This window comes from Macaca mulatta, chromosome 7 (assembly GCF_049350105.2).
Source record: "Macaca mulatta isolate MMU2019108-1 chromosome 7, T2T-MMU8v2.0, whole genome shotgun sequence".
In the NCBI taxonomy this organism is placed as follows: domain Eukaryota; kingdom Metazoa; phylum Chordata; class Mammalia; order Primates; family Cercopithecidae; genus Macaca; species Macaca mulatta.
In genome coordinates, this window is record NC_133412.1 from 144,331,473 (window position 1) to 144,403,148 (window position 71,676).

Here is a 71,676-nt window from a genome sequence, read left to right on the forward strand (position 1 = left end):
ACACAATTTCAGAGATGGTTCCATGTTTCTCTCCTCTGTGGAACTAATCAGTTTTTGATTATATTATCAGTGTAATTACTTGATGGTATTTGATGGCAAGTGCCAAGAGAGTAGACTGTATCTGTGCCTACCCCTCCTACAGAGGTGGAACTTCTTGGAAGTTAATGAAGCTCAAACTTCAGGACCCTCCCCTGCAGGGGCCCTGGAAGGGCTAGTAGTCTAGAGTGTTCCAGTGGGGCACGTTGCAATGAGGGATGCATATCTATACAAGGTCAATTGTCCAAAAGACCTCAGAGTAAAGGAACCTGAATGTCCAGGACACTAACATGTTGTGATTTCTCTTCTGATTCTAAATAAATATTCACTTTTGTACCTAATTTTTGATTTGTAATTTTTCTTCCTTTCTTTTTTCTTTTGAGAAAGGGTCTCACTCTGTCACCCAGGCTGGAGTGCAGTGGCGTCATCATGGCTCACTGCAGCCTCAACCTCCTGGCTCAAGTGATCCTCCTGCCTCAGCCTTCTGAGTAGCTGGGACCACAGGTGCACGCCACCAGGCTAGGTTAATTTTTTTGTTTTTTTTGAGACAGAGTCTCTCTGTTGCCCAGCTAGAATGCACTGGTGCAACCTTGGTTCACTGCAATCTCTGCCTCCTGGGTTCAAGCAATTCTGCTGCCTCAGCCTCCCAAGTAGCTGGGACTACAGGCACGCACTACCACACCTGGTTAATATTTGTACTTTTAGTAGAGATGGGGTTTCACCATGTTGGCCAGGCTGGTCTCAAACTCCTGACCTCAGGTGATCTGCCTGCCTTGGCCTCCCGAGGTGCTGGGATTACAGGTATGAGCCACCACACCTGGCCCAATTTTTGTATTTGTTTTAGAGATGGGGGTCTCACTATGTTGCCCAGGCCAGTCTTGAACTCCTAAGCTAAAGCAATCCTCCCATTTCAGCCTCCCAAAGTGCTGGGATTACAGGCATAAGCCATCGCTCCCAGCCATAATTTCTCTTACAGAAGTTTCCCAAATAAGTATCAGCTCCCCACAAAAGTTAGATCTGCCCTGGAGGGGGAGTTCGGTAAAATTGTACTGAATGAATAAAAGAATGAATCAGGCTGGGCCCAGTGGCTCACGCCTATAATCCCAGCACTTTGGGAGGCTGAGGCGGGTGGATCATGAGGTCAGGAGTTCGAGACCAGCCTGGTCAAGATGGTGAAACCCCATCTCTACTAAAAATACAAAAATTAGCTGAGTGTGGTGGCAGGAGCCTGTAATCCCAGCTATTTGGGAGGCCAAGGCAGAGAATCACTTGAACCCAGGAGGTGGAGGTTGCAGTGAGCCAAGATTGTGCCACTGAACTCCAGCCTGGGTGACAGAGCGAGACTCCATCTCAAAAAGAAAAAAAGAATCAATTGATGGATCAATCAGAAGTAATTAGAGTAAAATACAGGCATAGGGAAAATAGTATGCGCAAATACTCTCCTCCCAGCCTCCGGCTCTGCCTGGACATTTGGAAGTTTGCTTGATGAGTCAGCTGTGTTGAGGGGATCACCTACCTGCTGGCTTTGGCAGGTGCTTTGAGTTTTGGAAGCTTTGGAGCCTCAGTCCACAGGATGCACAGGGATTGAAATTAACTGGAACTAGAAACAGCCTTTTCTTGGCTTCCCAGCTTGGACTGCCAGCTTTCTTCTCACCTTCTAATTGAATGAGGTGACTTGGAAGAGAGAAGTGTGGAGGGCTTGAGTTAACTCCTGTTCCCAAGCCTCTTTTTTTTTTTTTTTTCCCAGACAGGGCCTCTTGCTCTTTTGCCCAGGCTAGCGCACGGTGAAAACAGCTCACTGCAGTCTTGACCTCCCAGGCTCAAATGATCCTCTTGCCTTAGCCTCCGAGGTAGCTGGGACTACAGCCACGCACCATCACATCCAGCTAATTTTGCATTTTTTTGTAGAGATGGGGTCTTACTATGTTGCCCAAGCTGGTCTCGAACTCCTGGGATCAAACAGTCTGCCCGCTTAGGCTTCCCAAAGTGCAGGGATTACAGGTGTGAGCCACTGCCTCTGGCTTCCCAGGCCCTTTTGACCCAATGGGGAAACAGTAGTTGAGAGTATCCTGGGCAAGTGTCACTTTTCCTGTCTCTGAAATGGATGAAGGCCCCACTGTTTTTTAATAGACTTTGTTTTTTAGAGTAGTTTTAGGTTCACTGTAAAAGTGAGAGGAAAGTGCAGAGAGTTCCCTTATCCTCTTGCGCCCATCCATACAAGCCTCCCCCATTATCCACATCCCCCACCAGAGTGGTACATATGTTACAATCAATGGACCTACATTGGCACACTGTTATCACCCAAAGTCTATGGTTTACACTGGAGTTCACTCTTGGTGTACACCCTACGAAGACCCCACTTTTTACAGGTTTGTTGTGAGAACTGGACTCTATCTGAAATTCCCTGGACTTAATTTGTGGCAGTTGTTAAACAATGCTCACTCCTCTCCCGGTTTTCCTTGGAACCTCCCAATAGCAACCTAATTGAATGGGAAGTTTGATCACATTAAAGAATTGACTCAGCTTAGGGCTGGCATTGACCAACTTGTGTCACTACTCTAAGAAATGGCCTTGTCTCCAGACCAGAACTCACCATAACATGATCCTGAGGTGGGTCAGTCCATCACCCATCCTTTGTCTCCTGTTTCAGTCTAAACAATGGAGAAGAAGCCCTGCTATCTGCCCAGGGAACTTGTGGTAATTGGTGCACTATACCTAAGTGTTTGCCACGTAGTTGCAAACACCATTGTTTCTTCCAGTGGAACACTGTTCTATAAGTTACAGCGATGAGGGATTCCACCAGTGTGGTTGGCAAGGTCTGTGCTTTAGTTTGAAGTTCATGGTGCCACCTCTGTTATGCAAAGAACTTGGCCAGGGTCCTGAAGTAGAAAACGAGGAGAAGGCCACAGGTCCAAGAGTTTTCTTTTTTGAAACGGAGTCTCGCTCTGTCACCCAGGCTGGAGTACAGAGGCGTGATCTCCACTCACTGCAACCTCCGCCTCCCGGGTCCAAGCGATTCTTCTGCCTCGGCCTCCTGAGTAACTGGGATTACAGGCATGTGCCACCATGCCCGGCTAATTTTTGTATTTTTAGTGGAGACGGGGTTTCATCATGATGATCAGGCTGGTCTCGAACTTCTGACCTCGTGATCCACCCACCTCGGCCTCCCAAAGTGCTGGGATTACAGATATGAACCACTGTACCCAGCCAAGTCCAAGAGTTTTCTAATCATCAGAAGACCAAATGGGGCAGACACGGCCAGCTGTTCACTAAAACCTATTTCATCCTTCTCCAATAGTAGGGCTACAATTCCCAGCCTTCCTGTGAAGAGCTGTGGCCATGTGACCAAGTCCCAACTGTATGGGAGGAAGTTGTGGATGTCACTTCCAGGCATGGCTCAGGAAACATTGTTCAGTGCTTCTCCCTTGAGCTTCTTTCTCCTTTGGACTGACTGGAGCCAGGCCTTGATGGCCCATCTTTGACCACGCAGATGATGATAAAACCATCAGATGGCAAAACCGTCTGCTACCATAGATGACTCTATGTAGTAGAGCTCACCTATCCATCTTGGACTGATTTGTGGGAGAGACATAAACTCCCTTGTTTGAGTCCTTGCATTTTATAATGCTAACGTTAATGAGATATCATTTACACATGGTGAAATACACAAATCTTACGTGTACAGTTTGGTGAATTTTAGCAAAAGTATACACCCCTATAACAACCAGCCTAAACACTATATAAAATACTCCCATCTTCCCTGTAAGTTCTCTCGTTACCCTTTCTAGGCCATCCCTACCTCTGTCCCCACTCCCCAGGTAAACACTGTTCTGATTTCTCTCAACTTAGTTTTGCCTGTTTTTGAACTTCATATAAATGGAACCATACAGTATGAACTCTTCTGTATCTGGCTTCTCTCATTCAACATAATGTTTTTGAGACTGATCCATGTTGTTAAATGTTTTCAGGAATTTTCTTGTTTATGGTGAGTAAAATTCCAATGTAAGAATATACCAAAAATTGTTTATCCATTCTCTTATTGATGGACATTTGGATTGTTTCTACTTCTTAGCTATTATGAATAAAGTGGCTACAAGCAGGCTTTAAACAATTCTTTTGGTAGACTATTTTTTTCTTTTTTTTTTTGAAACGGAGTCTCGCTCTGTCACCCAGGCTGGAATGCAGTGGCGCAATCTTGGCTCACTGCAACCTCTGCTTCCCAGGTTCAAGCGATTCTTCTGCCTTAGCCTTCCAAGTAGCTGGGACTACAGGTGCCCGCCACCACGCCCGGCTAATTTTGTATTTTCAGTAGAGATGGGATTTCACCGTATTGGCCACGCTGGTCTTGAACTCCTGACTTTGTGATCTGCCCATCTCAGTCTCCCAATGTGCCAGGATTACAGGTGTGAGCCATTGCGCCTGGCCTAACTTATTTTTTTTAAACCTCTCTTGGATAGATACCTGGGAGTAGAACTGTTGGGTCACAGCTTAGAAGCATATTAAACTTAATTAGAAACTGCGATACAGTTTTCCAAACATTCCTGTCAGCATGTGTGGGTGTGCCATTTGCTCCACATCCTTGCCAACACAAGTCCTTTTCAATTTTAGCCATTCAATGCAGTGGCAGAGAGCCATTGCGTTTTTAGGACTTTTTTTTTTTTTTTTTTTTTTTTTTTTTGAGGCAGTGTCTCACTCTGTCAACCCGTGTGAAGTGCAGTGATCATAGCTCACTGTAATCTTGAACTTCTGGGCTCAAGAGATCCTCCTGTCTCAGCCTCCGGAGCTGCTAGGACTGCAGGCACATGCCACTGCACCCAGCTGACTTAGTTTTTTTTTTTTTTTTTATAGAGACAGAGTCTTGATATGTTACCCAGGCTGGTCTTAAACTCCTGGCCTCAAGCAATCCACTTGCCTTGACCTCCCAAAGTGCTGGGATTATAGGCATGAGTCACCACACCTGGTCCATCTTGAGGACTTTTTTTTTTTTAACAGCAGTTTCACTATTATCCTAACACATGCAAGGTAGACATGGGAAGAAGGAGGAATGGTATATGCTTGAAGGTCAGTGGTCATGTTTGTTCCTATGCGACCTGGCTGCGGGCCTCATGAGGAGGCCTTGGCAGGTAATACTGGTTAATTATCTAATAAAGCAAAGGCAGATGGGGTCAGATGGACCTCAGTATAAATTCCAGATCTTACAAGCCACTAGACTGTGACAAGTCAACTATCCCCTCTGTGTTGGGTTCCCTCCACGTTAAAGGAAGATAATAATGAACGTACCTTGTGGTGTTATTCCAAGGCTTTAGTAACATGCTGCACAGGGGCACTTGGCATGCTGGAGGCTGGGCGCCAGTCACAGCTCGGATTCTAGGGCAGGACTCTTGCTCCTGGAGGATGAGCAAGGAAGATGCAGAGCCCCGACCTCTGGACCCTCATTCTAGACCTTTCAGTGGGTTTGGGTTAATAGAAGCCTGTCCACCAATACAGCACTGCATCCTGGAGACTGACTTTTCATACAAAGCTGGTGGAAGTTCATGAGGTGAGTTGGAAGTTGACCAACACCAGCTGTGGCACCAGAAGTTCTGATACAAGTGAGGTTGGGAGTGACCAAAAGAAGTCCCCATTGAAGTTGGGCTGGTGGCAGGGAGCAAAGGGGATCACCCATGAAGGAGGCTCAGGAATCCAGCTAGGAGACAGCAAGTGGTTTACTTGGGTGGTCTGGTGATGTCGCTTTAGGGAACACCATGTTTTTTGGAGACATGGGAAGGATCTAGATGTCTAACAGTAGGAATTTGGTTAAATAAGTGATTTGTGTGTGGGGGTAATACTTTGAAGTCATGAAAATGATGCTGAAGGTGGGTGTTTATGTATTGGGAAAGATAATCACCATTTTTTTACACCATTAAGGGATAAAGATATATACCTTATATACTTTTTTATCTTAGCAATTTGCTTTGTTCCTTAACAAGGGGTGGTCCTTTTTTAGTTAAAACTCAGATACATACCACACATACACACACACACGAACGGCTGGAAGAATATACTCCAGGGCCCCTGTTGTTATCTCTGGATAATAAGATAATATAAATGATCTTACTTTTTCTTTCTTCGTGATTATCTGTATTTTCTCAATTCTAACATGCATGAATTTTGTAATTAGAAATTGGAGTTGGCATTTCACACTACAGGGTGCTTATACCTGATCATGGCAAAGGAGGCAGCTTTTAAAGGAAAGGAAATGCATAGTGAAATGGAATTATGCACCCAAATCATTTCTCCTCATCATTAGAGGTGAATGTGTTTGCCACTACTATGCTGTTAAAGATGACACTCACTTCAGACTGCAAAGAACATGGATGAATAACCTGGAAGTGATCCAGGCATCCGTCCTCACAGGACAGTGTGAGGTTGGAGCTTGGTAAGGCTCAGGCGGGCCCAGAGTAGATGTCAGGGCCTTACATGCCAGCTTCCACCTGATGGCGAAGTCTGTGGGGTTAGTTGTCCATTTTCTCTTCATGTGAGGGTTCTGTGGCTGAAAGGATGGGGCCGATTCTCAGACAACCCCAGAGCACAGGAGAGGCCAGAAGGCTTGCAGGCAGACATAAGACTGGTGCATGGAATGCCTTCCAGGATGCCTAGGTACCCAGGGGCAGCTCCGGGGGAATATCAGAGCTGAAAATTGGGTCAATAGGTGCTTGCTTTTGTTTCAAATCAAGGCAAGTGGGTTTTGTATGCTCTGTGTACAAATATATTGTTTTGGTAAAGAAATCGGAAAGTGTTGATAAGTTGCTGTTTTAGAGATGAAGAGTCATGGAACCTTTGCACTGAAAGGAACCTAGGAGAGCATGTACACTCCCCTTTCACAGAAGACTCACCGGAGGCTCAGAGATGTTAAGAGATTTCTCAAGGTCATAGGTAGTTGGCGGTAGATCAGGGCTAGAATCCAATTCCATGACTTCAAGTCTGTCATTCCTCCTGGTTTCCCCACTGCTATCAGTTAAGAAGTGTAAAATACAAACTGTGTTAATGAGAAAAGTGACGTGCTTCACCTAACTGAAAGTCCACAGGACGGTGGCCCGTAAGTGTTGTAAGACAGCAGCTCAGCGAGACCACTGAGGTCCTAGGTTCGTTCACCCCCTCACTGTGCCTTAGTTTCATCCTCAGGCTAGTCCCCCACATGACCACACGTGCATCGCTGACTTTCCCTTCCGCCTCCATTTAGGTCACGTGCTTACTCCAGACCAATAACCGCTACCAGGGAAGACCAAGCTCTGATGGGCTTACCCTGACCAGCTCCCACCTCCTGAGCTGGGGCTGGGTCTGCAGGGGAGCAGATACCTGAACAAAATTGGAGTTTTGATAACAACAAAGAAAATACAATTTTACTTAAAGTGATCCAAGGGACACTGAGTCAGCCATTCATGAAGCGGAACATGGTGAACGCCAAGGTGAAGAGCAGCCACATGAGATCCTAAAGGAAAGCCCGGGAGTCACACAAGTGGAGTACAGCAGCAAACCCCCTCCACCGCCTGCCCTTGACTTTGGTCTTGCCAGGGAACAGTTGATGCCGACAAGATGACGCACCGGGAAGTGAATATCCTGTCTGCTCCTTGTTCTGTGCTGTCTGTGTGTCCTAGCTTGCCACCCCAAATCAAGGCATCCCTTAAAAGCCCCTGGGTCCAAGCATCCAGATGCTCAGTGAACGCCGTGCTCTAACTCCATCTTCCACCTTCCATTAAGAAGTCAATGACTCTCATTCAATACAACTCCATCTTCTGCTAACCCCTAAAAGGAATTTACATTCTGCTCATTTCACTTCCCATTATATTGTATTAATCTTCCCATCATTAAATCTTTTAAACCCAATATTTTCAATGTTTTAATCTATTCCACTGAGTTAATAATAGATTTCTACTCTTGCAAAAAGCATTTCTGCATTTCAGGGCATTTATTTAGACTGTTTCCAAGCTTTCCTTTTCATAAACAAATGCTGCCACTAATATTCTTATATCTAAATGTTTAACCTATATCTCTGATATCATTGAGCTATATTTCTAGAAGTGTCTTTCTAGTATGAAGTATAGGAACATTTTTGTAAATATTGTTAAGTTTCTTTCCATATTTTGGAAGACCGTCATTAGAAGGATACCTGTGACACTGCACACTTGCCAGCATTGTAAACCACTGGTCTCTGATCATTGACGCTTTCATGGGTCCCAAATTCTTTTTTCCAAAATGCCATTTTAGTCAAAGCTCTTAGAATTGGCTTATGCCGCCGGGCGCGGTGGCTCAAGCCTGTAATCCCAGCACTTTGGGAGGCCGAGACGGGCGGATCACGAGGTCAGGAGTTCGAGACCATCCTGGCTAACACGGTGAAACCCCGTCTCTACTAAAAAATACAAAAAACTAGCCGGGCGAGGTGGCGGGCGCCTGTAGTCCCGGCTACTCGGGAGGCTGAGGCAGGAGAATGGCGTAAAAACCCGGGAGGCAGAGCTTGCAGTGAGCTGAGATCCGGCCACTGCACTCCAGCCTGGGCGACACAGCGAGACTCCGTCTCAAAAAAAAAAAAAAAAAAAAAAAAAAAAAAAAGAATTGGCTTATGCCTTTTGTTTTGTTATTCCAAGTGATACGTGATACTCTCAGAAGGCTCTCTCCTTTGATTTCCCAACACCCTTTCCCTTCCTCTCGTAAACACACCCTATTTAAGCTGGAAGTGGTGGAATCCCTGGAAGCCTACACTCAGAAATCAGTCCAGCATATTTCTAGGGAGCGAGTTTTTCTGAGAACAGCAATTCCAGCCAGCTAAAACTTACTGAGCATCCTCCGCCTGAGGAAGACACAGTTATCCAGTGGAGTTGGCGTCTTGGGGCCCACACACCTGGGAGGCAGGTAGGTGCCCATGGCGGGGCTGCAGGAGGCCAGGACAAGCAGGGCTGGGAGATACTTAGTGTAATAGATGACTACAGAGACCAGGGAACTGAAGGTCAAAGGCAGGAATATGGGCATGAATGAAGCCAGGAAGCTACTTCCCAGAACAATTAGGCTGTTGCTGAGAATGATAATGATAGTGCAATAATTATGATTTACTGTTTACTATTTGCCAGGCATTTTATGTATGTTATTTTGCTTCTTTCCTATAGCAACTCCAGGATATGTATACGATTTATGTCTCCATTTTGCAGAGATGTGAAATAATGTTCCTAATGCCACCCAGCAAGTTAGGGGCAGAGGGAAGTTTGAGCTTTGGCAGCCTGGGCCTGTCGTTCCCACTGCGCCCCTCCCGAGGCGGGAGCCCAGGCAGATGGCTAAATGAGCTGTGGCGAGTGGCAGGCACAGAGGCCACCATCAGGGTTTCTCTGTGACAAGTGTGTGGGGCTGAGCCCTCCCACAGAATGTTTCAGGGTGGACCTGGACCATGTGGGGTTTACAAGGATCAAGTTCCACTAATTAACATCTGCCATGTGAACTCTTGGAGATTTGTGAATAAACTGCTAAGACAGTTGGGTGCAGTGGCTCACGCCTGTAATCCCAGCACTTTGAGAGGCTGAGATGGGCGGATCACAAGGTCAGGAGTTTGAGACCAGCCTGACCAACATGGTGAAACCCCATCTCTACTAAAAATACAAAAATTAGCCAGGTGTGGTGGTGTCTGCCTGTAGTCCCAGCTACTCAGGAGGCTGAGGCAGGAGAATCTCTTGAACCCGGGAGGCGGAGGTTGCAGTGAGCCGAGATCATGCCACTGCACTCCAGCATGGGTGACACAGTGAGACTCCATCTCAAAAAAAAAAAAAAGAAAAGAAAAAAGAAAAGAAAGTGCTAAGATGGGCGTCACAAGTAGTCAGGGAGGTCCTGAAGAAGGTGGCATTTGAGAAAGTGAAGAAGAGCTGGGGAGGTTTTGACAGGCAGAGAAGGTAGTGAAGACATGCCTATCCGCTTATCTGTGGCCTGGGAAGGCTACGAGGAAAGCCAGCAACCCTTAATTGCTCCAGGACTAAGTGCTGAAGGGGCCTTTTAAAGCCTGGATCTGAGAGATCACTCTCTGAGTCTTCAACTGGGAACAGTGACTAGTTAAGCTATCAGTCAAGAAGCTGCCAGCACTTCACTTGGACTGAAAAGCAATTCCCAGTGGAGCCCTTGTGGGCCCCGGGAGATGGGTTTCACAAAATCTCTTCCACCTGTGGGTCACCAGGCTGGCTCTGTTCCCATGCAATAGGTTGTTGGGAAAATGGTCTTTGCCAGAGTGGCAGATGGCCCTTTTATCAGGACTGTACAGGACTTCAGCTGCCAGACTGATTTCTTTTTAAGGTTTATTTTTATTAAAAGCTAAGTGCAGCAGTCTGGGGCAGTGCTGTGCAATAGAACTTTCTGTGATGGTGGAAATGTTCTATGCTGAGTTTAGTGTGGCAGTCACTAGTCACATGCAGCTATGCAGCAACTGAAATGTGACATATGCCACTGAGATAATGAATTTTTCACTTCACTTAATTTCAATTCATGTATGCTAGTGGCTACTGTATTGGACAGTGTAGGGCTGAGGGATCTTGGGATGAAACGACGAATCATGCAAATTAGCCAACGAATTTGCAGAAACAGCTTCTCTAGTCATGTGTGAAGTTGACGGGGTCCTGGTCATATAGAGTAGGAGAATCTTACACCATGTTTCGAAAGGGGACATGCAAACATGTATTTCTAATTAGTAGGTGTGCTGTTCTATAGACCCTGTACGCTAGTAATCAGATGCAGGGGTGACCAGCCAACTTGGGTGTGCAAAGTATAGAACAGAAAACAAAAGAAATTCTTTGAGATCTCTAATTAAAAATTTCAAGATGTTGCTTTTGATAATTGTGTTGTTGTCACTATCCTAAAGACAGCTATATTTTTCCCCTTTGATCACAGACCATCGAGTTTCATTTTCTTTTGTGGGGGGGTGGGGTGGAGAATAAAGAATTCTTTTCTTTTTTCTTTTTTTTTTGATACAGGGTCTTGCTGTGTCACCCAGGCTGGAGTGCGGTGGCATGATCTGGGCTCACTGCAACCTCTGCCTCCTGGGTTCAAGCGATTCTCCTGCCTCAGCCTCTCAAGTAGCTGGAACTACAGGTGCATGCCACCACACCCGGCTAATTTTTGTATTTTTAGTAGAGATGGGGTTTTGCCTGTTGGCCACGCTGGTCTTGAACTCCTGACCTCAGGTAATCCACCCGCCTCAGTGTCCGAAAGTGCTGGGATTACAGGCCTGAGTCACTGTGCTCAGCCAAGAATTCCTTTCTTAGTGGGCATAATAATAGCTAGTCTTCATTGAGTGCCTACTGTGTGCCATGTGCCCTCAATATGTTATCTTTCATACTCACATAAACACCCCATGATGGGTGTTACTGAGACCATTTGCATTTGAGAAAACTGAAGCCAAGAGGAGGTAAGCGATCTTATGAGTGTTAGAGTTCCAAATTATGTGTTCTTTATGTTGAGTCCATCTTTAGAACACAAGAAAGTAACCCCACCTGTAAGTTGAAGGTGGTAAAATCCCTAGAAGTCTGCACTCAGAAATCAGTCCAGTTTATTTCTAGGGATCTAGTTTTTCTGAGAATTCCAGCCATCCAATTCTGGAATCTCTGACACCTTAAATTTCCAAACACAAAAAGTAGTTTGACCTGCACTTCACATAGTAATCACAGGACTGTAAATGATCAGAGCAGGGTGGGAACTTCGAGATCTTCTTGTCAAAATACTTATTTTACAGATGAGACTCTGATGCCAGTGTTTGCTATTTGCCAGGCACTGACTAGCACCACTGACCAGCAAGTTAGCCTCAGGGCTAACTTGAGGAAGTGGATGGGGTGGGCCAGTTACTTGTAATAATTTATGTTGAATCTACAATTTGGTTGAGTTCCAGAGTGGAGTCACAGTTAACTGTGCGACCGAAAGCAGTTTCAAAACCCTTGGGAAAACTCCCCCATTACCTCCAGACCTTCCTAATTCTATTCTTATTCTCTTTCCCCCTCATTCTATAAGATTTTTATTATATACATTGACATAATTTCTTCCCTAACTCCCCCATCTCTCTAATTTGCTCCTTTTTGCCCTTTACAAAAAAATCAAGAAAACCGTATTGTTTGGGTAGATTTTTTCTTTGAAGAGCTGGGGGTCAGGAGAAGGGGAGAGAATGAAAACTCTGGCTGGCAAAGCTAGAGTCCTCTGGATTGCTCAGGGTGTGGGCCCAGGCTGAGAACATTCACATGAGCAATTTCCATCCCATCTCAGTACAAAACACAAATGTGACATGTGACTAGGGAAGACCGAGAAGTCAGCTATACCTTGCTGTGGTCAACAGTTAGCAGCCAACCCAATAAGCCATTCCTTCACACCTTTTTCTTGCTAATAAAACCCTGATTTGATTTGAGTAACAGTGACAGATTCAGATGACGAAACATTACTAGTCTAAGCTAATCATAACTAGCTTGCTACCTTTCACCAGCTAGTTGATTTACCAAGCTCCCTTGCAGCTGATGGTGGCGATGAGGTCTAGTTTGGCCCAGGACACTGGCAGACAAAATAATGGCATCCCCAGGATGTCTGCATCCTAATCTTCAGAACCTAAGACTATGTTAGTTACATAGCAAGGAGGAATTAAGGTTGTAGATGGAATTAAGTTTGCTAATCAGCTGAAATGAAAATAGGGAGATTATCCAGGTGGACCCAGTATAATCACAAAGATCCTGAAATATTGAAGAGAGAGGCCAAAGATATGGTGTCAGAGAGATGCAGCATGGGAAAGGCTCAACCAGCCATTGATGGCTTCAGAGATGGAAGGGGTCATGAGCCAAGGAATGCAGGAAGCCTCTAAAAACTGGAAAAAGAGGCTGGGCCCGGTGGCTCATGCCTTGTAATTCTAGCACTTTGGGAGGCCACAGCAGGTGGATCACAAAGTCAGAAGTTCAAGACCAGCCTGGTCAATATGGTGAAACCCTGTCTCTACTAAAAATGCAAAAATTAGCCGGGCATGGTGGTGCGTGCCTATAATCCCAGTTACTCAGGAGGCTGAGGCAGGAGAATCGTTTGAACCGGGGAGGTGGAGGTTACAGTGAGTGGAGATTGTGCCACTGCACTCTAGCCTGGGTGACAGAGCGAGACTCCATTTCAAAAAAAAAAAAAAAAAAGTGATGATTAATTAATTAATTAATTTTACATGTCAACTTGACTGGGCAAAGGGTATCTGGACAGCTGTTAAAGCATTATTTCTGGTATGTCAGTAAGGGTGTTTCTGAAAGAGATTAGCATTTGAATAGGTAGATCCAGTAAAGATCACCCTCACCCATCAAAGTGGGCATCATCCCATCTTTTGAAGGCCTGGAAAGAACAAAAAGGTGGAGAAAAGGAACATTTTCTTCCTGTTTGAGCTGAGACATCCATATTCTCTGACCCTGAGACATCAGAGATCCTGGTTCTCAGGGTTTTGGACTCAGGCCAGGACTTACACACATTATTAGCTCCCTAATTCACAGCCCTTCAGATCTGGACTGAATTACACCATCAGCATTTCTGGGTCTTTAGCTGTTAACAGCAGACAGCAGATCATGGGACTTCTTGGACTCCATAATTGAGTAGTCAATTCCTATAATAAATCTCTTCATATATGTGTATGTATATATTCTATTGATTTTTGAGCTCTAGAGAACTCTGAGTAATACTAAACTGCCTTAGTTCACTTTCTGCTGCTATCAGAGAGTACCATGGACTGGATAATTTATAAAGAAAAGAGACTTATTTGACTTGTAGTTCTGGAGGCTGAAACATCCAACAGCATGGTGCTGACCTCTGGTGAGAAGCTCCATGCAGCAATATTCCATGCTGCAATACCACATGGTGAGCATGTGTGCATGCAGGACAGAAAAAAATGGGGGCTAAACCTATCCTTTTACCAGAAGCTGGCTCCTTGGAACACTAACCCAGTCTTGCAATAACAGCATTAATTCATTCATGAACTCAGGGCCCTCATGATCTAATCACTTCTCAAAGCTCCCACCCACCTCTTAATACCATCACAATGGCAATTACATTTTAAATTGTGAAATAAGTTTTGGAGGGGATATTTAAACCATAGCATACACCATTCACCTGTTTAAAGTATATAACTAAATGTTTTTTAGTATACTCATAGATGTATGCAACCATTACCTCAATCAATTGTAGAACATTCTCATCACCCTGAAAAGAACTCTCTACCCATTAGCTGTCACTCCCCATTCCTCCCTCCCTCCAGCCCTAGGCAACCACTGATCCGTTGTCTGTGTCTGTAGATCTGTCAATTCTGGACATTTCATATAAATGGAATCCTGCAATTTGTGGTGCTTTGTGTCTGGCTTCTGTAACTTAACATAATGTTTTCAAGGTTCATGTATGTTGTAGTGTGCATCAGGACTTCATTCCTTTATATGGCCATACAGCATTTCATCGTATGGATAGACCACATTTTGTGTATCCATTCACCTGTTGATGGACACTTGAGTTGCTTCCACCTTTTGGCCCTTGTGAACAGTGCTGCTGCAAACATGCATGGTCAAGATTTTATGTGGAGAGGATGACTTTCATGCAAAGATGTGAAGAAAGAGATGGAAACAACTATGTACTAAAGTGTAAGGAACCAAAGTCGGGAGCCTGTGTAGTGTGTCTGAGGAAAAGCGAGGAATCTTCTGTGGCCCCAGTGTTGAGAGTGAGGTGGAGGGTGGAAGAGGACAACTGAGAGGAGTGGGTGGCCAGGTCATGGAAGGCCCTGGGAGCCACTGGGAGGATTTGGGCTTTTACTGGGATAACATGAGAGCCATTGAAGGATTTTGAGCAGGGAAATGACGTAATCCGACTCATGTCCCATCTTTTTTATTTTTTGAGATGGAGTCTCACTCTGTCCCCTCCAGCTGGAGTGCAGTGGCACGATCTTGGCCCACTGCAACCTCTGCCTCCCGGATTTAAGTGATCCTCCCACCTCAGCCTCCCTGAGATTACAAGCGTGTACTACCACACCCAGCTAATTTTTGTATTTTTAGTAGAGACAGGGTTTCACCATGTTGGCCAGGCTGGTCTTGATCTCCTGACCTCAAGTGATCCACCTGCCTCAGCCTCCCAAAGTGCTGAGATTACAGGTATGAGCCACCACGCCTGGCCCCTGACTTCTATTTTACCTCAAACAGTTCTCAGAGGTGACAGGAAAGATGAGAAAACATTGCACAGGTTGGAGAAAGAGAGGGGAGAAAAGTGTGGACAGCCCCTAAGAGGCCAAGAGCACCCAATGGGCAAAGGAGAGGGCGAGTTGAGGGTCCACGCCACCTGAAGCCCATGAGGCTCAGCATGGCGAGTGCTGGGAGGAGCAGAAGGCAAGACTGGGCAGGGGCGAGTGGGACAGGCTTCCACACACCTGTCCTCCTCCTGCAAACACTGGCATGTATTTACCCAGAAATCCCCTGAGAAAGGCATCCTTGTGACACCCCAAGGAGGGCAGGTGTTGCTGCGCTCTCAGGAGCTCCACCACTCATCATCTGCCCTCCCTCCCTCCAACTCCCTCAGCTCACTGTCACTGGGCTTTCACCCCAGTAATGCTACTGAAACAGCTGTCTGGATTGCCCAAGATGTTCTAAACTGCCTAAATGCCCCCCTCTTCAGCCTACACAATCTCCCTATTTATGCCCCAAGGGCTTTGCTACTGAAATGAGGACCAGGCACCAGCAGCATCAGCCTCAACAAGGGACCAGCCCCAGCGACATGGAATCAATCTACGTCTTGGTGAGATGTCCTGGCTTCACAGGTACAGTTTTATCTACCCATCTTTAGGGGAATGGCTCCTTCCTCCACTTTGTCAAATAAAGGAGTAAGGGCCACTGTCCTTTTACTTGATGCCACCTCCCAGGCCTCAGTGACTGTCAAGCAATGTACACTGTAGGGGTTCAGTAAGGATGGTGGAGAAAATTATAAAATAAAACATAACAGTTTCTTGGAAGACCAAAAGATTTTTGCATAGCTTCAGATAGTTTGGCTGAAGGCAGCCTAATCCTCTTTAAGCTATAGCAAGGGTAATTAACATAGGAATGTAGAGGAGTCTATCTAAATAGCTTGTTTACTCATGTGATTCTAAAACTAATCTCTGATCATTTGCAGGCAGGATGGTGCTCTCTGGGAGAAGGTGACCAGGTTGATTACCCTCTAATGGTGTTTATTTGAGACATTTGCCATCTAATATGTGCTGAAGAAATGCCAGGAGGGCCAGCGAGTCGGGGGCCATGGCTGACAGCAGTCTCCTTAGAGTCTGTAAGGGGCTGGGACTCTCAGCTGGACTGATAAGCATAATATCTGTGTCAGTGTACATTATTCATCTGTGGTTGAGTCAGGGTCTGCAGGACAGACCCCCACAGCACACAATTGCTCGACCCTGAATTCTTCTTCTCTGGTCTTCAGGCTGCCGAAGCCAGGTCCTAATGGCTGAGGAAGTCAGGTGGAAGTGTGTCCCTAAGGTTGATCTATCAGTCAGCATTTCTTGGTTGCCTGCAGCCTTGTTATTTCCAGTCAAAGAGAATTTATTTGAAGAACTTCAGATTTTCAGAGAAACGATGGAAGTCTGAAGAGCCAAGCTTGGGAACAGGTGGGAATCTAGGCCACTGTAAGGCCCAAGATTCAAGATAGATAAGAATAATCACACAGTGGAACAGTTTATGCAGACAGAACCCTGAGAGGCAGGATGCTACCCTTCTGTCATTGTTATTTCATTCTGTTCAAGATTCAAGTTCTAGAGACCCTGTAGATTTGCCCAGCTGGAGGCACAAGCCTGATCCTTAGCTAGGGATGGGCCCCACCAGACTGCGTCTCTCAGGGACGAGTAAATGCCTCAAAAGGAAAACTGCATGCTGTTGAGAAGGGGACATTAACATTGGAAGGCTGCAAAACAACAAGTGCCGCTTCAGCCAATATCACTATTCCACACTGGTTGAATTTCAAGCCAATAAATCCACTTGACGCTGACGTTAGTTGGAGTGGATTTTCACTCCCTTACAATCAAAGAGACTTGACTAATGATTTGACCCTGTTTCTGTAGTGCCTCCCTCCGTATCAGGAACAAGAGCACTCAGTTTTTCCCTTCTCCTTTGTCAGCCACAACTTCTTTGCCTCCTTCCTTGATTCTTCTTTCCTTCCTGAGAACTTATGCTTGTGCATGTCTCATGGTTTTCTTTTCAAGCCTTTTTCTCCTTTTATTTTACACTCTCTCCTTTTAAATATCAGTTATTTCCATGACTTTGTTGTTCATCTCCAATATACCTCCCTCTTTTGCTGGAGACCTGTGTTTCCAAATATCTGATGGATGCTGGCACGCAGGTGACCCGACACATATCTCAATTTCAACATATTTACAACTGAATTCATCATCTTTTCTCATAAACATCCTCTGCTTTTCATATTTCCAATTTTGAGTTCTATATTTTCTCTGTTTATATCACCATCTTCCTCAACATGAGCTTTTGCAATTTAAAATCTCCTTGGGCTTTTTCTTCATGCCCAATTCCCATTTTCAACCTATCACTAGGTATTATTTATTCTGCCTCCAGAATTTCTTTGAAATCTGTCTTTTATTCTCTACTACCTCTGCTCTTGTTAAGGTTGCTATTTCCTCTTGCCAAGAGGTGTTTTTCACCTGAGTTTCCCCACATTGTTGTCAGAATAATCAGTCATATGAGATATTCTCAAAACCAGCCAATGACTCCCCACTGCCTGCAGAATAAAGTCCAGATTTCTGGGTGTGCATTAAGTGCCAGCCTTCCCTGACTTTCCATCCTTGCCTTTCATTTTAACCCCCACCTTCACCAAATAAAATCACACTGGACTTCACAGCCTTCCCTGATTCTGACGGTGGCCTCTACCATCCCATGCTGGGCCTGTCATCACACAGGGGCCTTCACTGGCATTTCAGCCCCTAGCTTCCCACCCATCATCTCCCATCTCCATCTTTGGAAGTTCTAGTCACTGTCTGTGCTGAACCTGGTCCTTTAAGTCAGGAGGATCATTCCATGTGCCCTACACCAGGTGGCTGTGAAACTGAGGAAAAAATGTAGGCCATAGATAGATGGGTCAACCTAGAAGCTTTGGATTTCCCGAGCTGTTTGTAGGTGGGCTCCATTCTCATGTGGTCCCAGCTCTAGGCTCAGGGATACTGACTGTAATTTCTGGCCCCTGTTCCCCCAGCTGGTGATCTGCTCGTGCTTCTGCAGAACTTTCCGCCTGTGGCTCCTTTGGTTCGCAGCTTCCTAGACCCAACTTCTTCCCATGATCTCAAATAGGAATTCTCTGCCCTGGCTTTGGCTCAGATGAGTCTGTCACCACCATTGGCATCTGTATAGGCCACTTGGCTCCTCTTCTTTGAAGCCTTCCCTGGTTTCTCTAGTGTTGATTAATCTCCTCCGAAACACTTAGCAATCGGCATAAACCTCTGCTTTGGCACTTACCATGTGTTGCTTTCTGAGACCCTCTGCCACATCCATTGCACTCCAAGATCTTCCCGGGTAGGGCCTTTGCCTTTTAAAACTAAGCGCTCATCAGTGCAGGAGCTCCACTGGTATTTGCACAGCATCCTAGAATCTCTGCTGCGACGCCAGCAGGTTCCTTGGAGTGGTCAGACTCCCCCTAAAAATCCCCAGCTGTATTTCACAAGCTTCATTCATCCCACCAAGAGACAGGCACAGTAGAAGGCCGAGGTCCTATGTTCCAGAGCCTGCTTTCACACAGCTATATTTAAACAGGCACATTCTCTGGAAAACAAAATATTCCTCATTGCAAGACCTTGCCTGGTACCCTTCTAGAACATTCATTCGGAATAAGAAAACATCCTTCCATTTAAATTTTTCTCTGTGTGTGTGTGTGTGTTTTTGCAGTTGCAAGATTTAATAGAGTGAAATAGAGTGAAAACAGAGCTCCCATACAAAGGGAGGGGACCCAAAGTGGGTTACCACTGCCTGCGCGAATGCCTGGGTTTATATCCTGATCCTTGTCCCTCCCGCTGTGCTCTCAGGCAATAGATGATTGGCTATTTCTTTACCTCCTGTTTTTGCCTAATTCACATTTTAGTGAGCTCTCTTTACTATCCGATTGGTTGGGTGTGAGCTAAGTTGCAAGCCCCGTGTTTAAAGGTGGAACCAGTCACCTTCCCAGCTAGGCTTAGGGATTCTTAGTCGGCCTAGGAAATCCAGCTAGTCCTGTCTCTCGGTCCCCCCTTCTCAACAGGAAAACCCAAGTGCTGTTGGGGAGGTTGGCCGACGATCGCTCTAACTGCTTCCTGCTGAACTGGGGAGTAGCAGGTGTTGTGCAGTTGAGATTTCCTCAGGAGGGGTGCCTTTGATGTCATTAACATTGGAGCATGAGCTAGCAGGCCGGTCCAGTGGTCCGTGGTAGATCTTACTCATAGACTGCATCTGGGGCTCCATTTGAAGAACCATTTGTAGTTTTACAGCTTTGATTCTGGAAGAGACAAACTTAACAAGGAGGTTAAAGATACAAGGAGTAGCAGTATTACAGCTGCTAGAGGTCCTAAGAAGGGGAGAATTCAGGGCATCCGTTGGCTGAGGAGGCCCCAGGGTCCACTGTTTTTTAAGCTCCTCTGCTCTACGTTGTATTTGATCTCGAATTTCCTTAACTTTCTTGGTGACAATTCCAGATTAATTAACGTAATAACAGCATTCTTCTCCTAAAAATAAAAAGGTTCCCCCTCTTTCGGTGGTTAGCAAGTCTACAGCTCTTCGATTTTGAAGGACTACTGCATACCCCGCCTTTCGCAGTCTTTTTTCTACAAAGGAACTTCCATCAGTATACAAGTTGAGGTCGGGATCAGTCAAAGGAACCTCTAAAAGGTCCCCTCGAGTGGTGTAGGTTTGAGCAATTACTTGTTGACAATTATGTTCTATCATTTCTTCATTGTCTGGAAGAAATGTGGCTGGGTTAAGAGTTGCACAAGTGTGCAGTCACAGCACTGGCCCTTCAAGTAATAGAGCCTGATATTTAAGTAAATGTTGTCGGACAGCCACAAGTCTCCTTTAGCAGTGACTACGCCATTCACATCATGAGATGTGCACAAAGTAAGATCTCTTCCCTGTATTATCTTAACTGCTTCAGATACTAAGACTGCTACTGCTGCCACTACCCGTAAACAATGAGGCCAACCCTTTCCCACTACATCAATTTCCTTACTCAGGTATGCCACGGGTTGCAAGCTCGTCCCTCAGACGTGTGTATGGACTCCTAGAGCTATTCCTGTTTTTTCTGTGACATAAAAGAAAAGTCTTGCCCCGTTGGCAAGCTCAACATTGGGGCTTGGGTTAGGGCCCTCTTTAGAGCCTGGAAAGCTGCTTCTGCTTCTGGTGTCCATCTTACTAAATGGGTATTGGCTCTCTGAGTTTCCTTAATTAGTGTATATAATGGTCTGGTTATTTTGCTGTACCTGGGAATCCATATTCGGCAGAAACCTGTTATGCCAAGGAACCCTCTTAGTTTCCTTAGGGTTTTGGGATGAGGATAAGCCAGTATAGGCTGGATACACTCCTCAGTGAGGGCCCTGGTGCCTTTGGATAATTTTAGCCCTAAGTATTTTTTGTTTGTTTGTTTGTTTGTTTGTTTTTTGAGACACAGTCTCGCTCTGTCGCCCAGGCTGGATAGAGTGCAGTGGTGCAATCTCAGCTCACTGCAAGCTCCACCTCCTGGGTTCACACCATTCTCCTGCCTCAGTCTCCCGAGTAGCTGGGACTACAGGTGCCCACTACCACTCTGGCTATGTATTTTTAGTAGAGATGGGGTTTCACTGTGTTAGCCAGGATGGTCTCGATCCTGACCTCGTGATCCGCCTGCCTTGGCCTCCCAAAGTGCTGGGATTACAGGCATGAGCCACCATGCCTAGCCAGCCCTAAGTATTTAACCTGCTGTGAGCAAAGCTGAGCCTTTGGTTTGGAAACCTTGTAGCCACAGGTAGCGAGGAAATTTAAGAACACTTGGGTGGCTTGATGGCACAAGGTTTCTGAACGGGCAGCTAAAAGTAAATCATCCACGTACCGAAGGACAAGAGTGTCCAGGTATGAGAACTGGCTCAAGTCTTGGGCTAATGCCTAGCCAAATAGATGGAGGCTATTCCTGAACCCCTGGGGTAAAAGAGTCTAGGTGAGTTGAGATGTTGGGTTTGAAGGATCTTCAAAGGCAAACAAGAATTGAGAGTCAGGATGTACAGGGATGCAGAAAAAGGCATCCTTAAGGTCCAGGACTGTAAACCACTCTGCTTCCTCTGGTATTTGGGAAAGCAGAGTATAAGGGTTAGGTACAGTTGGGTATAAAGAAACAACAGCCTCATTGATAATCCTGACATCTTGCACTAACCTCCACTGTCCGTTGGGTTTCTGTACTCCTAAAATCAGAGTATTGCAGGGGCTATTGCATGGTTTTACTAGGCCTTGGGCTTTTAGACCCTTAACAATCTTTTGGAGTCCTTGTTGGGCCTCGGGTATGAGGGGGTACTGCCTTTGGTAGGGAAAGGTGGCGGAATTCTTTAGTTTAACTCGAACAGGACAGACATTCTTTGCTCATCCATATTGTCCTTCTGTTGCCCAGACTTCAGGATTAACTCCTTCCTCAAGCAGGGGACAACAAACGGGTGTTCCTTCTCCTATGTTCAGGTGTATAATGGCCCCTGCTTTTGCTAGAATGTCTCTCCCTAACAAGGGAGTCGGGCTTTCAGGCATAATTAGAAAAGCACGTGAAAAGGGTAAAGCTCCCCAGTCACAACTTAGTGGCTGGGAGAAGTATCTAGTGACTGGCTATCCTAGGACCACTTAATAGTGACAGATCTGGAGGACAGTTGTCCGGGACAGGAGAGTAAGACTGAGAAGGCTGCACCAGTGTCCAGGAGACAGTTAACCTCCTGGCCCTTAATGGTAAAGCATACCCGGGGCTCTGTGAGGATGATGGCATGGGCTGGCGCTTGCCCCAGGCACCCTCAGTCCTGCTGCTGGATCATCTGGTTAGTGGCTTCTGACTCAGAGGACCCTCATGCCCTGGGACAGTGGCCTTCCAGTGATTCCCTTGACATAAGGGGCATGGACGAGGGGGAGGATTACTTCTACTTGGACAGTCTTTTTTAAAGTGTCCTTGTAGACTGCACTGGAAGCAAGTCCTACTGGGCATTCGATTTGCCCAGCTTTCCCCTTTTCCAGAGCCTCCAAAGTCCGCTTGCTGAGGGCCATGACTAAAGCGGTGGCCTTTTTTCATCCCGTTTGTCCCGTTCCGCCTGCTCCTCCTCATCTCTATTACAAAAAACCGAGGTTGCCAAGTTCAATAGGGTTTCTAAATTTTGTTCTGGGCCTAAAGCGGACTTTTGAAGTTTTTTTTCTAATGTCTGCAGCTGACTGAGTGATAAACTTATCCCTTAGGATTAATTGGCCTTCAACAGAGTCAGGTGACAGGGAGGTATGCTTCCTCAATGCCTCCCTTAGTCTCTCCAGAAAAGCAGTAGGATTTTCTTCCCTTCCCTGTGTTATAGTGGACATCACTGAATAATTCATAGGCTTCTTCCTAGTTTTCCTTAGTCCTTCTAGCACACAAGTTGGCAAATGTCTGCGACACCAATCTCCATGTTCTGATTCTGTGTCCCAGTGAGGGTCTACACTGGGCACTGCCTGCTGGCCTGTGAGGAATCGTTCTCTTTCCTCTGTTGTCATCCTATCATTGACCTGACTGAGATACCAGAGATCGCCAAACCCTCGAGCTGCAGTTAGGGCGGCACTTCTCTCATTTGGGTTAGTGTCTCATTTAGCAGTAACATTATCTCTTTCCATGTCAGATCAAAGGATTGTCCTAACCCTTGTAAGACATCAGTATAGCCATCAGGGTTATCTGAGAACTTACCTAGGTCTATTTTAATTTGTATTAAGTCTGAGAGAGTAAAAGCTACATGCACTCTGGGTGGGCTGAATTCTCCTCCTCTCACTGCTTGGATGGGGCATAATCGGGGAATACTGGCACTCTTTGGTTCATTGTTTACCCCTTTGTCTATCTCCTTTTGGACCGTTTGGGTTGAAGGGGGCTCCTTATTAGTTGGGGAAGGAGTCAGGGGGACGCTGGGGTAGGGAGGTAGACTCTGAGGGCTTCCTGTAGGGCATAAATCACACTTTTTACATAATTGCGAGTTGTCTCTTAACAAAAAGAAAGTTTGTACATATAGCACTTCACTCCATTTGCCTTTTTTCCTACAAAGGAGGTCTAGCTGTAAGATGGTGTTATAATTTATACTTCCCTCAGGTGGCCAGGTTTCTCCCCCTTGAAGAGGATATCGTGGCCAGGCGGTACTGCAGAAGAACGTAAGTCATTTCTTTCTTAGCGTCTGAGGGTCAAATTGGTCCCAATTCTCCAGAACACATCTTAGGGGCGTTTTTGCCTTGGGGGGAACGTTTCCCATCTGAAAAACGAACATAGGGAAGCCAGCACCCTGTAGTCATTTTCCGATGAGCATTAGTCCTAGAGCATCCTCTATGGTCCTAAAGCTTTTTCCTTTCCAGGGTGCATAACGACCCAGGGACCTCTGCTTATCGGATTAGTTATGCTCACCGATGTAGCAGTCCTGCACCCGTTTTCCCACCTCTCTTGACCTCAAAGAAAGGGGTCCGGGCTGCTGGATTCTACTGGTCCTTTACCAGCGTGCCCAACATTGCCTTTGCGCTAAGGGGTGAGTCCTAGAGCTGGGCTGGGTTCCCAAGTATTTCATAACAACCCAGCTGCCCCAACAAGATGCATTCCCACAAACAAGAGTTCTTATGCAAATTCGTTTCAGAAAGGGTGTAGCTAACCTTTTGAGTCAGGATTGAGATAGTCTTTTGATTCTGTAAGTACTTTGAGGCTTGGCTGAGTGCAAACAGCTCGCATGTTTGAAGAGACCGATTATTAGGCAATTTTTCTAACTCTGCATCCACGGGAGTCTCCGTATCAATTACTGAATACCCATTGTGGTTTTTTTCTCAATCACCTGGGAGGAACCATCTATCCTAGGTCTGGTCAGACCTTTGTATGGTAATTGAGATTTAAATCCCCTGTTAGGAAATCTGCTGGGTTAAGGGAATTATCAGGGGTTGGAGTTACATTACCCTTTTCTAACAGAATAGCCCCATACTTCAAGATTTTTGAGTTAGTAAGCTACCTTTTTCCTTCTTTGACTTAGAATAATTCTGAACTGGTGAGGTGTGCTCACAATGAGGTTTCCTCTAAAAGTTACTTTTCTACTTTTAGCAAAACAGGTGCTGCTACTGACTGAATGCATTTGGCCCATCTGCGGTTACTGGGTTAAGGATTTTTGATAGGTAAGCTACAGGTTGTCAGTGGCCTCAGTGCTTTTGGGCTATGCCCTTATTTATACTGACAACAAAGTGGTATTAGAGTGTTATAGGGTCACAGACAAGATCTTCAATTATCAATTACAGGTTTTAAATTTACCCTGGCTTTTAAAGGAATAGGGCACACTTTTTTTTTTTTTTTACTATTTTTATCTTTTTCTTTCTTTTTCTCTTTGACTCCCTCTTTGTCTCTCTCTCCATCTCTCTCTCTCTGTCTCTCTCTCTCCATCTCTCTCTCTCTCTCTCCATCTCTGTCTCTCTCCATCTCTTTCTCTCTCCGCCATTACAAACTTGGGCCCCTGGCAAGGGTGGTGGGGAATGGGTCCCACATAACTGCCCATGTCAAGAGCTGTATACCTAAATCAGGAGGTACACCAGGGATAAGACTCCCTGAGTTATAGCCTAGGTGCCTAAGGCTTCGAGCTTCCTTAGATCCCTTTGGAGATACAGCTTGGTAAAGGAAACGAAAGTCTGACCCATTAGTACCTAGGAGGCAGGGATCAGAGGAAGTAGATTCAGAGGTAAGGAGAATTTTGAGGCTACACTTTCAAGAAAGTTGTGGTCGGGACCCAGGAGATATGGGTCAGAAGGAAAGGTATGGGAGCATGCATGAGTGACGGTTGAGTAGACACTTCTGGTTGTATCATGATCTCCACCAGCTACTGCCAGGAGTTCAGGACGACAGCTTTCTGCCTCTAGTCGGCCCTCGGCTTCCCCAAGAAAATTGAAAGTGGAAGCTGGCTCCAGGCAGACCAACGTTCCCAACCCAGAAGGGTTGGGGGTTGTTAGAAAGCCCTTCCCCAGATAGCCTCACACCTGAGTCTTAAGTCCGCTGGCCATGCTAATTGTTTTTAACTGGCCGACAGGTGCCCAGTATTTTCCTCCAATTCTAAGGAAGGATAGGATAGAATAGCAAGTGAAAGTGGTCCAATATTACTCACCACTTTGGAGGTCCCTCCGTGGTCACCAAAATGTGGTCACCAGAATGTTACTGGGGGTCCTTGCTCCCAGAGCTCCCAAGATGGTGGCGGGCCACTTCCAAAATGGTGGTGGGCCACTTCCAATGTGGTGGCAAGCCTCATGTTCTCTGATCTGGGGTTCTTGACCTCACGGATTCCAAGGAATGGAATCTTGGGCCACACAGTGAGTGTTATAGCTCTATTAGAAGCCGTGGGTTAGGGAAGAAAACTGTGGAATCCGGTGACTAGTGTTCAGCTCGATTAGGAGGAACCCAGGCATTTAGCCATGCAGGAACAATGACAAGCCTTTAGCCTGACAGGGAGTGGCAATGGGCGCCTCGCTGGATCAGGAGCAGAGTGGACACCCTGCAGGATCTGGAGGGATGGAAGTCAGTGGCGGGTCTGCAATGGCGGCAAACAGCAGTGGTAGACGGCAAGCGAAAGCTCAACTCGAGCCGTAACAAACACGGACCAGAAGAGAGTGCAGCTGCAAGATTTAATAGAGTGAAAATAGAGTGAAACCAGAGGTCCCATACAAAGGGAGGGGACCCAAAGAGGGTAGCCCTCATTTAAACTTTTTCAAAGCACTTTCATATATGTCAGATCCCAACCACCTTCAAAGGAGGTGGAGCAGATCATGTCTCATGTGAGAGCTGACATAACCAAAGTTCAGAGAGGTATAGTGACTTCCCAAGGCCATACAGCTGTCCATGACAGAGACAAAACTAGAGCCCTATCTATCTTCCATGTCTCAACTGTCTGGGAATCCTTATTAAGAATTGTTACTTAGGAATATTGCTTCCTCCCCTTTGGAGCTGACTTTCTCCAGATCCACACTGGTAGCCCTGGATTCTGACACGAGCACTTCAGCTCCTTGACAGTCAGACATCCAAAGCCAAGTGCAGCCTTCGGAGAGGCCACGGCTCCCTTTCCCAGCTCCCTTCCCATGAAAGAAGGTAGGCTGGGCTGTAAATGCTGTTTGGACCACTAAGTCCCTACTTGTTCCACTTTTGAGCATCTGGGAGGATGTCAGCGTTTGCATCCACAAGCTTCAGATAGTAGGGCTTGGGTCTCTCTGTGCCTAAATGACTCAGCTGTGTAAGTACTACCATCCTGGGGGTGGGGGGCGGGGCGGGGAATGCAGCTGGATTACTAAGCACTGCTGTTGGTGCTGGACTCAGCAGGGCGCTGGTCAGAACACCTTCCCTCTAAGAAAGATGAAGGCACATCTCTGGTAGTGGTGAAGCCTGGCCCGGAAGTCCAGGTCCTTGGAAATGACTGGGGCCTGCCTTGCTTGAGTGTGGCCCTGGCATTTCCAGTTTGCAGTTCTGGGGCTCAGGCCCAGCTCCCCTACGTCCCCACTGTCTTTGGCACTTAGTGAGCATGACCGGCTCTACCCGCTCCCTCCCCCACACACCCCCGTGGGCTCTGGACCTTCTTTCCAAGCCAAGGTTGGCCGCTGTCATTTTCAAACTCTTCTTCCGGCCTTTCTTCTTCCTTTTGAGTTCAGGCTCTTCCCTTCTTGGGCTTCCCTTCCTCCCTGTCTGTCGGCTTGTGCTGGAGGGAGCAGCTGAAAGCAAGGATGAAGCATGGTTTTCCAGGCTGACCTTCCTGGGTGAAGATGAGGCCAGGATTCAAGTGCTTTGAATCGTGTGTGTGTGTGTGTGTATGTGTGTGTGTGAGAGAGAGAGAGAGAGAGAGAGTGTGTGTGTGTGTGTGTGTGTGTGTTTATTCCACAAGGAACATCCCCTGAGCTGAACGGATAACTCCCTGCAGAGAGGGTCATGGTCTCCTATGACTCCAACACCCACCCAGTATTCCAGGCACACACAGTAAGTATTCAACAATAATTGTCAAGGATTACGAAATACAGAATGATGGGAAATTAAGACACTTGGGTTCTAACCCCAATTCCACTTGTAGCTTGTTTCATAAGTCTTTTAGCCTCCCCAGACATCCACTTTACACAATTCCGCCCTTACCTCCCATAGGACCAATTAGATAATGGATTAGATATTTTCTTCTGAGGACCAGACAGTAGAATGAGGTAGGTAGAAGCTACAAGTCTAAAGGAAAATTAAAAGATCTCAGCACTCCCATGCTCCTTGTGTAAAAAGAGGTTAAGCAGGCAGAACCCCCTTCCAAGTAGCTGTTAGTAGCATCTTGCATTAGCCAGATCCCCACAGAAGGGTAAGTCCTCAGGCATCTATCTACAAAGGACCACCCCCACAGATCATTCATTCGTAAGTAAACTATCATTTTTGCTGGCCTCCCATAAACAAGGACATGCCAAATGTAACTTTAGGTCTACAATCTAAGTCTAGCTCCTAAAATGAAAGTCTGTTTCATTCCAGGCTGATAATGTCGATTACAAGCATACATTCCCAGGTGCAGAACCAAGAGAGCAATCATTCCTCCCCTACCCAGAGATGTCTGTATAGCTGATTCTTCTTTTACTCATTTTTTTTCCTCTGGAAACATTCCCCTTATCTTATATAAGATGTAGATTTTCTGGGCATTAACTAAAGGCTCACAAGAATGTAACCATTCCCTTTACCACCAACCTGGCTCTCTTCCTGCATGCCTACCCCCTTGAAGGAAATGTATAAATATTAAACCTCCTGAAAACAAACCTCTTCAGAAAAATAACCATGTTTTTCCCAGCTCATGTTTTTCCCAGACACACTCCAAATCTGGCTTAGTAAACCTTGATCAGGAAGACATTTGACACAGTTTGGATATTTGTCTCTACCCAAATCTCATGTTAAAATGTAATCCCCATTGCTGGAGGTGGGGCCAGGTGGGGGGTGTTTGGCCCATGGGGACGAATCCCGGTGGCTTGGTGCTGTCTTCACCAGAGTAAGTGAGCTCTTATGAGATCTGATTATTCAAAAGTCTGTGGCACCTCCCACTCCACTCACGTGTGCTCCTGCTTTTGCCATGTGACATGCCTGCTCCCCCTTCGCCTTCTGCCATGATTATAAGCTTCCTGAGGCCTTCCTAGAAGCTGAACAGATGCCAGCACCATGCTTCTTGTACAGCCTGCAGAACTGTGAGTGAATTAAGTTTATTTTCTTTATAAATTCCCCAGTCTCGGGTATTCCTTTATAGCAATATAAGAACGGCCTAATACAACATTCCTACTAACTGAAGTCCATTCTACAGACTTCCTAATCAAGCAGAGAGCCTTCTGTTCTGAAAACTACTCCAGCCAGACAGATTGATCATCTGACAAGTAGTCTTGCATGAGAGGGACTGCCTTCTAGACCATGAGGTGGGAGTCTACATTTTGGTGTATGTAGAGCGCTTTGGGGAGATCTGTCTGAGGCTGTAAGTATGCTGGCCTTTCTGTACATTTTCCAGAAGCCTGTTCAGGCCCAGGGACAGGAGATGGGTACTGAAATCTAGGGGAAAGCAAACTGACAACCTGGGCTCTGGCATCACAGAATGGCCTTGCCATCTCCAGCAGCACCTTGAGTCAAGAGCTTCTGTGTCTTCCCAGTGGGCAGACTCCAGTGGGAATGAAGTCTCACAATGTGCAGAGGCTCTGGATGTGCCCAGTGCTCCAAAGAGAAGAGGATGATGGTCAGACTGGCCACTCACAAAGCTGCAAGTGCCTGGGCAGGGAGGCCTGCTGCCTTCAACCATGAAATCTGACCCTGCAAAGCCTGTGTAAGTGGAGCCTCCTCTCTACCTCCCCTAGGAGATGAGCCAGTTCTCCCTACCTGGTGATTCTTAGCTATGGACTCTGGTCAAAGGAAGCATTTCCTTCCACATCTTTCAAAGACCCATCAGCTCCAAGACTAAGAATCAGAGCCTCCCCTTTCAGTCCCTGATGGCTCTACCCTGGTTACCGACCACAGGGTCTTAGGCTCCCATGCAACAGAAATTAACATGAGGTCAAGCAAGTTTTCCAGACAAGGCTTATGGCCAGAGAGATTGGACATAAGGGAGACAGTGCAGAAGGAAGCGTTCTCCAGCTGGCTCCCCAAGGGGAGTGCATTACGGTGTCTTAAGGATGGTGACATGCGTAATTCACACGGTGGGTGAACATCATTCCAGGTGCCAGGTGGAGCACAGGATGCACAGATGCAGTAACGAATCATGCTAACACACGCATCACATGATCAGAAAGTGGTGGATAAAAACCCCTTCCTGGGCAGAGATTTTAGAATTACAATGAGGCTAGGGATTAGAATCGGTCATTTTCCTGGCCTATGCACATGTGGGCGATTGAGCTAACTCCCTTGAGTAACATTTATGGTGGAATATTGCTTATTTTAGTTTCCTCAGACACCTTGCAAGCTCTGGTCAGCGGGTATAGTGCTGGTGGGGATGGTGCATCAAGACCTGGTGGTCAGTGGGCATGTGTGGAAAAATACTTTAGTGGGGGCTGGCTGAGTCCTGTCCCTACTCTGTCTCACTCTCGCTCGTCTTTTGGTGGGATTCTGCTGCATCCCACAAGAATATACTAAGTGTGTCTGGGGACTTTTGCGCAGCAGCTGCTGCTGCCCCCGCACAATCGAACCCCCTGCTCTTCTCCCCACTACCCACTCCCGTCAGTATCTGCTCTCCTGTCTCCATTCCTGGAAATTTTTCTTCTGCAGCCTCAGGAAGACACAAAATTTTTGGTAGAGAAAAGGCCAGAGGAGATGAAGAGGAGACCAGACATCTCTCTTTTTGGTTGGTCCTCTGAACTCGTTTAGAGTCCAGTTGGGAGGTGGGAGGTAGGAAGGGAGGGCAAGGGTTAAAGCTGAAGGAGGCTATTCAAGAAACTTTGAGCACAAGTATAGCTTCTTTGGGGCTCAAGAGAAGGTGAGTGGCTCAGAGCAGGGAGACTCTCCCCTACCCCTCTGCTTGGAAGCCACCTCCCCTCTGGTGCCCCGACAACTGGACATGTGGGGAACATGAGACAGATGTTGATGTGCCTATGGTGGACACCAGCAAGGGTGAGAGGGAGGGACTGGGACAAGGAGGAAGAGCTGAGATGCTAGGCATCATGAGTGCAACTGACAGACAGGACACATGGGAGGCATCTCCTTAAACACCCCTGGAAATGGCCGGGCATGGTGGCTCACACTTGTAACCCCAGTACTTCGGGAGGCTGAGGCAGGAGGATAACTTGAAGTCAGGAGTTGAAGAACAGCCTAGGCAACATAGTGAGACTGCATCCCTACAAAAGAAACATAAAAATTAGCCTAGGAGTGGTGGCAGGACACACTTGTAGTCTCAACTACTCTGGAGGAAGAGATAGGAGGATCTCTTGAGCCCAGGAGTTCAAGGCTGCATTGAGCTATGATTGCACCACTACACTCCAGCCTAGATAACAGAGCAAGATTCTATCTCTAAAAGAGAGAGAGAGAGAAAGAAAGAGACAGAGAGAGAGAGAGACCTGGAAACAGCTGGGAACGCAGTGAGAGCGCACATGGATGGGAGTATTTAAGCCAGGAGATAATTGGGTTCCATCAGCAAATATTTATTCTGGGTTTGATATGTCAGATAAAAATTACTAAGACATTACCCTAGTTCTAGAATAATAAGACACACATAATAATAGCTAACATTCATTGTGCTGGGATAACTATGTATAGGGACTATTCAGGTGCTTATACAGGCATGACAACACCAATTTTTCACACCAAATTCATTATTCCCATAGTATTTTTTAGAGTTCTCCAAAGAAACATAACCAATAGGATGTATATATAGAGAGAGGAAGATATTTATTATAAGGAACTGGCTCACACAATTACAGAAGCTGGCAAGTCCCAAGATCCGCTGGGTGAGGTGACAAGCTGAGACTCAGGAGAGCTGATGGTTTAGTTCCAGTCCAAGTCTGAAGGCGTGAAAACCGGAAGAACAGGTGATACAGTTCCAGTTTGGAGGCCAGCAGGCCTGAGACTCAGGAAGAGCCAGTGTTTCAGTTCAAGTCCAAAAGCAAGGAATAAAGCTAATGTCCCAGATCCAAGGTTGTCAGGCAGGAAGAATTCTTACTTGAGAGGTCACCTTTTTGTTCTATTCAGGCCTTTGGCCAATTGAATGAGGCCTTCACACATTAGGGAGAACAAACTGCTTTATTCAGTCTAGTGATTTAAGTGTCCATCTCATCCAGAAACATCTAGAATAATATTTGACCAATTATCTGGGCACTCCATGGATCAGCCAAGTTGACACATTAAAGTTAACCATCACAGGCCGGGTGCAGTGGCTCACACCTGTAATCCCAGCACTTTGGGAGGCTGAGATGGGTGGATCTCTTGAGCTCAGGAGTTTGTCCAGCCTGGGTTATACGGTGAAACTTTGTCTCTACCAAAAAGACAAAAAAAATAGCCAGGTGTGGTGGCACACACCTGTAGTCCTAGCTGTTTGGGGAGGCTGAGGTAAGAGGATTGCTTGAGCTGGGTGGTGGAGATTGCAGTGAGCTGAGGTCGTTACTATACTCCAGCCTGGGTGACAGAGCAAGACCTTGCCTCAAAAATAAAATAAAATAACCATCACAAATTGGTTCTGGGGCAATTTCAGAGCCCAGGCAAAAAGATGGCAGTGGTATCTTCTACCTTAGAGGTGGAGAGAGGTAAACCAGAGAACATCAAATAAAAACGTCATGCAAAAGATGCCATTTGAACTGAGCCTTGAAGAACAAGGAGTATTTTGACAGGTAGAGACAGGAGGAAAGGACAGGCGAATGGGAGGGGATGGTGTGAACCAAGAAATCAAGGAAGGAAAGAATGCAGCAGGGGGATTCATCAAGTGAGGCAAATAGGGTGATGTGGGTAGTGTCCTGGGCTGTGTCCTTGAGAAGTGGACTGTGATGGAGATAAATGTGCAGGGAGTTTGTTGAGTGCTCCCAGGGGTAACATCTGGGGAAGGGGAGCAAAGGAGAGGGGAAGAGAAGGGAAGGGGGCAGGATTGGGCAGGAGAAGTTGGGCTGGGATGCAGTGTCCACCAAGGCCTCAGCTGACCTCTGAGGAGCTTTGGCGCTGCAATGACTCCTCAGAGATTTCCTGAGTTAAGGCACGGGGCTCAAGACTTTACACTCCCACACTGATGCCACGAGATGCAGGCTGCTCTGGGAAAGGGTGTAATGTTGGACAAAATGGATCCCTTCAGCTGAGACAATTCCCAAAGAGGGCTGACAGCTCAGGGTGGTGTGCCAGCAGCATGCCCAGCAACAGGGGGAGTAACTGCTACAGAGGGATCTAGGGGCCCCTCCCTGCATCCACTGCAGGTGGATTAAAGGACGAGGGGTGCAGTGGATGTTCAAGAGCCAACCCTAGCATATCCCGGGATCTAGCACTGGAGATCCCTGTGAGCCACTGAGGACTGTTGAAAAAGGGAATGACAACTCAGGACTCTTCCTTCTTTATGAAGATTAATCTGGAAGACTCATGTAGTTCCCAGACATGGATGAGAAAGCCCAGGGGAATGTGCAATAAGAACCACAAGGACAGAGACCTGGGCACACATTGCAGGGACGGGTGGAGGAAGAGTGAGGGAAAGCAATGGAGAAGGAGCAGACAAGAGGTGGGGAAAGGAAAACTCTAGACTGAGGGTAAAGTCAACAAATGCTGAAGGGAGGCCAAGCAGGATGGGCACTGAGGGGGATCCCATGCAACGGGTCATTAGAAGGCTCTTGGCTGGGCGCAGTTGCTCATGCCTGTAATCCCAGCACTTTGGGAGGCTGAGGTGGGCAGATCACGAGGTCAGGAGATTGAGACCATCCAGGCCAACATGGTGAAACCCCGTCTCTACTAAAAATACAAAAAAAAAAAAAAAAATTAGCCGGGCATGGTGACAGGTACCTGTAGTCCCAGCTGCTCAGGAGGCTGAGGCAGGAGCATCGCTTGAACCCGGGAAGCGGAGGTTTCAGTGAGTGGAGATCGCACTACTGCCTGGCAACAGAGCGAGACTCCATAGCAAAAAAAAAAAAAAAAAAAAAAAAAAAAAAAAAGAAAAGAAAAGAAAAAAAAAAAGGGCCAGGCAGCCCAGTTTTGTGAAATCTCTCTGGGCGCCGCGGCCCACAGGCACCCGGCCCGGCTCGCCCCTTTCCCCGCCGCCAGGATGCCCAAGAGGAAGGAAGGTCAGCTCCGCCGAAGGGGCCACCAAGGAAGAGCCCAAGAGGAGATCCGCGCGGTTGTCAGCTAAACCTCCTGCAAAAGCGGAAGCGAAGCCGAAAAAGGCAGCAGCGAAGCATTGAAACCACCATCTGCAAAGCTCTACATGTTCTTCACGGGGTGATTAATTTCTATCCAAAACTTAGATTCTTCAACACCTATATGAAAATGATAAATTCAAAATTGATCCTTTTAGTTCCTCATTATATGAAATAAAGGGATTAACTGTAGCAGGATAGTCAACCTGAGCATATGGCATGGTGCTTTTTTTCAGGATATATCTTCAGACAAAAAAGGTGCAAACAAAAGGGAAAAGGGGAGCAAAGGGAAAACAGGCCCAAGTGGCTAACCAAAAAACTAAAGAAGATTTACCTGCAGAAAGCGGGGAAACGAAAACTGAGGAGAGCCCAGCCTCTGATGAAGCAGAAGAGAAAGAAGCCAAGTCTGATTAGTACCATATACCATGTCTTACCAGTGGTCCATATCTCCCTTCTTGCACAATCCAGAGGAATATTTTTATCAACTATTTTCTAAATGCAAGTTTTTTAGTAGCTCTAGAAACATTTTTAAGAAGGAGGGAATCCGACCTCATCCCATTTTTTAAGTGTAAATGCTTTTTTTTTAAGAGGTGAAATCATTTGCTGGTTGTTTATTTTTTGGTACAACCAGAAAATAGTGTGGGATATTGAATTATGGGAGGCTTTGACTGTCTCGGGTGTCAGCTTAATATTCCATACATGGGGGGTTAGTTTTTATATCCTATAATACAAAGCATATTAAATGGCAATATGGAGTCAGTCCTGCATTTAATGTCTTGAACATTTTAAATTACTTCTAGTCCCATGTTGTTTTCTAGTAGAATTGTTTTCTAAAGAAAACCACTCTGATCATGGCTGTCCCTGTCGGAATTGTGTGCACTCTGTAACATCTTTGGTTGTTAGTCCTGTTTTCCTGATAACTTTGTTACTGTGCTGTGAAAGATTACAAATTTGAATATGTAGTGTACATGCTATTCAGTTGTGAACTGTGGGCCGTATGTAACAGCTGACCAATATGTGAAGATACTGGTACTTGATAGCCTCTTAAGGAAAATTTACTTTCAAATTTTAAGCTGGAAAGTCACTGGAATAACTTTAAAAAAGAATTATGTGACTTTTTAGAATTTCGTTACATATGTTAAGAATTGTGTACAAATTGAAATGTCTGTACTGATCCTCAACCAATAAAATTTCAATTATGAAAACAAAAAAAAACAAAAAAATATATAAAAGGCTCTTGGTGACCTTGCAGGAACAATTTCAAGAGAGCAACAGGGCAAAATTCAAACAGCACTGGATGGAAATAATGAAAGCAGCTGCTCCATTTACTCAACATCCTCCATGTGCCACGCACTCTGTTGGGAGTTTTGTGTGTGGAATTTCATTAAATTTTCACAACTCTGCAAAGAAAGTATGATTATTTTCATTTTATGGATGAATACACTGAGAGGCTCAGAGAGGTTAAGTCACTTGCCCAAGTTTACACAGCAAGTTACAGAAAGAGATTGGGACCCATTGAGAAGTAAGAAAGGGGAGACAAAAAGTGCAGGTTACTCTGATAAGAGGCATTTCAGGTAGAGAAGGAGAGTCACCAGGGAGGAACGCAGCCTTGATTTAGTTGTTTTTTTTCTTTTATGTGGGAGAGACATAAACATGTTTGTAGGCTGAGGAGGAGGAACTTGTAGAAAGGCAGATGTTGAATAATTAGGAGAGGGGAGATAATTTACGGAGCAAAGACATGGCAGGGAGGGAAGGGATCAGGATGCAGGAGAAGGGGCTTTCCTTAAACAGGAGACAGGAGGGCAAGGTCAGGAAGGACAGTGAGGCCCATCCAGTGGCCCTTATTCCTCCTGTGAAATCTAAGGGGAAGGTAGAGAGAGAAGGTCCCTCATAGCCCGCTGTGTGGGGCTTGAGAAGCAAGGAAGGCTTGAGGTGGCTGCTGGGGGCCTGGGAGTGATGCAGGGCAGATGAACCCCCAAGTTGGGACTTAACCCAGGAAGGTTCTTGATTTCATCCAGGAAAGAATTCTAGGGTGAGCCAGTGGTGTTAGACAGCAACTTCGATTGAAGCAGCAGTGTGCAGCAGCAGGAGAGCAGGGCTACCCCTAGGCAGAGCAGTGCACCCAGAGTGGCAGCTCAGAGGCAGTTCTGCAGTCATGTGCATACTCACTTTTAATTATATGCAAATTAAGGGGAAGATTATGCAGAAATTTCTAGAAAAAGAGTGGTAACTTATGGGTTGTCAGGTCATTGCCATGGAAGGGGTGGTAACTTCCCGGCGTAGCCATGGCAATGGTAAACTGACATGGCATGCTGGTGGATGTGTCTTATGGAGAGGTGCTTTTGCCTCCTCTCTGCTTTGGCTAGACCTCAATCTGGTCCAGTGTCTGAGCCGAGCCTCCAGAGTCAAGTCTTGCCTCAGGGAGGGCTGTGAGGGACCTTCTCTCTCTACCTTCCCCTTAGATTTCACAGGAGGAATAAGGGCCACTGGATAGGCCTCACTGTCCTTCCTGACCTTGCCCTCCTGTCTCCTGTTTAAGGCCTCAGGGAGACCTGGGGCCATAAAAATGTGCTAATACCACTAGGCCCTGTTGTGAGCCTTGGCTGGGAATAGGGAGTGGGGACTGATGGGGAAATTACCTGAGAATCATCAGGTTGGACTGATGAGTTTGGACATTCACTACCTCGGGAGGCCTGGTTTGAAAACCCAAGAGGCCCACCTCTGGCTCTGTCCCTGACCCTGCAATGATAGGATGTTAGGCAAACCTAAAAACTCTTGGGATTTCCACTATCTGACCGGTAGAGCCAGGGATTCATTAGCCTGGATTCGGAGTTGATGAAGTTGGAGAAAGTTGGCTACAGACTCCCTGTTGCTCATGGAAAAAGCAGCGTATGTTACTAATGGCACCACCCACTGCCTGTAAGAGCAGATATTCATGGTAAAGCAAATTCCCTATGGCCCATATGATTGTTTTCATGGGGTGCAGTGTCCAGTGGGAAATGATGAGGTTCTGTGTCCAGGGTACCAGGAGCCCAGCCTGACGCTGCCTCTAAAAGCCTCTGTGGGGCTTTGGCTAGTTCATTGCACCTTCCGGCCTCCGTTTCCTCTTCTTGGCTTATGACAAAACAGACACTTCTCAGGGGGTCAATTTCTGGCCAGTTGGAAGAGAGGGCAGCTTCACATTGTCTAGTGAGGGAGTTGCTCCTTTCCAAATAGGAGAGAGAAGAGAATCAAGAGTGAGTTTCTTGGCCAGGCGTGGTGGCTCAAGTCTGTAATCCCAGCACTTTGGGAGGCCAAGCCGGGTGAATCACTTGAGATCAGGAGTTCAAGACCAGCCTGGTCAACATGGTGAAATCCCATCTCTACCAAAAAATGCAAAAATTAGCCAGATGTGGTGTTCCATGCCTGTAGTCCCAATTACTTAGGAAGCTGAGGCATGAGAATAGCTTGAACCAAGGAAGCAGAGGTTGCAGTGAGTCAAGATCGCACCAATACACTCCAGCCTGGGTGACAGAGTGAGACCCTGTCTTAAAAAAAAGAGTGAGTTTCTCATCTCTTCTCCCCACCCCACCAGTAAGCACAAATATCCCACAGATTTTCAGAGGATCTGTGTGAACTCGTCAGCCTAGTGCCTAAGGCTTAGCTTGGGGTCCTGCAGCTGTGCATGGGCACCATCATCAGACACAGCCTTCTGATCATTTGATATGGTTTGGCTGTGTCCCCACCCAAATCTCATCTTTAGCTCCCATAATTCCCACATTTTGTAGGAGGGACCCAGTGGGAGATAAATGACCCATGGGCTTGGTTTCTCCCATACTGTTCTCGTGGCAGTGAATAAGTCTCACGAGATCTGATGGTTTTATAAAGGGAAAGCCCTTTCACTTGGTTCTCATTCTCTCTCTGCCTGCCACCATGTAAGACATGCCTTTGTTCTTCCCTTGCCTTCCACCATGATTGTGAGGCCTCCCCAGCCATGTGGAACTGTGAGTCCATTAAACCTCTTTTTCTTTATAAATTACCCAGTCTCGAGGATGTCTTATCAGCAGCATGAAAACGGACTAATACATCACCTCTTGTCACATGCTCCAGCCTCTGCACAGGCTCTGTTGTTGCTGTTCTCAATCCTAGTCCCCAGTTAGCCCCGAAGCTGGGAGCTGGACACAGGCTGTTACAGTGGCTGGACCAGAACAGAACCAGAGCTGCTGGCTCACTGGCTGCAGGCAGCTTGTTCTCTGCCCTCTACAAGGATCTGGGATTTATTTAGCCTGTTTCCCTGGCAGTGCTGGTTACAGTGGCAGCATCTGCTTCCCCATGAGGCTGAGTGAGTCACAGCCACCTACGCTAACCCTTGGCACAGCACAACTCTGTTTTGCTGGGGACCACCGATAATAAGCCATCAGGAAGATGCTGGAACACAGGCTCGGTACAGACAGTGCACTGGGCATGGGGCCCCGGGAAGGGCTTACCTATCTCCTCATGCAAAAGAGGTTAAGGCTGGAGGCTGAGTTAACCCTGGCAGCCTCTCCCCACAGACAAGCTGTTAAGTCTGCTTAACAGCTTAACAAAGTGGCTCACCTTGGCTGCTGCCAGCAGCTACAAGGTCTCATGGGAGAGGCCTGCAGGCTTTTGGACTCCAAGTCCAGCCCTCTTTTCACTATGCAATGATAAGCCCTCAAACTTGTCTTTCCATGGCTACCTCTGCACCCATATTGGCCCCAGGTTCCTTCTGGCTCTCAACCGCAGGACCTTCTTTTAAGATATCATCAGTCCCTCCTCTGGGCAGCAGTCCTCAAAGCTGTATTGTTTCCTAGGCCCACCCCTTCCTGAAACTTTTCTTTCCTCCATCTTTTCTCCCCTTCTTATCTGTGTAATCTGAAAAAAATTAGCTAATCCAATGTTGTTAATGCCTAATAACAGGTTATAGCGCTAGTCTCACAGGTGTTGCATTTACTCTTGACTTTGAAAGGCAGAGCATCAGTCTTAGGCAATGGTTTCTCAAAATACAGTCCCTGGACTTGTAGCATCAGCTTCATCAGGGAGTTTATTAGAAATGCACATTCCCCGTCCCCACTCCAAACAAATTACATCACAGATGTTGGGGTGAGCACTGACAATCTGTTTGAATGAGCCCTCCAGCAGACTCAGATGCAAGCCAGGGTCTGAGGACCCCTGGTCTAAGGAAAGAGATCTATAGCAGTGTATTCCCCACCCTGTGGGGAGTGGAGAATTTTTGTCTGTACTTATGTCTGGACTCACAGCACAGCTGCAAATATCTCTGTCTCATGCAAGCCACACTGAAGAGGCTTGAGTAGGCAAAGACCCCATTTGCTCCAACTCTAGGGGTTTTCCTGTGTCCTTCCTCTAGATTGTTTGAGTCGCATGGAAAGAAGCTGCTGTGTGGAAAAGGGCAGCACTGCCTCACCTGCCACAGAGAGGGCTTTCGGAGTCCAAGGAAACCCACCTATTGGAAATGAACAATCTAGCCATCCAGTTTTCTAAGAGCTGAGGAATTCAAGCAGAGGGAAAAGAGACTGATAATATGTATTAATCAATGTGAGTTACTCTTTCTTCCATCAATTCTTTTTGAACATTTACAGATTGCCCCTAAGCTGAATCCCATGGCCCCATCCTCAAACAGTTTATATGAGAGTGAGATCATCAGTCAGAATGGGTTGGACTATTCCTGGTAACAAACAACCCCACAGTCTTGGGGCCTTAACATAACAAAGGCTCATCTTGCAAATGCTTCATATCCAATGAGGGTCTGCTCTGCTCCACAAAATCACTCAGGGGCTCAGGGCGATGGAGAATCCACTATCTTTCACCTGCCCTAGTCATTGCAGCAGGGGAAGAAACAGCTGGAGGTGGTCAGGTACCCACCCAGAAGTAAATTCCAACACTTCTGCTTACCTCTCACTGGGCAGAATCAGTCACATGGCTTTACTAACTTCAAGGAGCCAGCAAATGTATACTAAAAGAGAGAAACATGGATATAGTTGGATATTAAAAGATTTTACCACACTAAGACCACTCATTTATTCATTCACTTATTCTTGAATAAATATTTACAGAATGCTTACCGCATATCAAGCACTGGGCCAGACCCTAGGGATATAGCATCCCCAGAGCCGCTGCCTTTGCACAACACTAGAGAGAGCCATTAATATTACATTCATGCAAATAGTGCCCCCTGCAGGTGTGCAACACAGGAGCCCTGCTGTCTTTTACTTTTCTTGTTTATGTTATGTTTTATCATTACTATCTATCTTCCCCACCAGAAAGCAAAGTCAGAGAGCTGAGATTTTGTCTGAGTTGCTCATTGCTATATTTCTGGAGTTTATCATAGTGTCTAGTGACCTCAATAAATATTTAAGTAAATGACTGAAAATGAAAAATTATTGACTATGTTCCCTATCGGTTCCTGCCTTCATGGAGCTTATAATCTACTGAGTTGGGAGTTGTGTAAACAATTAGCTGAAGTATTGAGAAAAATCACGCACTAGACAGAGTGAAATACAGGTCAAGTAAAAACCTGGGCCACGTGCCTCGGGAGCAGGAAAAAGCTGGGGATCATTTTTGACCATGAGTAGGATCAGAGAGATGAACCTTGTTTTGAAGGTGAAAAATGAAGATCCAGAGAGGTTCGCAGGGGTCCTGCCCATCAAGGGGTGAGCAGCAAGGCAGGCACAAGAATCCTGCCCTACCTCGTGTTCTGGTATTTTTTCTTCTCCCTACACTAATAACTAACAAAGCTTTATATAGTCAGTCTTCCCTACCTGCTGGTTCCGCATTCATGGATTCAATCAATTGCAGATTGAAAATATTTAAAAACAATAATAAAAATAATACAATTTTAAAAAACAATGCAGTGTAATCACCATTTGTATAGTGCTTACATTTTATTAGGTTTTAAAAGTAATCTAGAGATGATTTAAAGTACATGGGTGGATGTGTGTAGGTTATATGCAAATACTACACCATTTTATATTACGGACTTAAGCATCCTTGGATTTTGGTGTCCTGGGGCGAGGGGGTCCTGGAATCAATCCCTCTCAGATATCGAATGATGACTGTGTTTGTACAGCACTTTAACATTTTCCAACAGCTTTCATATACTACATGTCTATAACTACTCTTTAAGGGTTAAAAGCCTTAAAAGTCTCTCCCTAGTCCCCACCCCACCATCCTACACCCAGCCTCAGAATTTGATCTTCTTTTGATGTCTCTTTGCCTCTGGGAGGAGATGTGGGATGTGTTTTGTTGTGAGGGTGGAGCATCCAGTTCTCCCCCTGCTGCCCTACCTCCCGGCACTTGCCCCCATGCCTGTTCCCCAGCTGCTCAGAAGCACCGCATAGAAGAGGCAGCTTTTCCGAAGGGCATCTGCAGAGCACATGGGAGGGCTCTGTCCCAGCCGTGATGGACAGAGAAAGGTGGAGGATGTCTGAACCAAAACCTTCTTCCCCTGCAGGCAAGAAAAGGGCTCATTATTTTCACTTGAGCTTGCAAGTAAAAACAATTACATAAGCTTCCCATCTGGCTTCCAAAGCACTTTTGAAACAATTCCATTGCAAGTCCTTTCATTTTATGGGGGCTCTAAAGACAGGGCACAGTTAGAGTTTATCATTGGGAATCTTTGTCCCAATGTGTGGCCTTTGGCCTCACTCCTGTCTCTCTGTCCTTTTCTCTCTCACTTGCCTTCCTTCCGTTTCTGCAAATCTCTCCTCCATGAGGGCTCAGCCAAGGCTCTATTCAGTCTAACAAGCATTTCCTTAGAGCCCACTGTCCACCAGGCCCCTGCTTGGTACTGGAGATTCCAGGATGGGCAGGACAAAGCCAGAGGCTCACGGAGCTTAAAAGGGGTGAGGCCCATTCATGACACCCTCCGGAGATGCCTGCTTTCATCGTATTCCACCTTCTACCCTTGCCCTTTCACAAAACATCTGTCTTCCTGAGATTCTACCATGAGCCAAGTAATGAGCTAAGAGTTGACATGCATTCTTTTTTTTTAGACAGTCTCACTCTGTCGCCTAGGCTGGAGTGCAATGGCATGATCTTGGCTCACTGTAACTGCCGCTGCAATTCAAGAATTCAATTCAAGAACTGAATTCGAGAATTCAAGCAATTATCCTGCCTCAGCCTCCTGAGTAGCTGGGACTACAGGTACGCGCCACCACGCCTGGCTAATTTTTGTATTTTTAGTAGAGACAGGGTTTCACCATGTTGGCCGGGCTGGCCTCGAACTCCTGACAGGTGATCCACCCGCCTCAGCCTCCCAAAGTGCTGGGATTACAGGCGCGAGCCACTGTGCCCAGCCGACATGCATTCTTTCATTTCATTTTCACAACAGTTATTCTCTTATTATGCCCATTTTTAGATAAAGAGACTATGGCTCAAGAGGTTATATAAGTTGCCTGAGGTCACACAGCTAGGAAAGGGCCCAGCCAGTATCCCCCCTACACAGCCTGCCTTCCGGCCCCATCCTCCTCCTGGGCCATGCTGTCTCCACCAAAATGCTCAGAATAAAAAGAACAAAGAACAAAGAACTGGACAGAGCATTTGCACCATCTCTACCACTCCTCTCTTTTGAGAGTTGGCTTTTTCTTTTCTAAATTGGCAAGTAAAGATTGTGTATATTTATGGTATAAAACATGATGTTTATATATATACACACACACACATTGTAGAATGGCTAAATCAAGCTATTTAACATATGCATTACCTCACACACTTATTTTTTGTAGTGAGAACACTTAAGATCTACTCTCTTAGCAATTTTCAAATATACAATATATTGTTATTAACTATGAGAGTTTGCTTTTTTAAAAAAGTCTAGTGATTCTTTCTAAAAACCAAGGACTTGTGTACCTTAGAGATCATTGTCTCCTCATCTCCCTGCAGTTTTAAAAACCAGATGTTTTGATCACTCCTTTTTTTTTTTTTTTTTTTTTGAGACAAGGTTTTGCTTTGTCACCCAGACTGGAGTGCAGTGGCTCAGTGGAGCAATCGCAGCTCACTGCAGCCTCCACCTCCCTGGTTCAAGCAATTCTCCCACCTCAGCCTCCAGAGTAGCTGGGACTACAGGTATGCACCACCACGTTGGCCTAATTTTTGTATTTTTTGTAGAGATGGGTGTCCCACTATGTTGCCCAGGCTGATCTCAAACTCCTGGGCTCAGGGGATTTTGTATTTTTTTAGAGACGGGGATCCCACTATGTTGCCCAGGCTGATCTCAAACTTCTGGGCTCAGGGGATCTGCCTGCCTCAGCCTCCCAAAGTGTTAGGTTACAGGTGTGAGCCACTGTGCTGTCTTGATGACTTCTTTACTCCCTAGAGAGCAGAGAAGGCTTTCCTGCCTAGCCTGTAGCCTCGGTCTTAGAAGTCATCTCTGGAGTCCAGCAAGCCTCACAGATGCTGGGCTAACTTTTTACATCCTTTGAGGGGGTCTCGATGATCTAAGTAAGAAGAGGCACACACTGCCAGTTTACTGCCAAGCTTCACTCTTAGCCCTCCTTTACCCCACAGTGCTCTGGGGAGGGGAGGAGATGGCAAAGACCCTCCCCAGGATGGTTTCTGAAGGGTCACATCCAGCATTGGAAAGCGCTGGAGGGCAACGTGTTGGTCTGAGTGTAATCCGCATGTGCGTGTGGGTTTCAAGCATCCTCCTAAACAAGCCAAATGTCCAGGAAAGGATAGAATCCACAGTAAGATTTTGTAATTTTGGTGTCTAAAGCTGTCTTCATTTTTTTTTTTATTCCACCTCGTCCACCCACTCCAGCCAGCTCAAATTCCCTGTGCCAAAAGTATGGAGAAACGAAGATGTCAGGAACGTGTGAGAACTCCCCCAGACGGTCTTTCAGAGTCACCCTGCCCTCCCAGACAATTTTGGTGCTGGCTGCCTCCAAGAACCTGACTCTCTCAGTCTCTTACTATTTCACTCCGTGAGTCAAGTCTATGCAAAGCCTTCACGCTGAGCCTTGCCTTGCAGGCAGCCTTTGTGAGGCAGTCATCATGGCTCAGCTAACTGCAGCAGGAAGAGACAAACATGGAGCTAAAAGCACAGCAGCTGGGATTCCAGGAAAGCGGGAAGTTCTGCAGTTAGCATCAGGTTAGTTTACCAGTGAGAGTGGAGCTGGGTCATAGGCCCAGGTTCAGGGTAAGGACCTTGAGATGGTTTGGCTGTGTCCCCACCTGAATCTTATCTTGGATTGTAGCTCTCATGTGTTGTGGGAGGGACCGGGTGGGAGACGATTGAATCATGGGCATGGTTTCCCCCATACTGTTCTTATGGTAGTGAATAAGTCTCATGAGATCTGCTGGTTTTATAAGGAGTTTCCCCTTTTGCTTGGCTCTCATTCTCTCTTGCCTGCCGCCATGTAAAATGTGCCTTTCACCTTCCACCGTGATTGTGAGGCCTCCTCAGCCATGTGGAACTGTGAGTTCATTAAACCTCTTTTTCTTTATAAATTACCCAGTCTCGGGTATGTCTTTATCAGCAACATGAGAACAGATGCATACGAACCCCTGTCTCTGAGAAGTCCAGTTCTAGAAGGACTGAGTTACTGGGGCAAGACTCACATGGCACATGGTGAAAAACAATACCCTGTTGCAACAATCCAGATGGGCATTTTATTGTCTCATCCACGGCTTTTTTTTTTTTTTAGAACTGGGACTTCATGTCAGAGTCTTAGAAGCAACAAGAGTAACTCAATGCTGAATACTGGAAAATTAAAGCTGAGCTACAGAAATGTCTCCAGCTAAAGTCAGGCATACTGGACACTCTTTTTCTAGGACTAACTCCCCAGTTAGTACACACCCCTCACAGTTACTTTCCCCACATGTTCCCACCCCAGTAGCTCCTATGGCTACTACAGAATCATCAGCTATTTTGGGCCCCAGGTGATTGGTCCAAGGGTGACCTGTGACGAAAGATAGGCCAAACCAGGGCCCTTTCCAGAGATGTTTAGACTTGGGGCTCAAGTCTTTGAGACAGCTTCTCTCTGGTGACTGTAGCAGACCCTGTCAATGTCCAACACCTGTCCCCTCATCATTGCTGACTCAATGTGACATGCATCTGTTCTGACTTCACATAATACATGCCCTTTAATGGATTCTCTGCACACTCTATGGACCAACACGTTCTTCAGATCATTAATGTGCCATTAATCATCTGATATTCCTGCTTCCTTTCCACTTGCATTTTGCTCTGTTAAATGCCAAAAGATCAAGAATAATTTAGTCATTTTTTTTCCCACTGGGTTTCACACAGCTTCCTTCAGAGCAGTCAAAAAATTCTTACTTAATTTTGAAGCAAAAGAATCCCTGAAACTCTATAGCCCCTCCCCAGTATCCAGAACCTTTCCTGGTATTTGGAGCTTCTGAGTAGCCTTTTTTAATACCAGACACCTGAGTCAAACCCTAGTTAGTGTCAGTAAAAACTGCTCAAGCTTGAAGTTAGGTGAACTTCAAATAAACTGTCTTTCTAAAGAAACAGACTGATTCTGACACAGAACCACATTTAGCTATTTTTGTGCTATGCATTTGCCCCATCTAGTAGATTATAAACTTTTGGAGGAGAAGAAATGAGTGTCAGGTATCTTTGTATTCCTTGGCTCAGTACCTTACACTGAGTAAATATTTAATAAGTACAACTTTGCTACGTAAATGTATCATTCAATCACATTCTCTATGTTAAGTATAAAATTACTGATTTAAGCATCATGAATCAAATAGATAACCCCACTAGGATATATTTTAAGTTGGGCTGTTATAGACCTAATGGGTGGTTTTATAATGGACCCCCAATATTAATAAAATTCAGCAAAACTAATTGGCACTTTACTTTTGCATATAGCTCATCCAACTGCTAAGAGCCAAGTTTCCAAGTATGTAACCCACATAGGGAAAATCCTCTGCCTTCCCCATCAAAGAGGGTTTAACTCGTTGATGGAATAGTGAAATCTCTCTGGCTAAGCAGAAATGGAACCTGCCCAAGGGGAGGAGACACTTTGAATGATCAGGGAGTAATTGGTCAGTCTGGCATAGGCCAGTGTTCAATTAGAAACAGGAGAGAGCCCTTCCTACTGCCTCAATCCAGAAAGCAGGAGTCATGGCACCCCTGAAAGATGCTCTGGGGAGAACCCATAGGAAGTAGATACGGAGAGGTCGTGCTGGGTGGCAGATCCAATAGGACACGAGTGGAGACGGAATAACCCCACAAGCCCATGGAGAGAAGCAACAGCTCTCGGGACAATGTGGGCTTCCAAAGGCCTGGGACCCAAGGTTACTCCAGCTTCCCACTTCCTACTGCAGGCAGACTCCCACCCACAGCAGGCCAGGCCCCCCATGTGAAGTCTTCTACAGCCCTTAGATTTTTGTGAAGGGAGAAGAGGCAGTCCACTCTCAGAGGAACACAGGGACAGGGGCACAGAAATTCCTACCTCTTGTGGGCCAAGAGAGGAAATTACAGGGCCTGAGGCAGAGAAACACTGTGCTATGCACCTCCACGTTGACTCTACTTCCAGGGAGACAACCTGGCTGAGAGGTGCACACACACAGATGAACGTGTAGGATGCTGGGTGACTCAGCGGAAGCACAGAGTTGGGGAGAAGCCTCTGCTCCCCATGGACTCTCTGGGCTTCAAGTCTTCCCAGTTCTATCTGGTACTGGGATAGGTCCCACTGCTGGAGGCCATCCGTGGTTCACCCAGTGGCCACTCCACCCTCCAATGGTAATGGCACCCCGGTTTTCCTCTGGGGACCCAGCCTTCCCCCACGTTCAATCCTTGTGGCCTCATCTTCCTGCTCTAGAAGTAGACACACATGCCCTGTGCTGGCCAAACAGTGGGTTCCATCTCCCTGGCCATTGCACTCATTTAAGGGGAGGACATGTGACCAAAGCTCAAATGGTCAGCCCAGCATTCATGGCTGGAATGGAGGAAAGAGGCACCCTTTTTCCATGGGGTGAGGCCAGAGATTTGGGTTGGGAGTGGGAAAGCGAAGGGCATTGTGTGGGGAGTGGCTGCCTGAGAATGAAACCAAACAGGGAGGTCAAGGGAAACAACACAGCCTTGGCTCAATCCACTACATCAGCCAAGAAACCTGCTGTGCTTAAACCAGATTGGGTTTTTAGTGCTTACAACTAAATGAGCTCTTCATTTAAATACAACTGCTAATGGTCCTCCTACTAGAAAAGAGAACAAAAGGGAGGAACAAGCCCTGTGCCACTGAGTGACATTACCATGGTGGCCACTTTGAAGAGTCCCCGTTTCATGCCTTTCGCTTTCCTCCTCCAACAGCATTCGCCACCCAGGCAATAGTCCTTTGAAAGGCAGCTTGTGAATCCCAACAACCAGGGAGCGTGCCGCTTTCCACCCCACCTGCCCCCTTGCGTCATGGTGTCCGATGGTGGAGCCGAGGGCTTTCTGTGAGTGTACTTAAATACCTTCAGAGCCAGTTTTAGACTTTTCATTCCATAGACCAGAAAATTGCTGAAATTAGTAGACATTTGAAGTGGCTCTTCCTCAAGCCCAGAAAAGATTTCTGCTGTTGCTATGTTTAAAAGCCCAGCAGCAAGTTGTTTTGGCTTATGTCTTATTGTTATATAATAAACATGATAAGCTCTGTGAGCTCTGAACACTGGTTGCAAGGATGAAAATCGAGGCCTCACAATAATAAGTGCCCTGGAGATGCTTTGTAGAGGGCGGGAGGAAGATAATAGTTTTCTGTGAGTGTTCAAATAACAATGTGTGTAGTAGATTCAAAATTGCTATGTAAATTCCCAAAGGAAACAGTAGAGGAAAAAAGAAGGCGGTTATGGATTAAAATGAAGAGGTTATATATTAATGTGAGGGAAAAATGTAATCAACAACCAAATGAGAGCTAGTTTTAATAAGACAGTGGACCCAGGACAGGTGGACTGATCCATTGTAGAAAGGAGATAAGCTTTCTATGCTATGTAACAAATTACTATAAACCTAACCGCTTAATGAAACACAAATTTGTGATCACCTAAGAGCTCAGAGCAGCCCCCAGTGACAGCCAGCAAGAAAGTGAGGCAGAAGTGCAGGTGTGGTGTGGCTGGGTTCTCTGCATAGAGTCTCATGAGGTTAGCATCAAGAATTTGGTTGCTTGTGGTTGTAGGACTGAGTTGCCCACCTCCTGCTGGCTGTTACTGGGGACTGCTCAGCTCCTGGAGGCCTCTCCCATTTTCTCATCCTGTAGCCCTCTTACAATGTAGCTACTGGCTCCTTCAAGAAAAATTCCTCTCATGTCTCCAATCTGTCTTCTTTGATCTCTAACCTCTACACCTTCTTTTAAAGAGTTCACCTGATTAGGTCAGGCCCACCCACTCAAGGGATGGGATTACACAGGTTGTACACACTGGGTGAGGGAATCTTGGGGGCCACTTTAGAATTCTATTACAGTGATCAAACTTTTGTGCCAAAGCAGGGACCCAAAATGTGTAATTTTAATGCACTACATTATGGGCTGAGTGTTTGTGCCTTGCCTCACCCCAATTCATTTGTTGAAGTTCTAACTCCCAGTGTGATGGTATTTGATGGTATTCTTCCTTTGTGAAGTAATTTGGTTTACATGAGGTCATGAGGGTGGGCTCCCATGATGAGATTAGTGTCTTATAAGAAAAGGAATAGAGACCACCTACTCTCTCTCTCTCTTTCTCTCTGTCATATGAGGAACACAGTGAGAAGGCAATCATCTGTAAAGCAGGAAGAGAGCCTTCCCCAGGAGCTGAATCTGCCAACATCTTGATCTTGGACTTCCCAGCCTCCAGAATCTTCAGAGAGAAATGCCTGTTGTCTGAGCCACCGTATGTTACCCTGTTACAGCAGCCTGAGCTAAGATGATATGGAGGCCCAGTTAATCTACCTCAACATGAACCTTTCGTAACACAGGCTGGACAAAGGCTGTGAAAACACTCAGTATCTAGAGTTTTCCACTGTGTGTGTCCTTCCCTGTACACTTTATTTGCTTATGCCCTTATTCATTCAACAAAGGAGCTCCTTTACTTTTCTTCTCTTTTTTTCTTTTTTTTTTTTTTTCTTGAGACAGGGTTTCACCATGTTAGCCAGGTTGAGCTTGAACTCCTGACCTCAAGCAATCCACCTGCCAAGGCCTCCCAAAGTGCTGGGATTACAGACATGAGCCACTGTGCCTGGCCAAGGAGCTCCTATTGTCCTCTCTGCACTGTGCTTGACCCCAGGGCCAGGGTTAGGCTGGGGCCAATGAGGCATTGAGCGGACAAAGTTTAAGGAGAAACTCATTTGCACAATCCTGAGAGTGAGTGCCACCTGGCATTGCCTGCCCTCAACCCCCTCCTGGCCCTTCCAGGCATAGAGGAAACAAAGATTTTTTTTAAGCCACTTTCTTCCTCAAGACACCTACAGGTTAAGAGGTCAGAAACAGGGCATACCACACTGGCCTTTGGAACTTCAATTGCTCACTTCACAAGAGCACAAAGTGTCCCCTAAGAAGAGCAGCTGAGTATAATGGAAAAAGTTAAGTGGCCTCTTCTGACCCTTGATGATTCAAAAGTTTAGAGTCATTTTTAACACTATTCAAAGAAAACGTGACACTCACACAAACTTGACGCTACATGTCATTGAATCACGGCTCTAAAGAAACCGACAGGCCGGATGCGGTGGCTCACGCCTGTAATCCCAGCACTTTGGGAGGCTGAGGCGGGTGGCTCATGAGGTCAAGAGATCGAGACCATCCTGGACAACATGGTGAAACCCCGTCTCTAGTAAAAATACAAAAAATTAGCCGGGCATGGTGGTTGGGCCCCTGTAGTCCCAGCTACTTGGGAGGCTGAGGCAGGAGAATAACTTGAACCCGGGAGGCAGAAGTTGCAGTGAGCCGAGATGACGCCACTACACTCCAGCCTGGGTGACAGAGCAAGCCTCCATCTCAAAAAAAAAAAAAAAAGAAAAAGAAAAAGAAACCTTCACCACCTCTTGCTCCATTGAAATGTTCGTACAGTTTTCTCACATTCCACAAAACATTCCACGTTTGTTTCCCAGGCACAAGGTAACTGCTTCTTTCACCCGTTTTTTTCCCATCTCTTTCTGTTTTTGGTTTGTTTTTATGAGACAAGATTTCACTGTGTCACCCAGGCTGGAGTGCAATAGTGCAATCTCAGCTCACTGCAGCCTCAGCCTCCTGGGGTCAATCGATCCTCCCACCTCAGCCTCCCAAGTAGCTGGGACAACAGGCATGCACAACCATGCCCAGCTGATTTTGTATTGGAAAGGGGCCCCAATCCAGACCCCAAGAGAGGGTTCCTGGATCTCGTACAAGAAAGAATTCAAGGCAAATCCACAGAGGAAAGTGAAAGCCAGTTTACTAAATGAGTAAAAGAATGGCTACTCCATAGGCAGAAAAGTCCCGAGCGCTGGGGCTGCCTGTTTTTATGGTTATTTCTTGATTATATGCGAAACAATGGATGGATTATTCATGCCTCTCCTTTTTACACCATATAGAGTAAATTCCTGATGTTGCCATGGCATTTGTACACTGTCATGGCACTGGTGGGAGTGTAGCAGTAAGAACCACCAGAGGTCACTCTCATTACCGTCTTGGTTTTGGTGGGTTTTAGCTGGCTTCTTTACTGCAAACTGTTTTATCAGCAAGGTCTTTGTGACCTGTATCTTGTTCCTACCGCTATCCCATCCTGTGATTTACAATGTTTAACTGTGTGGGAACGAAGCCCAGGAGGTCTCCGCCTTATTTCACACAACCCCTATTCAAGATGGAATTGCTCTGGTTCAACCGCCTCTGACGATTTTGATTTTTGTAGATACAAGGTCTCACTATGTTGCCCAGGTTGGTCTTGAACACCTAGAACCCCTAGAATCACTCAAGTGATTCTCCTGCCTTGGCCTCCCAAAGTGCTGGGATTATAGACATGAGTCACCGCATTCAACCTCTCTCTGTCTTTACCATTTTAGTCAGCTGGGCCACTTGTTAAAAGACTCTAAATCTCTTTTTCCTCTGACTTCCATTCACAATGCAGAGCTGAGCCGCTCACCACTCCATAGTGTGTCCGAAATTGGTGGGTTCTTGGTCTGGCTGACTTCAAGATTGCAGCCGTGGACCCTCACGCTGAGTGTTACAGTTCTTAAAGATGGTGTATCCGGAGTTTGTTCCTTCTTCCCAGTGGGTTCGTGGTCTCGCTGGCTTCAGGAGCGAAGTTGCAGACCCTCCCAGTAAGTGTTACAGCCCATAAAGACAGCGTGGACTCAAGTGTGAGCAGCAGCAAGATTTACCACAACAGCAAAACAACAAAGCTGCCACAGGCTGCAGACACACTCACTGGGGCAATCTGCTTTTATTCCCTTATCTGACCCCACCCACATCCTGCTGATTGGTCCATTTCACAGAGAGCTGATTGGTCTATTTTACAGAGAGCTGATTGGTCCGTTTTGACAGAATGCTGATTGGTGTGTTTACAATCATTGAGCTAGACACAGTGCTAGACAGAAAAGTTCTGGAAGTCCTCACTGGGTTAGCTAGATACAGAGTACCAATTGGTGTATTTATGAACCTTGAGCCAGACACAGTGTACTGATTGGTGTATTTACAAACCCTGAGCTACACACAGAGTGCTGATTGGTGCGTTTATAATCCTTGAGCTAGACACAGAGTGCTAGACAGAAAAGTGCTCCAAGTCCCCACTAGGTTGGTTAGATACAGAGTACCAGTTGGTGTATTTACAAACCTTGAGCTAGACACAGAGTGCTGATTGGTGCATTTATGATCCCTTAGCTAGACATAAAAGTTCCCCAAGTCCCCACCAGACTCAGGAGCCCAGCTGGCCTCCCCTGCACGGAGGCTGCAGGCAGAGCTGTCTGCCAGTCCTAAGCCACGCCTGCACTCCTCAGCCCTTAGGCGGTTGATGGGACCGGGCGCCAGGGAGCAGGGGGCGGCACCCATCAGGGAGGCTTGGGTCGTGTGGGAGCCTATGGGGGAGGGGGGGCTTGGGCATGGCAGGCTGCAGGTCCTGTGCCCTGCCCCTCGGTGAGGCAGCTGAGGCCAGGCGAGAATTTGAGCTCAGCGCCGGCAGTGCTGGGGGACCTGGCCTACCTCCGCAGCTGGTGGTCCAGGTGCTAAGCCCCTCACTGCCCTGGGCCGGCAGCGCCGGCTGGCAGCTCCGAGTGCGGGGCCTGCGGAGACCGCGCCCGCTGGAACTCACGCTGGCCCGCGAGCACCACACGCAGCCCCGGTTCCCACCCGCGCCTGTTCCTCCACACCTCCCTGCAAGCAGAGGGAGGCGGCTCCGGCCTCTGCCAACCCAGAGAGGGGCTCCCACAGTGCAGTGGCAGGCTGAAGGGCTCCTCAAGTGCTGCCAGAGTGGATGCCAAGGCCAAGGAGGCGCCAAGAGCGAGGGCTGCTAGCACGTTGCCACCTCTCAGTAGGTTGTCTAGAATTTCTCTTCCCTGGCTAACAAGCCACTGGCTCTGTTGAGTGTCCGTGAGGTCCTGTGGATCCTGTGGTGCAAAGGCTGAGACCTCAGCCCCAAAGCAGAGCCCAGAACAGGAGACCACCACCAAGGCCTCTTGCTTGGATTTTTGGTTTCTTTCGGTGAAACCTTCACTCACTGTTCTCACTCACCCTGCTAAGTGGGAAAATGAGCCCATATGAAAATAGTCTTGGGACTGGGAGCCCTGCTAAACCCTTGTTCAGGTTAAACTCCATTAAGTAACAGAGAACAGACCTGACTGAACTTGATCTCCCAGGATATTTCTCTGTGCGGAGAGCCTAACCAGGAAAAATGTTAAACAGATCACTCAGCTGATGACAAATGTATGTGATCAATTCCGAGCCTCAGCCACAGAAGGGACTTGATGGGTTGGACCTTGACACCACCCCTTCCCCCACTGTCCCCACTGCCTTGGTCTAAATCTGCATCTTGTAGAATTCTTTGCACAACAGCAGACCTATTGTGAGGACTTCCCTTCTCCCTAACCCCATTCCTCTAGCAAGTAAGATGTTTACTTCCAGTACTAGAAAGGGGCGGGCATGCAGGCAGAAATAGAAGGAATTCTAACCATAGCTAACCAAAGTCAGATTTCCAGGCCACTCCACTCGCCGGGGTCTGCTTTAACCACTGGAACAAAGTAAACAAAAAGCTAGATTGTTGCATCCTGCTCTGAAGGTTAAAGTTTTGATTCAAGGCTTTCCTCTTCTGCGCCTCACAGCCTTTTGTTTCACTCTGATGCTATTATTTACTCATCCTTTTGCACAGGAAGTCAGTTAGTATAGACGAGAACTTGAGACTGAGCCTCCACCTATGGTTTGTCAGAACCTAAGGAATGTCCTCATCTATAAAAGTAGGGAAATTATACTGGGCTTGCTGAGTTGGTTTGTGTGTGTAAACTATAAATGCTTGAAAACTATTACCCCTTTCAGAAAGGGTTACTACTGCTATTACTGTTATCTGCGACTTTATGTATGTATTACTGATCTGTCTCCTCTACTAGGCTATGCATTTGAGAGCAAGAATTGCGTCTGTATTGCTAATGGCAATTCCAGTGCCTGACAAAGAGGAGGTGCTGTGGAGGCCAAAGCAACTCCATCTTGGATGCTAATCCATCACTTTAACTTCTGATTAACCCTTATTCTAGGAAGTCCTCTAAGATTTCCAGTTTATTTGATGTTCCTTGCGTGAGAGTAGGTACTTACTGTAAATCCTGCCCTGAGGTCAAAACAACCTTAATGTTATAGGACTTCAATTGTTCTACACATCCATTCTGAATCACATATACCCTTTCCCAATAGCATATAAGCCCTCGGCATGAGAATAATGGTACAGGATCCACCATCTTGCCTCACCGCTGCCTGAGACACAGACATGGCTTCTGTTTGTAAGTCCCTATTAAGTACATATTTCTGAGGAACTGGATATGTCAGCTTCTTTCTTTGGCCTCTCAGCTTCCTTGGACTTTTGGGGGTAGGTTTGCATAGGCCTGGCCCCCATGGAACAGGTGCTCCATCAAGGAGTAAGTGCTGAGCATTTAGATTTGGGCGAGGGGCAGCAGCCACCAGGAAAGAAGAGTCTACGCATAATTACCTGCCCTACTTCCTAAGCCAGGGGTTCTCAAATTCTTTGTGTTGAGGACACATTTGAAGAGGCGGACGCATTTGAAGAGGTGGGCACATTCAGACAACAGTGACTCAGCAATCATTGCAACTTAACCCCTACTACTGAAGAACAACATCTCATAATGCCTACAAAAGCAAACACTATGATCCCACCATTTACTGAGATGCGCTTCAGCACTATGGTTAGAAGGTGGAATGCTGACTGCCCGAATGTCCTTCCTCTAATATACACAAGAAGAATTCTCACCTGTCTAGTTAGCCACTATATTTCTTGGTCCCTGGCTTAACAACACACCTCTTACCTCCTCACAGGTCTACATAGTGCGTTGGCGTGCAGTCATGTTTCAGGCAGGCACTTCAAATTTGCCCTTGGAATTCCAGGATTTTGCTTTTGCAGTTTCTAATCGTCAACAATCCTGAAGGTCATTGGTAATTTTGCTGAGATGTCATTTCTTCCTTTTTTTTTTTTTTTTTTTTTGAGACAGAATCTAGCTCTGTCGTCCAGACTGGAGTGCAGTGGCACAATCTCAGCTCACTGCAACCTCTGCCTCCCAGGTTCATGCAGTTCTGCCTCAGCCTCCTGAGTAGCTGAGATTATAGGCATATCCCACCATGCCCAGCTAGTTTTTGTATTTTTAATAGAGACGGGGTTTCACCATGTTGGTAAGGCTGGTCTCGAACTCCTGAGCTCGTGATCCACCCACCTTGGCCTCCCAAAGTGCTGGGATTACAGGCATGAGCCACTGTGCCTGGCCTGAGATGTCAATTTTTAAAAATTAGTTTATAAGTAATACATAAGTATATGTGTATCCAAAAATGTCCATACAATAAAAAAATACGGAAGAAAACCTGTGGAAGTTTTCCTTTATTGGTACCAGTCATAGTAGGCCATGTTATACTACAGTAACAAATGTCCCCAAACCTCAGTGGCTTTACTCATTTATTTATTTATTTGTCCTATGTTGCCCAGGCTGGTCTTAAACTTCTGGCCTTAAGCAATCCTCCTACCTCAGCCTCCCAAAGTGCTGGGATTACAGGTGTGAGGTTTTCTTCTTGTTCACACTACATTTTTTTTCTATTTTTATTTTTCTTTTTAAAAATTATTTATTTATTTAATTTTTTTTTGAGACGGAGTCTGACTATTTCGCCCAAGATGGAGTGCGGTGGAGCGATCTTGGCTCACTGCAAACTCTGCCTCCTGGGTTCAAGCGATTCTCCTGCCTCAGCCTCCCAAGTATCTGGGATTATAGGTGCGCACCACTACGCCCAGCTAATTTTTGTATTTTAGTAGAGACAGGGTTCACCATGTTGGCTAGGCTGGTCTCAAACTCCTGACCTCAGGTGACCTGCCTACATCTGCCTCCCAAAGTGCTAGGATTACAGGCATTAGCCACTGCACCCAGCCTTGATTAATTTTTTATTTATTTTTATTTTTTTTATTTTTATTTTTTTTGAGACGGAGTCTTGCTCTGTCACCCAGGCTGGAGTGCAGTGGCCGGATCTCAGCTCACTGCAAGCTCCGTCTCCCGGGTTTACGCCATTCTCCTGCCTCAGCCTCCCGAGTAGCTGGGACTACAGGCGCCCGCCACCGCGCCCGGCTAGTTTTTTGTATTTTTAGTAGAGACGGGGTTTCACCGTGTTAGCCAGGATGGTCTCGATCTCCTGACCTCGTGATCCGCCCGCCTCGGCCTCCCAAAGTGCTGGGATTACAGGCTTGAGCCACCGCGCCCGGCCAATTTTTTATTTTTTATTTGAAATGGAGTCTTGTTCTGTTGCTCAGGCTGGAGTGCAGTGGCACAATCTCAGCTCACTGCAACCTCTGCCTCCTGGGTTCAAGCGATCCTCCCACATCAGCCTTACAAGTAGCTGGGGTTACAGGCACGTGCCACCATACCCAGCTAATTTTTATAGTTTTAGTAGAGACAGGGTTTCACCGTGTTAGCCAGACTGGTCTCAAACTCCTGACTTCAAGTGATCCGCCTACCTTGGCCTCCCACAGTGCTGGGATTACAGGCCTGAGCCACCATGCTCAGCCATGCATGTTTTTCATGAGTCCACTACAGCTCTGCTTTTTATCATCTTGACTCCAGAACCAAAACTGATAGAAGAACCTAACCTTTATCTGGAATATCACCAATCTCGTGGCAGAAGGAAAAAGACAAGGCAAATGGTGCCCTGACTTCTAAAACTTTGCACAAAAATGACCAACATCAATTATTGGCCGAAGCAAGTAATATGGTCATTCCTGAGGTCAACAGTGTGGGAAAATATCCTCCTGCAGAGAGGGGCACTGCAAGGCAAGAAACTGGAATGTTTGGTAATAGAGAATACCATTGTCCAGCACCTCCTCCAACAACTACTTCTCTCCCAGAAGCAACTGTTCTAGACAGTTCAGTGTGGATCCTTTCAGTCTCCTTTCCTATGTATTTGCTGATATATCTCTACAGGCATACACATAAATATCTAATTTTGTATGTATTTTTCTGCAACTTGCTCTGTTCACTTAATATGCTTTGGAGACCTTTCATCTCAGTATGTATAAGTCTACCCGACTCTCTCTGACAATAGCATGGTGTTTCATACCATAACGTATTTAAATTCTTGGTGTACATTTTGGATTTTTTCAACATGTTTTGATATTACAAATAATGCTGCAGTATGTATTCATATAGATGCACATATCTTTGTGAATATATGTATTTCAGAATGATAGGTTTCTAGAAATAAGTTATTAAAGTATGTTTGCATTGCAGTTTTTAATAGATACTAGGAATTTGCCTTGAAAAATGCCTTCATCAATGTTCACAACCACTAGAAACGCAAAAGTGCCTGATTTCCCAAATCTTCAACAACTCAATATTATCAAACTTTTTCTCTTCTGTAAGTGTGATGAATTTTAAAAGGGTAATTCATTATTTGAATATACTTAATATATTGTTTCTGGGCCTTTTGGCTAAGATCAAGTGAATATACTTAATGTATTTTTTGCTTACACTGAGGTTGAGTACTGTTCATATTTATTGGCTAATTTCACAATTTCATATTTTTTTGTCTTGTGAAGTCTGTTCCCTTTCTTTACCCATTTCCTAGTGATTTTAAATCTTTTTCTGTTTCATCTTTTTCTTTTAGATTTGAACAAACCATTTTATGTATTTTCTCAATACTGATCTATCTATATTACCATTTGTGTATACAAATGTGTCTCCATTACATCAGAAACCCATCTCTAAACACCAGAAATTGAATGAAAATACTAACGAGGATTCCATTTTCTATCAATATAACACTGCCAATCAATTTCCTAAAACACCGGAATATGTCAATGTATTTAACAAATTATTTAGTACATAAGATGCATACAACATTGCTTCCTTTAAATCTTTTTAGAGAAAGGAGCTCACTCTGATGCCCAGGCTGGAGTACAGTGGCATGATCATAGTTCACTGCAGCCTGTAAATCCTGAGCTCAAGCAATCCTCCCACCTCAGCCTGCTGAGTAGCTCAGACTACAGGTAAGTGCCACCACACCCGGCTAAGTTTCTAATTTTTGGTAGAAAGACAGAATCTTGCTGTATTGACCAGGCTGGTCTCAAACTTCTGGCCTCAAGCAGTCCTCCTGCCTTGACCTCCCTAAGTGTTGGGATTAGAGGCGTGAGCCACCCCACCTCACCAAACATTGTTTCCTGATCACCAAACAGTTCATGTGACTTTTAACAGACATTTGTTTGTGTGTAGCCATCAACATCCTACTCACATCCCTTTGTTGACACTTGGCACTTTTCAAAACATCTGCATGTGATTCTGACATCCTTCCAATTATAATTGGAAAGTAACTGGAAAATTCTTCCCCTTTCCCTCCCACACATCCTACTTTGTTTAAAAATGTTATCTTGAGTTTGGGGAAGTTCTATATAAACATTGGTTCAAAAAATATTGTATTGGAGAGATATGTACATTTTATGAGGTCTGAGTGTTAAAGATAAGGCGTTCTACTGAGGAAAGATTACCTGGGGAGGTAATCTTCACAAGCAGGTAATACCTGCTTGTGAGGTATACTCAAAAGGGTTTGCTTTCAGTCTAGCCATTTTAGATTTTTGTTTGTTTGTTTGTTTTTTGAGACAGAGTCTCACTCTGTTGCCCAGGGTGTAGTGCAGTGGCACGAACTCAGCTCACTGCAACCTCCACCTCCCAGGTTCAAATGATTCTTTTGCCTCAACCTCCCAGGTAGCTGGGATTACAGATGCCTGCCACCATGCCCGGCTAATCTTTGTATTTTTAGTAGAGATGGGGTGTCTACATGTTGGTCAGGCTGGTCTCGAACTCCTGACCTCAGGTGATCCGTCCACTGCAGCCTCCCAAAGTGCTGGGATTGTAGGTGTAAGCCATTGCACCATACCCATTTTGTTTTTAATTTTGTTCGTGGTATCTTTTTAGATGCAAAATTTGCCATTTTATGTAAATAAACTGTCAGTTATTTTGTTTAAGTTTTCTGGACTTAGATCTTGCTTTAGGGGATTTTCCCCATCTCAGGATATTTTTTTCAAATTCTGCTAAATATATTTTAAAGTTGTTAGTTTTGTTTTATGTTCAGCTCTTTGGTCATAAGGAATTAATTGTTAAGTAAGGTATGAGGTGGAGTGGGGCAATCTAACTTTTCTCTGTCCCCAAACAAGAAGCATATCAATCCATTGCTATGTATTGGATATTTTATTCTGTCTCCAACTGATTTGAAATGCCACTGTCTTAACCCATTTTGTGCTGCTATAACAGAATTCCTGAGATTGGGTGATTTATAATAAACAGAAATTTATTAGCTCACAGTTCTGGAGGCTGAGAAGTCCAGGATCAAGGCACTGGCAGCTGGTGAGGGCCTTCTTGCTTGTCATTGTATGGCAGAAGTGGAAGGGCAAGAGCGCAAGAGAGGGAACCCACTCCCGCCAGCCCTTTCTTAAGAGCATGAATCTGTTCATGAGGATGGATTCCTCATGACCTAAACACTTCCCATTAGCCCCTACCTCCCAACACTGTCACACTGGGAATTCAGTTTCCAAAACATGAATTCTGGGAGACACATTCAAACTGTAGCATTGTGTAACTTACATTCTTGAGGTTTAAAAAAATGTGTTCGGTATAATAAAGCATCAAATTTTATGGTGAAGCTAGGACACAAAAGTGCAATCTTAGGGAGCATGAGATTAATTATCAGCATTCATGTATCAACACCATCATTCTCTGCTCACTGTAGTTTTCATAAAGGTAAAACCTTTTTGTAAGTGACAAACTAATCTGATAGCAAGACAACCACTAATGACGTATGTCAAGGGACATACATCAGTCCTACCCTAGGCAAATCTGATGTTTCTCTGCTGTCTTCAGCTTTATCTTTAAAACTGAAACACAGTTGGTGTTCTACGTCATGTTTCTGTGCTTGTTTTGATATTTTTCAAATTGTGTTTTCAATGTCATGCCTAATTCTTCCTCTCCCTCCCCATTAGATCCCATTATAAAACCCAACACTGCTCTGTGCTTCATGGCGCTCATTTCAACTATAATTAATTCCTGTTTGCCAGTTGTTTACATGCTGTCTTTCCCATTAGAATGTAAGCTTCAGGAAGCCAGCGGCCATGCCTGTCTGGGTCATCACCTTTGCATTCCCAGTGCCTTGCCAGAGGCTGGCCCCAGCTACAGCTTTTGGCTTTTGTGGTTACAGCCCTCTTGTAGGAAGGCTGATGTGAGAATCTCATGCACGTCATGTGACTGTACCTCCTTTCACAAGCAGAAAGGCCTGGGTCCACAGCCTGACAAAGGGGCTATTGTTCATGAAGGGTCCAGGTGAGAGGTATAATCCATCACTGCTCCAGGCCATCCCTATGGCAACTCCTGGCACCCTCCCAGTGACCAGCGAGACAATGACATCACCTCAGAATACACAAACAAAGGATACCCTATTCTTCAAAGCTGTCCAAGGAGAATTACGTTTTTTAGCCCATTCTTGCCGTAATATAGTGCATAAATATCGTCTCTCAGAGTTTCCTAGATTCAGTTCAAGGGCATAGATGATTTGGTAGGTATTTGATTTATAGAAGTTTTCTAAAGCCAGAGAATAAACTGAAGCATGTTTTGCTGAGGGAAGGAAAACAACTCAATTTGGAAGAAGAGTTGATTTCTCAGGTAAGTAATTGTAAGTTATATCAACCCCTCTCACCTTGGGTCTAGTTTCGTCATCTCCTACACAAACCTTTGGTGACAACTTTCATCCTTATCATTCTTTTTTTTTTTTTTTTTTTTGACACAGGGTCTCACTGTGTTGCCCAGGCTGATCTTGAACTCCTGGGCTCAAACCATCCTCCTGCCTCAGCCTCCCAAAGTGCTAGGATTACAAGCGTAAGCCACCACGCCTGGCCTCATCCTATCATTCTTAATACCCACAGAACACTATTCAGAAAATTCATTGGTTAAAAAAATGTCAATTCCTCAAAACAGCAAAGTACTATCTCCAAGTTCCATGTAAAGTTTGTGATTGAACACTTTAGTCAGAGCATTTAAAGACAATGCCAAAGAAAGGTAGCAAGAAACGAAACCTAAATTGTGGAATAGTTATTATCATAACTGCTTGCATTTATTGAGTATTTATTATGTGCCAGATATTAGGCTGAGTTATTTGCATGGTTTAGCTCATTTAATCCTCATAGCAAGCATGTGAGGTGGTGTATTAGTCTGTTCTCATGCTGCTAATAAAGACATATTACTGGGTAATTTATAAAGGAGAGAGATTTAACTAGCTCACAGTTCCACATGGCTGGGGAGGCCTCAAAGTCATGGTGGAAGACAAAGGAAGAGCATGGCAGTAGGCAAAAGATCTTGTGTAGGAGACCTCCCCTTTATAAAACCAAGAGATCTCATGAGACTTATTCACTGTCACAAGAACGGGAAACACCCGAACCCATGATTCAATTACCTCCCACCGGGTCCCTCCCACGATGTGGGAATTATGGGAGCTACAACTCAAGATGAGATTTGGGTGGGGCCAAATCTCATATTAGATAGGAAGAATTATTATCCCATTTCATAGATAAGGAAATGGATACTTGGAGAGCACATGTAACTTACTCTAGACCCTGTGCCTTGCAGGGAACAGAGCCAGAGCTCTGATGCTAATTTACATTATTCTGTGGTCCAGGCTCTTACCACCGGCCATGAAAAAGCAACAAATGAATATTTATATTTGAGAAAGAAAGAAACTTCTGTCACTCCAAGTACAAGTGCTGGTTAGCTTGTGTTGCCCAATTCAGGACATAACAGACTTGTTTCAACTAACAAATTTATAAAAATCCTTTGTAAATGGCCTATTTATTTACTTATTTATTTTGAGACAGGGTCTCGCTCTGTCACCCAGGCTGGAGGGCAGTGGTTCAGTGATGGTTCACTGCAGCTTCGACCTCCTGGGCTCAAACCATTCTCCTGCCTCAGCCTCTGAGTAGCTGGAACTACAGGTGTACCACTACATCCAGCTAATTTTTTGATTTTTTTTGTAAAGACGGGATATCACTATGTTACCCAGGCTGGTCTCAAACTTCTGAGCTCAAGGATCCTCCCACCTTGGCCTCCTAAAGTGCTAGGATTACAGGCATTACCCACCATGCCCAGACTATTGATTCATTTTTTTAGGTGATTGAAAATACGTTGTTCTCTTAAAAATGTTAAATTGATGGCAGTAGCGGGTCATCTGGAGCATCTGCTGCCATCCCGTCGGCCGTGGCAGCAGGGACGCAGGCAGTGGCGATAGGAACGGCAGTGGCAGCAGTGGGACCCCTGTGCCCCACGTCCCTGAGGCAGCCAACTGCATAGTGCCCACCCTGGCATGGCTAGGTGAGACCCACTTCCAGGCCCAGAGCCTCTACCGCTCCGGACCCTGGCCCCGTGTCGCTGCTCTCGCTCGCGGCCACTGCAAGGAGGGCACAAGGAGGAAGTGGACAGTCCTCAGAGCCTGCCCCTGGGAGCCCACCGCCCTAGGGGCCACTATGATGGAGCTGGCTGAGCTGCCCACTGGTGGGGGAGTGGTGCGGTTGGGCATGGAGGAGCAGGCAGAGGGGGCCCAGTGAGGACCTGGATGCCCCTGGCTGCAAGGAGGCGTGGCTGGGACTGCACACTCCACAGACCCAGTGGGAGCCGGGGGACAAGCAGGAGCCCCACCCCTTCCGAGTTGATGGAGTGGAAGCTCCCCGGGTGCACCCTGCAGGCACCCTGCCGTCGCTGCAGACTCAGGCATCTGTGCACTCTTGGGGGCCCAGGAAGCCCCCCTGCTCCCCACCATCTCACCCCTCCTCAGAAATGCCTGCTTGCGCTGCCTGCCTTCTTCCCACTGTTGGTGCCCGCTCTGATCTCAGAGCAAAGTCGAGGCCAAGCCCCGGGCTGTCACAGCCCAGATGAGTGTGTACACACTGGGGGCAGTGCTGACATGCCTGACACGCCAGCCCCTTGGCACCTGGGCCCCCTCCGGACTTTGGGTACCACCAAGCACTGGAGGGAGGCTGAGGGGGGCTGAGGACAGTCCGGCACTGGCCTGCAGGCGCCCCCTGTCAGAACAGCTTGGGCGCCATGAATAGTGGTAGAAGGCAGACAGACTCCTGGGCAGAAGGGGGCTCATCCCCAGTGAGTGAAGCCCCACCTTCAAACTGGGGAGGGCCTGAAGCCTGGGGGCTCTGCCACCAGTTCCCACAGACTGCCGGGGGAGCTTATGGTGCTTTTCCCTGGGCCCGCCCATGGCCGCCCATGGACCAATCAGCACACACTTCCTCCCCTGTAAGGCCCATGCCAGCCTCAGATTCAGCCAGACTCCAGCAGAAGACAGAAAGATAATGGGGAGATGACAGGCCGACCAGCTGCAAAGAGGAACTACCCTCTCTGCTGACAGCTGGACACTTATCAGGAGACCTGCCCGCAGAGAGGAGCTACCCTTTCTGCTGAGAGCTGAAGAGACAATGGGTCAACCAGCTGCAGAGAGGAGCTACCTTCTCTACGGAACGCTGAGCACTCGTTGGGACGACCTGCCCAGAAGAGAGAACCTATCCTCTTATCCTCTCTGCTGAGAGCTGAACACTCATCGGGACACCCTGGCTATGGAAAGGAGCTGCCCGCTCCAGGTCTACTGTGAGCTGTTCTATTGTTCAGTAAAGCTCCTCTTTGTCTTGCTCACCCTCCACTTTTCTCATGTACCGCATTCTTCCTGGACACAGGATGAGAATCTGGGACCTGCCAAATGGCGGGGCTAAAAGAGCTGTAATATAGACAGGGCTGAAACACGCCCCTTGCTCTCCATGTTGTGAGTGACAAGGAGGAGAGAAGTGAGGAGGGAGGAGCTGCCGCTCTTTGGGGAGCCTAGACCTGGGAGCTCTCCAAGTCAGGGCTGTGACTCCCCCTTTGGGGCTCTGTGGTTCCTGGAGTCTCCAAGCTTCTGGGCACCACCGTGTTCCCTGGTGCCAGCCGTGGAAGCTGCTTGTGGTGCAGCTGGCCCAGCCGCAGCCTTGCAGAGAGCCGACGCCTGTGCCAGCACCTGGAGCTGCCCGCCCCATGGCAGCAGTCAGTGTATCTGACTGTGCACAGTGGCTGGACCCCACACTTGCTCACACACCCCTCACTGCTCCACACCTGACTCGCAATCTCCCTTCGAGGCGTAGGATCCAGGCTGGTAGCATGAACCGAGCACAGCCTGCCAGGCTGAATGGGCGGAATGAGCCCAGCAGACTCGAGCAAAACTCACACAGAGGCACCACTTGCCACAGAGTTTTCTGGCCAGAAAAGCGACACCCCAAAGTTCCTGTAACAAAATGTTGCCTCTCCCATCCAACCCAATTGGAATTTGCTAGTCTGTATATTTGCGTCATCCCAAATTATATGTTGAAATCCTAACCCCCAAGGTGAGGGCATCAGGAGGTGGGGCTCTGGCAGGTGAAGAAGTCCTGAGGCAAAGCCCTCGTAAATGGGATTAGTGCCTTCATAAAAGAGACCTCAGAGCCTTCTCACCCTTTCTGCCATGCAAGGATGCAGCGAGAGGACAGTCATCTGTGAACAGAAGGTGGACACTCCCCAGATATCAAATGTGCCTGCACCTTGATCTTAGACTTCCTAGCCCCTGAACTGTGAGAAATAAATTTGTGTTGTTTATAAGCCATCCAATCTATGGTATTTCGTTGTAGTAGATGGACTAAGACAGAATCTAAGACATAAAAATTTCACATGTGAGTCTGGACCATTTATAAATTCCAGCAAAATCCAAATGTCTGCTTGACCAGGCATTAAACGAAAAGTTCTGACTAGCAGTGCACTTTTGGACGCTGGTGCTGACATTCAAGTTCAAGTTCTTTCTCTTACAGCAGCAGCCCTGGAGTTTCTTTTAGTCCCCTAAGTTGGTTGGAGTTTTGTGGTTGTTTCATTCTGTATTTATGGGTACTCATTGCAAGCCTGTCATCTTAGAACAGAGACTCACCTGGTGCAACCCTCATCCTGCAGCCATTGGCCTTCCTGGCCTAACCTGGTCCACAACCACCTCTACTTCGAAATGCATTTTTAGTTCTCCTTAGTTCGGCACAAGAGGGATGGGTTGTGCACTGTCCAATTGGACTACCTGTCCAGTGTTGTGAGACTCTAAATGGCATGGGGAGAGACTATATAGAAATATGAATAACAGGCCAGGTGTGGTGACTCACACCTGTAATCCCAGCACTTTGAGAGGCCAAGGTGGGCGGATCACCTGAGGTCAGGAGTTCGAGACCAGCCTGGCCAACATGGCGAAACCCCATCTCTACTAAAAATATAAAAATTAGCCAGATGTGATGGCACATGCCTGTAATCCCAGCTACTCAGGAGGCTGAGACAGGAGAATAGATTGAACCCAGGAGGTGGAGTTTGCAGTGAGCTGATATCGTGCCACTGCACTCCAGCCTGGGCAAAAGAGCAAGACTCCATCTCAAAAAAAAAAAAAAAAAGGAAAAGAAAAGAAAAGAAATATGAGTAAGAGCTGACTTCACTGCTTCTAGCCAGGCACTGTGCTGGGTGTTCTGCATGCATTATCTCAGAGGAGGAAACTGAGGCTTAAAGTGGATGAATAACTTGCTCTCAGTCACATAGCTGGCAGATTGAGATTTGGGTTGACTGCAGGTCTGACTGACTGCACTGTTTGAGCTTTTATGCCTATTCTTTACTGCCCTTTCAGTGAGTGCCAGGAAGTCTGGAGATAAGGGCTGTAGTAGCCCAGGAGGTTTCGGTGGAGGAAGGAGAAGTTGAATTGGATGTTGAGGATTGTGTTAGAAAGACAATTTGGATTGTACCAGGGAGGGGGTAGGACAGAAAAACAAGCAGAGCAGGCTCCCTTGCTTTTGTTGTCTCCATAGAACAGTAGAAAAGGTGAATTAGACCATTTTGTGGTTGACATTACCAATTAATTTTAAATTCAATGCCTGCTTTGCCGTTGAGCTTAATCTTAATTATAGCAGATCTCTTCGTATTTCTTTTCTTTGTGCAGATTTGACAGGCAGGGGTTTTAAGTGTATCAAAGAGTGTCTGCGCTGAGAGAAATTATTCATGTTGCATTAAAGTAATTGGCCCAATTCTCTGAACCAACAAATAAAATCTAATTCCTGTCTTAAAGGTAAAGAGTTATGTAATATGGGAAGAAAAGCATTCACTTAACTACCTCTCTTTTACTACTAGTACATGGTATAATGTCCAGGAAACAGCTAAGATCAGCATATCTAGCTTGAACTTTGCATAGAGGTAGTGTCCTTGACTCATGGCTTAATGCACATAAGTGTGCAAGGTATTTCAATAACACGGAGGTAACAGTCTGAGACACACATGTGAACTTAAATATTCTGCACATGACATCAGGATATACCACTGTCTTTTTTTATTCCACTTTGTGCCATCGTGCCATCTCACTATGAAAGTGCTTCTTATAAAATATTATTTCTGACCGGGCACAGCGGCTCACACCTGTAATCCTGGCATTCTGGGAGGCTGAGGTGGGTGGATCACTTGAGGCCAGGAGTTCGAAACCAGCCTGGCCAACATGGTGAAACCCTCTCTCTACTAAAAATACAAAAAAAATATAGCCGAGCATGGTGGTGGGCACCTGTAATCCCAGCTACTAGGGAGACTGAGGCAGGAGAATTGTTTGAGCCTGGGAGGCAGAGGCTGCAGTGAGCTGAGATCATGCCACTGCACTCCAGCCTGGGTGACAGAGCAAGACTCCATCTTAAAAAATATATACATATTACATAAATATATAATATATAAAATATATAATATATGATATATAATACATATATAAAATATATTATTAATATAAAGTATATAAATATATATAATTATACATTATAATATATTATTATATATAAAATAATGTATGTAGAATGCAATATATATTACATATATATATATAAAATTTCTGAAAGAGCTGGACTTTGTTTCCAAGTCATTTAGTTTCTCCCAGGTTATGGAACCTGTGTCCTTGGCTTTAAATCATCTACCTCATTCACAGTTTCAATCCTCTTGTCTTTTTTGCAGAAAGTAATTTTTCCAGAGACATATTTTAATCCATGTAAGGGTGAAATTCCTTCGCTTTTTTTTTTAGCATCTTCAAAAGAACTTTTTCTATTTCAGAAAAAAACTGAAGTCAAGTGACTTCTTCCTCTGTATATCTGGGCAACCCAGTCTCTCTGTCCCTTTATAAAAATAGGCATCATTTCTGGCAGTCATGTAGTTTGTGTGGGACCAGGCCAACTTCAGCTCCAGCAGGCAGCCCCGATTGGTCAAGGCCACAATTGGCTAATCGAACCCACATGTCCACAGGATTTGGTTCAGGGATGAGCCAATCAGCACAAAGCTTTAAGCTGCTGTTGGTTGATTGTGGGAAACATACTTCCCTGTTGCATGGGAACAATGAAGCGTGTAAGCCTGATTGCAGCCAGCTCTTCTACAATCACCAGGAAATTAGCCCTAGGAGGCAAACAACATTTGTATAAAAGAGAAGAGAGGTGGAAAGAAATTGAGTCCTCACATCATTGTAGCATCAGTGTAGTCCATGGTACCAATGGACTCCCATTTAGCTACTAAATCCCTTATTGTTGATGAGTTTCAATTGGGTGTTCTGTTACTTACAGCCAAAGGCATTTTATCTGATGCACCCACTACTGGGAAGTTGAGCTAAACACACGATACTACACCTCAAAATACAGTTTATCCAGTCTGAATGTCTAACAATAGAGTATTAGGTAATTTAAATTCTATCTATTGATGGTATATTAGGATGGACTAGGCTGTTGTAATAATAGAAACTTAATTTTCATTCACATCATAATCTGAAGCAAGCGATCCTGATCAGCAGATGGCTCTGTTCCATATGATTCCATTGGTTTTTCAGAAACCCAGGCTTCTTCCGCCTTTTGGCTCCCACATCCCCTAAGGCCTTGTTACCACCCTCATTAAGCTGGCAGAAAGGGAAGAAGCAGGAAGGGGCACACCCCTGCTTCTTAAAAACCTTGGCCCAGAAATGGTACAAACCATATCCACTCTACCTTGGCTAAAACTCAGTCACACAGCTGCATCTAACTGCAAAAGATCCCAGGAAGAAAAAGTGGACTTTGGATAATTAGCTGCAGACAGGATGCTTTACAAGCTTGTTAAATCACAGGGGGAAATGCTAACAGAGCAGTGTCTTCGGTACCCTCCCAGCATTTTTTTTTTTCTTTTTGATACAGAGTCTTGCTCTGTCACCCAGGCTGAAGTGCAGTGGCACGATCTCGGCTCACTGCAGCCTCCACTTCCCAGGTTCAAGAGATTCTCCTACCTCAGCCTCCCAACTAGTTGACATTACAGGCGTGAACCACCACACCCAGCTAATTTTTGTATTTTTAGTAGAGATGGGGTTTCACCATGTTGGCCAGCTGGCCTCGAACTCGTGACCTCAGGTGGTCCACCCACCTTGTCTCCCAAAGTGCTGGGATTACAGGTGTGAGCCACCCTGTCTGGCCCCTCCCAAGCCTTTTTTTTTTTTTTTTTCTGTGAGACAGAGTCTTGCTCTGTCACCCAGGCTGGAGTGCAGTGGTGTGGTATCTCGGTTCACTGCAAGCTCTGTGTCCGGGGTTCAAGTGACTCTCCTGTCTCAGCATCCTGAGTAGCTGGGATTATAGGTGTGTGCCACGATGCCCGGCTAATTTTTGCATTTTGAGCAGAGATGGGGTTTCACCATGTTGGCCAGGCTGGTCTCAAACTCTTGATCTCAAGTGATCCGCCTGCCTTGGCTTCCCAAAGTGCTGGGATTACAGGCATAAGCCACGATGCCCGGCCCCCACTCCCAAGCTTTCTAAAGGCCCATATCTATAAGCACATGAACTCTGTCTCTTTCTGCTTCAGCCCTGAGACAAGACTTTGTTTTATTCTTCATCCTTGTTCATCTTCTGGCACCTTCCTAATGTTCCTAGCAAGCAAACATACTTTGCCATGCACTGGTAAACAATAAAGATTTTCCTAAAGTTCTGGTGTGATGACAGAAATGTAATCAAGGTCTTCCACGGATATCTGTTCTTTCCTCCAAAGCTCTCTTCCTCTGTCAGCAGCCTCACTTCACCTGTTTACTTTTCTCTGGTTGGATGCTTCCTTCCAATATCAGCAGCCCTAAAAGTCTCATCACCTGAGCAATTCGACGCTTACTCTTTGCTTCATGCCTGCTCAGCAAAAAAAAAAAAAAAAAAAAAACCAGAAACAACAACAACAAAAAAACCCCAGTATTAAATCAAAAGCTAACAACATATCTTTTTCCTCCAGCATACCACTCAGGGAACTTAGCATATAACTCACTGAACAAAAAGTTTTCTTCTGGGGGCAGAGTTGGGTGGGGGCTTCTTGCTAAGAAAATTAATTCTTGCCAGAAAAATTCATTTACATGGGAAAAAAGACTGAAAGGATATCCTAAAATGTTAACAGTATTTACCTCTAGGTAATTAAAGTTTTTTTTCTCTTGTATGTTCCTATACTTTCCTTTAATATTTGTTTCTGTATTTTCCAAATGTTCTACAGTATATGATATATTTCTTTAATTATCTAAAAAATATTTAGTAAAGAAATTTATCTTTTGTTCAACATCACTAATCATTAGGGAAATGCAAATCAATACCACAGTGAGATACCACTTCACACCCGTTAGGGTGGATATTAAAAAAAAAAAAAGAGGCTGGGCGTGGTGGCTCATGCCTGTAATCCCAGCACTTTGGGAGGCCACAGTGGGTGGATCACAAGGTCAGGAGTTTGAAACCAGCCTGGCAAATGTGGTGAAACTCCATCTCTACTAAAAATACAAAAAAATTAGCCAGTCATGGTGGCGGGCACCTGTAATCCCAGCTATTTGGGAGGCTGAGGCAGGAGAATCGCTTCAACCGGGAGGCGGAGGTTGCAGTGAGCCAACATCTCACCACTGCACTCCAGCCTAAGCAACAGAGCAAGACTCCATTTCAAAAAAAAGAACAAGTGTTGGTGAGAGTATGGGGAAATTAGAATGTTTGTGCATTGTTAGTGGGACTCTAAAATGGTACAGCCACCATGGAAAATAGTACGATGAGTCCTCAAAAAATTAAAGACAGAATTACCAGAAATTCTACCTCCGGCTATGTACTCAAAATAATTGAAAGCAGGAATTTGAACAGACATTTTTATGCTCATGTTCATAGCAGCAATAGCTGAAAGGTGGAAGCAATCCAACGTCTGCTGACAGATGAATGGCTAAGTCAGATGTGGTATACATATACAAGGAATATGATGCAGCCTTAAACAGGAAGGAAACCCTGACACATGCTACAGCATGGATGAACCTTGTAGACATTATGCTAAGTGAAACAAGCCCGTCACAAAAGGACAAATACGGTTCCACTTATGTGAGGTACCTAGAGTAGTCAAATTTATAGAGACAGAAAGTAGAATGGTGGCTGCCAGGGACTGGGCGGGAGGGAGGAAATGAAGAGTTATTGTTTAACGGATACTGAGTTTCAGTTGGAAAAGATAAAAACATTCTGGAGATGGACAGTGGTGATGGTTGCACAACAATGTGAATGTACTTAATGCCACAGAATTGTACACACAAAAATAGTTAAAATTGTAAATTTTATGTTAATATATATTTTACTATAATTTTTCTAAAACACAAAATTTCTCTTTCCACAGGCAATTTTACCAGAATTTTTGACGTGGATAGCTTGTGATCTCTTGGAAACCAGATATTTCCTTAGTTTGGGCTTTCCGCCTACACAGGATTTCTTTTTAAATTAATTTGTAAAAGACATAAGGAAAAATACTTATTACACTTATATTTACACAAGGCTTAGGGAATTAGTAAAAGATGGCTTTTTTTTTCACCAAGAATTTTTTAAGTGAGAAAGAGGCCGGGCATGGTGGCTCATACCTTAATCCCAACATTTTAAGAGGCCAAGGTGGGTGGATCACCTGAGGTCAGGAGTTCGAGACTGGCCTGGCCAACGTGTTGAAACCCCATCTGTACTAAAAATACAAAAATTAGCCAGGTGTGGTGGTGGGTGCCTGTAATCCCAGCTAGTTGGGAGGCTAAGGCAGGAGAATCACTTGGGCCTGGGAGGTGGAGGTTGCAGCAAGCCAAGATTGCAATTGCACTCCAGCCTGGGCGACAAGAGCAAAACTTCATCTTAAAAAAAAAAAAAAAAAAAAAAAGGAAAGAAAAAAAGAAAAAGGAAGATAGGTAAGCAATTAACTATAATCTACAATGAAATAAAATCATGGACCAAGGGTAGAGGTAGAAGCAGTGAGTTCTTCCTGGGGTTTTGGGAAGGATCCCAGAGAAGGGTGTTTAAGGTAGACCTTAAAGAAGTCTTGGGAGTTTACGAATGGAGAAGAGAGGGTGAACATTAGAAAGTGGGATAAAGAGAGGTGAAGGGGACAGCACTGGGACATGAGGAAGACAACTGACACCCACATATCTCATCCCCTGAGACCACTGACCAGTCATAGGGCATCGAGGGACTTTAAGCATGGCTTGCTGAGCACCTGCCTTGATGAGGCAGTGCTGTCTTTACTGGGGAGATGACCCAGGAAATGAGCTGAACTCAGAAAGCAAAGTCAAAGCCAGCCACGTGTCAGGGCCAGAGTCGAGACCTTGGCTGGCTCAGTGGTGTGACTCTAGAGCAATACAGAGTACGCAGGAACTTCCTGTGCAAACAAGGAAATGGCCCCCTGCATGTTGGTGCCTGATGATGTGCAGCTGCGGGCTTCACATTCTGACAATGAAAAGAATAGAAGTTTTTAAAGTTAAATCTAAAGCTTTTGTAATGTTTCTTGTCAGCACCTAGGACCTGGCCAATCTGCAACTCATGTCTTCCCCCAGTATCCACACTCATGGACTTACCACTAGATGGTGGCATTCAGATGGTGCACAGCTGTGCAACCATCACCCCAGCCCAGGTAGGAAGGAGAACAGAACGTGCTTATGATCTGGAGGTTCATGGGTGCTGTGTCAGTCATTCTGCATCATGATCAGCTTGCGAAGAGGAGACAGAGGCCATGTAGAATTATAAGTCTTGGACCTGGCGGATCATCAAAGTTAACTCATTCAGCAGCTTATTGTCCATCAGTTGGATCATTCTTGTCATGTGGCTGTTTCTTCTCTTTGAAGCCTCTGTCATGTGTTGACATGACACGTGTTGGAATGATTAAGTGGCTCAATGGAAGCACTTTTCTCTGTTCACTAAAGGAAGGTCCCTGCCTCTGTTGGGTATTTCTGCTCCAGGCAACCACAAAGATGGCCTTTGAGGCTCCTCTCCACATCCCCAGGCACCCTAAGAGAACACTTAATCCTGCTCCCAAAGCCACAATGTCTAAGATCAGTGAACATCCACACCCATCTCTTATCTGGCTGGGTCACAAAGTCTAGAGGACAGGCTATCTGAAGAATCCTACAAACCTACCCTTTCTTGTTTTCCAAGTTCCCAGGATCCAACCACCTCCTCA

The 71,676-nt window shown here is 45.9% G+C and overlaps 2 protein-coding genes and 1 pseudogene across 2 annotated transcripts; 1 reads left to right on the forward strand and 2 right to left on the reverse strand.

Annotated features, from left to right (window-relative positions):
- Positions 1-22,346: 22,346 nt before the first annotated feature.
- On the reverse strand, positions 22,347-23,494 carry LOC144329790 (uncharacterized; annotated as a pseudogene).
- A 2,216-nt stretch (positions 23,495-25,710) lies between these two features.
- Positions 25,711-34,249, forward strand: LOC144329791 (non-histone chromosomal protein HMG-14-like). The gene is made up of 4 exons (XM_077938821.1): positions 25,711-25,838; positions 25,985-26,058; positions 33,406-33,571; positions 33,770-34,249. The coding sequence occupies exons 1-4, from the start codon at positions 25,711-25,713 to the stop codon at positions 33,945-33,947; spliced, it is 546 nt and encodes a 181-aa protein (XP_077794947.1). The 3' UTR covers positions 33,948-34,249.
- A 12,434-nt stretch (positions 34,250-46,683) lies between these two features.
- Positions 46,684-47,800, reverse strand: LOC100428691 (uncharacterized). The gene is given in 3 exon segments (XM_077938822.1): positions 46,684-46,950; positions 46,953-47,297; positions 47,762-47,800. Coding segments are annotated over 3 exon segments (651 nt in total).
- Between the last annotated feature and the right edge of the window lie 23,876 nt (positions 47,801-71,676).

Coding starts and splice junctions, on each gene's coding strand:
- LOC144329791 (XM_077938821.1), top strand. CDS start 25,711: ATGGGCGCCTCGCTGGATCAGGAGCAGAGTGGACACCCTGCAGGATCT. Junction 25,839..25,984: donor GCGAAAGCTCAACTCGAGCC/GTAACAAACACG, acceptor CATATATGTCAG/ATCCCAACCACCTTCAAAGG. Junction 33,572..33,769: donor CCGAAAAAGGCAGCAGCGAA/GCATTGAAACCA, acceptor GCTTTTTTTCAG/GATATATCTTCAGACAAAAA.